This window comes from Fukomys damarensis, unplaced genomic scaffold (assembly GCF_012274545.1).
Source record: "Fukomys damarensis isolate Sample0158 unplaced genomic scaffold, DMR_v1.0_HiC HiC_scaffold_16, whole genome shotgun sequence".
Classification (NCBI taxonomy): Eukaryota; Metazoa; Chordata; class Mammalia; order Rodentia; family Bathyergidae; genus Fukomys; species Fukomys damarensis.
Genome location: NW_022900928.1, coordinates 131,043,203 through 131,114,788, shown reverse-complemented (window position 1 = coordinate 131,114,788; position 71,586 = coordinate 131,043,203). Strand labels below are relative to the sequence as shown.

The window sequence follows — 71,586 nt, the reverse complement described above, 5'->3', positions numbered from 1 at the left end:
CCAAGGTGAGGATATCAGGCTGCTGAGTTCAATCCCCAGTACAAAAAAAAAAAAGAAAAAAAAGAAAGAAAGAAAGAAAGAAAGAAAGAAAGAAAGAAAGAAAGAAAGAAAGAAAGAAAGAAAGAAAGAGGAAGGAAGAAGAAGAAAGAAAAAAAGAAAAAAGAATGGCAGCTCCAATTCCTAACCCCTTTTTCTAGTTCAGGTCACTGAGCTATAGGAGGCGCAAAGGACTAAGCCCAGATGCCCTCCCAGGAAGCAGGACCCTCTACTGCTGCTCCGGAGGTACATGGGGTCAAGCATGGTGGATCAGGGAGTTCCCCTCTCTGCCACTGGGCACAGGAGCCTCCCCTCCTATAAGGAGGTGAGAAAGAAAGGCACTGATAATTTTGTAGCAAATCAGATTTCAAGATTTCTTATGCCATCTTACATTTTTCTTTATACTAGACAAACATCCTTTGGAGAAGAGTGCTTATTCCTTTAAAAATGACTTTTCTAAAGGAAAGTTCATCGACATCTGTGGTCTCCAAAGTACTGTAAGAACAGCCATTGTCACCTGCGTGGAAACCCCATCAAGCAAGTCCTAACTGCTGTGTACCACAGGGGCTGAGCAAACTGAACTCCGTCCCCACACCAGAGGAAGTTTCTTTTTGCCATGATGAGGAAAATCACAGGCAAGCCCTGGGCTTCCTTTTTTCTTTCCTCACACAGAATTCCTGATACTCCATGGAAAGGAGGGGCCTGAGGACAAAGATATCCCTTGGCTCCCATCCACCTACACAATGAATGTGATCTCATAGAAGCTTCCACATGTAAAATACCTTGGCCCTAGGAAGTCACAGAATCACAGACCTTGGGACTTCTTGCCATGGAGGGTGGAACTGCTTACCTTGCTCTGTACACGCCCCTTCACTTCATGCCCAGGGAGAGCTGAGTCTCCACTTGTGACCTGGTAGCACTCCTTATCATGGTACCTTGATGGCGTCCACAGGATGGGCCAGGGGCCTTCCAGTCCTCCACGCAGGCAATCTCAGAAGATGGCAGGGACACTGGGGACCTAGGTGCCAGAGCAAGGCCAAGAGCCTGCCATTCTGGATGTGAATAAACTAAAGAGCACAGACCCCATCCTAGACACCAGAACATGTGGTGTCTGAGTGTCTGGCCGTGGGTAACAATAAAATGTTTCAGAGTATTAAAAACCAACTATTCCAGGCCAATTACAAGTCATTAAAGCACCTTGAATTTCAGATTTTCAGCAGCTGGAATGTAGTTTCCAAATATACAACATTTTACTCATGCCAACTGTTATGCTAATAAGAAAATCAGTTGTGTAAAACATCCACTTATGACACAAGGAGTTTCTATCTGGGGAAAGGACTCTAGAAATTTTTAGTAAACTTGAAATGCCTGAGAGAGGACTAGAATAATAATCTTTTAAAATGAAGCTATAGCTAGTAAGCTGTCATTGATTCCCTCGAAACAAATTGGAAATTAGAATAAAACATATTTGAGACTGAAAGTTGAATATCAATTTCTTGAAAGCCTGTGATTACTTTTACCGAGTTTTTGTTTTCCTGGAAAAGTAAAACAAAGCTTTTGTGAATTCCTAAATCTTGATCAAAGGATGATGGAGAAGAGGGCTAAGTATGAGCTTCATTTCCATAGAAGTCTACAAAATTCTATCATTGGCATGTATACTATTTACCATTACTGAATCAAAAAATCGCCACAAAACATATGGGTTTAAACAATCATTTTTTAATCTCATGGATTCCATGGGTCAGGAATTCAAGGAAGCACAGTCAAGAGGCTGTGAACCTTCTAGAGCCTCAGTCTGATGTGGCTGGGGCTGAAGTCACCAAAGGCTTGACAGGGGCTGGAGAATCCACTGCCAAAGTGCCCCCTGACATGCTTGGCAGCTTGGTTCTGGCTACTTCTTAGACCTCACATGGGACTGTATGTGTCCCAGCTTTCTCTCAGAGAGCCTGGTGGAAGCTGAAGCACCTTGTATGGCCTGGCCTCGGTAGTCACACTGTCCCCTCTACCACAGGGCACAAAAAGCAACACTGCCTCTCCTTTGTACAGTGCCTGAGTTTTTGTTATGGACTCAATCACAGAAGGCTTTTGCTTATTTATTCAGCAGCTATTGGGAGACTGAGAAACCACACCCATAAGTGATAAGTGAGGAAAGGAAAAACAAAGAAGAATTAAGAAGCAGATGTAAACCCTCAAGCCTGTGGCATCAAAGAGAAATGTGCAGTAGTAGTACAGAATGGTGGGTCATGGAGGGACACAGGAGGCTGAGCGGGGTTTAGCCTCTCACAGTTCCCAGCACTCTGACCATCACGACTAAGCAGTGTGTAACAGGTGAGCACAGGGTTCTGAAATCTGCTGGTTCCTTGCAACAAGATGGCCATCCCTGAGGGGCCCTCTTTTGTTTTGCAGTACTGGGGATTGAACCTGGAGCTTTAAAACTGACCTACAACTCCAACCCTTCTATTTTTATTTTTGAGACAGCATTGCACTAAATTGCCAAGTTGCCCAGGCTGTCCTCAAACTCAGTCTTCCTGCCTCAGTCTCCAGAAGGCTGAGATTACAGGTATGTACCACCACACCGAACTCCTGAGCTCCTTCTTTATGAGAATGTTGGAGCTGTGGATTGCCCACTCTGAACAGTGACCAAGGTCTTGTAGGGGCTATTGGATTCCTCAATGGTCCTTGCATAGGTTGGGGGCTACCAGGAGCCAAAGCAGGAGGCTGACATGCTCTTCCTGTGGTGCTGCTTATGCAGATGAGCCTCTTCCAGACTGGGGGCCCTTTCTTCAGCCCAAGAACAGCCTCCCTTAGTGACATAGGGCCTGCAGCTCCCCATGGTGACATCTCAGCAGGTCCAGGGCAGTGGGGTAGGGGGTAGCTCAGTGATGAGGACACAGAAGACAAAAAGCTGCCATGAATATGGGAAAGGGTAGACAAAATCTTTGTCACCTGCAGTCCCAAACAGTGAAAACTGGACAGTTTTATATTGTTAGCACTTGGCATGGTGTGTCTGGGGCACAGAGGTAGGTGCCGTGACCATGGGAAATGTCGGTTATCGGGCAAGTTATTCAGTGTTGAACTAGAAGGGCATCATCAAGACTGTCAGCTTATTATTCTTGTAAGTCTCCACCTGCCTGTAGAGAAATGAACTAGGTCACTGCAAAATCAAACAAAAGGTAAATCGAGACAGGCCCAAGAGCAAGCTACTGTCCATAGGACCCACTTTAGAGCAGCACAGGAAGGGTCCAGTGGCCATGCTTAACTGGACCCATGTAGCTGGGGCCTCCATACACCAGGGAAGGAAGCAGCGGTGGGAGTCTAGCATCTGCAAGACAGCACTTCTAAGTGTCAGCCCCATTCCTTTCTCTCCAGGGGAAGAGATTCTTAAGGGTAGATGATATATAAGACAGTGAGGCCACCGGGCTGCACACATAGTTTTGGGTCAGAGAGAGCTTGGTACTATGTCCACTCTGGCTACCACACTTAACTTCTCAAAGCAGTGTAGCCAAGAGTTATCTTGGCTTCTGTTCCTCAGAGGTCTCTGGGAGTTCATTAAAAAAATCTAATGTACTTTTCAGTGAAAAGCAAAGCATAGCTAGGTCTTCGTGCCTGAGGAGGAATATCAGGTAGGAGCCAGAAGTGGCATGGATGTTCAGTTTGTGCATTCCGAATCTGTTACCAGGTCAGCATGCAGTCAGCAAATATGAATCAATTGTTATCCTTAACTTCATGACGCCGAGGGCAATGCCAGCCATCAGTGCCATTGACACAGCTGTTAATGACAGGATGGCTTTGTAGTTAAACACGAATGCCAGTAAATGTCTGAACTAAAAAACAAGAATAACATTGACTGAATAACATAGAGACGGGAAGGATGAATGCTTACTATTCAATATCCCATTCTCCCAGGGGAGTGGTTTGTAGGTTCTTGAAACTACCCCACAGCTACCGTGCTACACGTTACTACTCAGCTCATCCTGTACGCTGCCTGCTAGGTCAGTCCCTTCATTCTCTCAGTGAAGCAGGGATCACCGTCTAGGCCAAGGCTTTGTGGCCAAGACAAGACAGTGACTGGGAGGCCTGGTCTCCCTGCTTGGGCACTGTAGGCAGGCCCTCATGGTGTGGCTGCCCTCACCAACCGCGGCTCCTGATGCCCCTTCAGCTCACTCTGGGCTTCTGCGCTCTCCCTGATGGAACTCTCCTTATTCCACTGCTCCAGCCTCTATTAGGCCTAGAACACCTTGGCTGCCTGCTGTTCATTAAGAAGTGTCACTAAGAAGTGTTCTGGAGATGAGCTTGGCATAGGCCAAGGCACTCAGGGCCCAGAGCAGTCCATCTTCCAAGTACTAGTGACATGGGCAATGAGCCTTCTCACATCATCCTTGGGGATGAGTATCTAGAGCTACCGATTCGGCTGAGTTTCTAATGCCTTCAGGTGGTGAGTCAGTGTCCACAGCAGAGTCTGCGGCAGAAACATGCACGTCTCCTGGCTGACATGAAGAGTCATAAAGGGGAGGGAATGAGGCTCCTCGGCAATGAGAATGGAAGCGCACCCAGATTGGCCTGGGTTGTTCCATGAGCCCCAGGAGAGAGAGTTTTAACCAAGTGGTGACTTTTGGGAGCGCATGGTAGGTGCAGTGGCCTTCTTTGAACCTCACTCTATGCATGCTTAAAAAAAAAAAAAGCCACATGCAGTGGCTTTTGCTCTGTTTCTCACCACAGGTGAGGCTTTGGCAAGGGTGGAGGTGAGGAGGAAGAAGTGGCAGTCCTCCGTCCCTCTGTGTGGACAGTTTCTGGCCAGGTTCCCGGGCCTGGGCACTCCCATGGTGTCACTCCAGCACTATAGCACTGAAGATCCCAAGGCATCTTCAGAGAAGGGCTAGGTGTCCTGCCTCTCCCGGGCCTGCTGCCTTGGCATGCCCTTGAGTAGCCCTTTCTTTGTACCTTTCAGAGCCTTGAGGACCATGTCCACTGTCTGCAGCTTTCTCTTTCCACTCTGATCCTCAGCCACAGTGTCTTATGTTTGAGCCCTTGCCAGTTTTCCTGTAAAGACAGGGGTTCCAATTTGGGACCTAAACTGCAATTCATTTCTCTTCTGTATTTCTGTACAACCAATTTCACAGGAAATACAGCATTTTCAATTTATCTTTATAAATCTTCTATATATTCTTTTTCAAAGAAGCTGGGAGATTTATCTCCATCGTGTGCATTCAGTGTTAGGGAGTATAGCAGGAAAATTGCAAATTGGAACCTAGTGTGGATTCCTTATTCACAGCTGCTAAGGGGAAACCTTTCTGCATACCAAGTGCTGTGAATCCTGTCAAGTCCAGATTGGCCAGCAGGACAGGCTGGGTCCCTGATCCCCTGTGACACTCAACTCTCCTCTGATTCTCCTGGGGTTCTGTTCCTGGCCTGGCTGATGCCTCACACATACACACTGACAGTACTTTCCTGAGCACTTGAGATACCCTCTGCATAGGTCCACAATCCATGCTCTGGGGACTTCTTTCCCTTCTCTCTCTCTGCTTTGTGGATGGGGCCACCATGGTTTTCCTGGTCTCTCTGCTTCATTTCCTTCTTTGGGGGGACCCTGGTCTCTGCCTGTTTCCCCTCCCTACTCCATGCTGGAAATGCTCTGAAAGCAAAAAGCTCACCAGTCCTAGGGCTCACTTCCTTGACTTCTTGGCTCACTTCCTTGACCTCTAGTTTTTCAGTTATCACTCTCAGTGACTGACAGCCAATTACATCTTTTCTGGGTTTTTTTGTTTGACTGCAGGCGGGAAGTTAAATTTGTCTCTTCATTCTGCTTTGGCCAGAATATTGTTAAGTAGCCAGTAATATTGTTAATATCTATTTTTTTTAGACTTGGCATCAAAGTTAAGGCATTGCATATCATGCTTTTGGTTCTTTTAGTTCTTTTAGTCTGAAACATTTCGCTACATTGTTCTGTGTCTTTCACGACATTAACACGTCTGACACGTCTGAGACACTTATCCTGTGGGCTGTCTTGTTTCCTCCTGAGTCAATGTAGGTTAAGCATTTTTGGGGAGAACATCACACAGCTGATCATCCTTCCTCCCTTCCTGACTTCAGCTATCCATTGATACTAAGTTTGTTTACTTGATTAGGGTGCTGTCTTCCAGAGTTTCTCATGGCAAAATGATTTTTATCTTTAATAATTGATAACCTGTGGGGTAATAATTTAAAATCAGTTAAGATCCTTCTTGAGTATTTTTTTTATCCAACCACACATCAGCCATAGCTCTGGTCTGAATCCAGTATTACATTCAGGATTATAAGATGATAATTTCCAACTCTAGCATTCCTTCTTCATTTCTTAGCTGCCATTATTCTTTTAACAAAACTTACCCCTTTTCCTTTTGAGGACCATTATGAATTCATAGGTTCTTCCTCACATTACCTCCCCGCTCTTCCCCTCCTTCTGACTTTCCTTCCTTCCTTCAGTACTTTTTGGTTCTGGGGATCAAACCTAGAGCCTCAAGCATGCCACGAATGCTTTCTGCCCCTGAGCTGTACCCAGCCCTTCTTAAATATGTCTGGATGATTAAAGTGTCCCTATATAGGCAATGAAATCTGTTTTTATTGAACAACACAATGTGAGTAAAACTAAGACGTTTCTAGGCCCAGAGAAAGGTCTAATATTTCCCACTCCTAAGAGCAATGGGGACAGGGCCTTACTAAGAGTCTGCACAGAAGTCTACCTTCTTCCTGTGCACACCCATCAGGAGTGAGACTTTCCAGTTGGGGAAAGGCTCCAGAAGGAAGTGACAGACTGTCCCCAGTGCCCATTTCTGACCTTTATTGTAGGCTTGGCCCACACACTGCCTGGCTTACCCTTCTGTGGGGCACCTCTGTCCTCCTCCCGAAGTAACGCAGTGTTCACGAGCCGCCCTTTGCCACTAGGTGCTCACCCAGCTGCAAGGCTGCGCCTCAAAGCTCCTTTCTGCACAGCCCTGGGGGCCTCGGGCTGTGTCTCCTGCCACTGCAGGAGCCCTTCTCCTAACTCACTTAACTTTGCCCTGCCCACAGGATTGGCCCTGGGTCACAGCAGAGCATCGTCCAAAGCTGGTGCTTAGCTTCCTCACAAAGTTTTATCAGTCATGATTTTAAGGGCAAAAACCAACCGTCATCATGAACCACCGCGCCTGCGTGGCTAACATTCAGTCAGCATTGAGGCTGCGCAGCTGACTCTCAGAAGGGACTGCGCCTGCTCAAAACAGCGCAGGGCCTTTAGAAAGGGCAAACTGCGGCACGGAGCCTGATGGGCCTGCGCGAAGCGGGCTGGTCTGTGTTCCTGTAGTCCAGCTACTCGGCCCAGGGTCATCCAGCCGGGTGCTTCCGGTCAGACGTGATTTCAGGGTAGAGTCTGAAGGTTGGCTTTACAGGATGGAGGGCACAGACATGTGAGCAGCAGCTGCCTTCTTCCTTCAGAGCTGACTGGAGGACAGAGGGGGCAGTCCCTGCCCAGGAGGATGTGGGAGATGATCTCTAAAGATGTTCTCCTTGGTTAAGAGTGTTTCCAGAGATTCAGATGCGCGGGTCAGACTGGGTGTGAGCTGTCTTTGCTTGCGCTGTCAGCGCAGCGGTGAGCACCCTGAGCAGCGCCCTCCTTCCCACCCCAGCTGCACAGCCCCAAGTGACCACCCAGCTGCACCGCCCAGCTGCGGCCACGAGAAGAACCAGCATGTATCGGAAGATCATGGCTGCTTGTGCGTGTGCACGTGCGCGAGCTGAGCCCTGTTAACCCCAGGGGCAGCGGGTGCACGGGGCTCCGGTCCTACTCTGCGGGGCTCCTTGGGCTAAATCGGGTGATGCTCACTGCTCTGCTGCAGGTATGGGCCACGGCCTGACAGAGGATCAGGTCGCCTCTGCGCCTGGTGACATCGAGGGAGGGACCCAAGTGAGCAACCTCAGCGACCTGCAGGTGGGTGTGTGGTTCTGTGCCGTGGAGGAGGATGGAGAGGCGGGTGGGGGGAACAGGCGGGCTCTGTCTTCCTGCTTCTGAGCTGCAGAGGTGCACCATGAGCTGCGTGTGTACCTGTGTGCCACAGTATGAGTTTGTGTGACCCCTTCACAGGTCCTTAAGATTCTAGCACTGAGGAGGGGAAGCAAAAGATTAACTTGTTCTCTCTGACTGGGCACCGCGTGCTGCACTGGGTGGAGTGGAGTCAGGGACTGAAAAGGCTCTGACCTCGCTGCTCAAGTACTGTACATCCCATGCCAATCCCTGTTGGTGGCCCAGGCTGTCCTCGGGGTCCTGGACATCCCTACCTCTACCCCTTGTAAACATTTGGATACTGTAAAACAAAATTTTGATTTGTAGGTAACACTTAACACAACTATTTACATAAAAGGGGTTATTTTGTGCAGTCTCACAAAATTAAATATGTGTGACAGTTCTACAGATTGATTGCAAAACTCACTTCCAGAAATTCAATATACTTAAGAAGGCTCTGAATCATTTTTCTGTTGCTACTTAGCGAAATGATTTTGCTTGCTTGCTATATAGTTTTCAAAAGAAAATTACTGTGTAGCCAGCGCTCTCAGATTTTGGTTGACCTAGCCAAGCATTGGAGTGAGAGCAGGAGGCTCACTGTCAATTCTAATTTGTCTACAAATATACTTACATGGCTCAAGGGGGGACAGAGAGGCAAAGCTCAATGGCCCAACACAAGTCCATCAAGTTGACTTTGTAGGCAAGTTCACAGTGCTGGAAGGGCTCACTGCCAGTGCACACACATTGGCTGCCAAACTGTGAGCAGGCAATGGATTACTAACTTAACTGTCCCATGAGATTTTGGTACTTTGATTACTGTACATTAATTCAGAAATGTGGGATACAATTCCAAGGTTGCTCCTCTGGTTATGACTGTGCCTCTTGTCTCTTTGACATTAAATTTTCCATATTAAAGGATTATTTTATGACAATAATCTAATTCTCCAAAATCAAAATAATGGCACATTTCTGCTTCAGGTCACGATGGGGTAGTAGCACCCTCTTGGCATAACCAACTAGAGCACATGGAAAACATGAGATATTTTCTAGAAAGTGGACAACTCAGTGTGCAGGATCCCATAGAGAAGGGAAATAAAAGTACTGCGCCTGGAATACTTTCATTGCCTGGAAGCAGTGTCCAAGCCACAGCACAGGAAGATAAATCAGGGGAAAATACTGGAGAGGAATGAGCTACAGGGGATGGGGGAGATACAGATCGCCAGAGCAGAACCTTCAAATCTTTGGCTGTCTGTATATCTGTATATGAAAAGCAGTTATCCAAGTGCAGGAAAAGAAAGTAGAATGCAGAACAGTTCTCTGAGCTCACACAGGACTGGAGACAGTTTGTGTCACACCATCCAGAGCAGAGAGAAATTGTGACACATGAGGTCCTAGGTAAAACTCAGAAGAAAATTACTTTAATAGTGGGCTGCTATCATAGTTCTAGGCACTGACTTAGTCTAAAAATGCATGGGAACATCCCTAACCCAGCTTAAAAACAAGACTTAAACATACTGATTTTAAATGATTTAACTAAGTGATAAAACAAAATTCAACACTGACAAAGAATACAAAAAAGTCTAGCATTCAAGAACAAAAAGTTCACTATGTCCTGTGTCCAAGAAAAGTTACTAAATGAGAAAAATTACTCAAGAGAAATGGAACCCAAGATCATAGAGGTGATAAAACTAGCAGAAGAGGATAACAAATAGTTACTGTAAAATCCCACAGATGTTCAGGGAGATGTAGGTAAACATGAGCATGTTGCAGTAAGAAATGGAATGGATACAGAGACCCAAATAGTCTTGCTAGAGATGAAAAGGGAACTATCTGAAATGCAAAATGGACTGGGTGAGATTAACAGCAGAGTAGATACCACACAAAAAGCGATTGCTATATCGGGTGGGTTTGGGGGTCTGGGGGGTCCCCGGACTCACCCTAGCCAAGTTTCTCTCCCTCCAACATATAAAGAAGAAGAGGAGCCAAAGAAGACCAGTGTAAAGCAAAACCTTCATTACAGGTGCTGCAAAAAGTATTGGTACAAAGCCCCTCCAGAGGAGTGGGGCCACCCAGAGCTGAGTCACTCCTGAATCTAGGATGATCTTCTTTTATGGGGGAAGGGTCCTGTCTCTACCTCCCTGAGAGTCTACACTTGCTTGGTTGGATATTGGGCTTGTTGCTAGGGGTTTGGTCTTGTGGACTAATAGGGGGATATAGGTAGGCATGGCAACCTGCACTAGCAGGGACAGTGGGACCTGCACAGAGCCAGGTGTCAGAGCCACAACCTGTCAGTTTCAAAATACAAAACTGCTTGCTGCTCATAGCTACACACAACTTGCGTTTTTACCCTCTAAAAAGAGCTGGAGTCTTAACTCTCCCCAGAGGTCCCTTCTGCCCCTATAAGATCCACAGACATGAATACAGCACAATAGAAACTACTCAAAATGAAATTGAAAAATAATGACAGGAACCCAGAGAATCAATGGTGTTAAGACAATATGGAGTGATGTAATCTACACATGTGGAATCCCAGGAGAGGAAGGCAGGGGAAAGAAAAAATACTGAAAGAGATAATGGATGTATTTCATGTTTTATGAATTTAACAAAAATCATAAGGCCTCAGATACAAGAAGGCCAAGCAAATAAACTCTAACAGAATAACAAGGCACACTCTAACCAAATGTCTGAAACATGACCACTAAGAAAAAAAATATCAGAACCCATCCCAATGGAAAATATTTTAAACAGAGAAAAGATAAGAATGACAAGACTTCTCATCAAAAGTTATTCTTGTTAGAATATGGTGGGACAACATTTTTAAAGTCTTGAAAGAAAAAAAAATCTGTCAAAAAGTCTTAATTCAGTAAAAATTTTATTAGAAATCCCCAAGAAATCATTAAAAAATGAAATGAAAAGGAACAACTATCATAAAAAGAAATCCATAAGAATTTAGAGAAAGAAAAAATGATGAAAGATGTAAGAAACAAATATAAAATGAATAGCAAGATGGTAGATTTAATCCCAGAGCCATTAATAATTACACTAAATGTCCTTGGTCTTACTGTGATCAGCCTCCCTGTGATGGTCTTTTCATGTGTCCACTGGTCTGGGCTACAGTTTGCCATGCCTCAATGCTGCTGTGACTTTAAGTAAAGAGATTCTCCAGGGTCATCTGGTTGGCCTCATTCAGTCAGTTGAAAGTTCTTAAGAGGAAGGCTGATGTGTCACTGATGAATTCCTGCCTATGGAACAAAGTGCCAGGCATGTCTGCGAACTCCAGTTTGCCCTCCTGATAACCAGCCCTGATTTCAGGCTTTCCTAGACAGTTTCCACATCACATAAGATAATTCCTAATGATCCATCACTTGAAACATATCTCCATTGGTTCTACTTCTGTGGTTGAACCCTGACTTATTTATCCACTAATTAAAGGCAGAACTGTTTTGAATAGTAAAAAAAAATAAGGTTCAATTATATGTTAATTAAAAAAAGCCATTTTATATATAAAGACACAGGTTAAAAGTAGAAATATATGTGCATATATGTATATATTTTACATACAACACACATATATAATTGCAAACGCTGATCAAAAGAAAGCTGGAGTGGTTATATTAATATCAGATAAAATAATTTTAGATGAAACACTATTCAAAGCAATAAACCAGGTAAATTTTATAATAATAAATGAATTAAGTTATCAAGAAGATATAATAATCTGTACCTGTATCTATCTAATAGCAAAACTTCAAGTTATATAAAGCAAATTGATAGAAATAAAAAGAAATTGGCAAATCTACAATTACAGTCATATTTCCAATTCTTTTAGAAAAATATGGAGCAAGTAGATAAACATCACTGAAGATATAGAAAACTTGAACAGAAGACCAAGAGGAAAATTAAAATGCCCTTTATGATAGCCTCAGAAGCACACACCATCCCTTCTGCCCAGTTCCACTGGGTCACAGAGCCAGTCCTGATTCAGGGTAGAAGATGCTATTCAAAGGTATGAATGCCAGAAGGTGTAACTCAGAGGTGACTACCTCAGGGCTGCTGTTGCAGAATAATAGGAGTGGAAATGTCATGGGAAGAGATATCACTACCTAAGATTATAAAGTGCTATACAGTAATATATGTTTAGTGCAAGGAAAGAAAAATAACCAATCTGATAGCTAATATTTTCCATTGGTTCTTTGGACTGAGAATCTGTTTGTTTTATTCATTACTGAGAGCCATTCTTTCTTTCTATAAATTATTTATATGGAAAAAATTCAAATATACACAAAACTTGAGTGAATGGTAAGATAAACATTCATGTACCATTACTTAGTGTTACAGCTTGTGTCTAGATGTCCCCCCAAAGCTTTATGAGCTAAGAGGTGTCTGGATTAGGGTTTTTAAGAGTATGATACTTGGGTTAAGGGTGTGATAGTGAGATTAAAGGTCTGAATATGGAAGCCCCTTCTTGGGTGTGGGTGGTACCAATAAATAGGTTTACAGCTTGTATGGAATATTAAAGAAAGAGGGAAGACATGCTGCTGCAGCTTGCTGCTTGCAGCTGTACTGTCTCCTGCCTGCCCTGCCATGGACTGTTTCTCCTCTGCAATGACCCTCTGCCATGCCATCCTGCTTTCGAGCCAGCTGACTATGGACTGAAGCCTCCACAAATCCTGAGCTGAAATAAACCTCTCCTCCTTTAACTTCTAGTGTCAGGTATTTTGTCTCAGCAGTGAGAAAAGTAAGACACTTAGGTTTAGTAATTGTTAATGACATTTATTACTTTCAGCACTATATGCACTTGTATTTGTATATGTATATAAATATGTATACATGCAACATGTTATGTTTGTCACCTGGAGTGGATCAGCCACAGAAGCAGACGTTACATGTCTGTATCTTCCTGACTGATGCTAGAGCTTAAAATCCACAGGACAAAGACTGGGAGGGGAAGGTCAGGTCAAGGGCAGGCTGGAACCCACTAGTATGAATTAGTGTAATGAAAGCAAAGAGAGCAGAGAGATTACCTGAGTAGGCTTTGTGTGAGCAACAAGGCTATTTGTTCCACTCAATTGCAAGCATGCTAAGTTTAAAAAGAGCCAAGAGTAAGGGGAGAGCAAAGAGTTTCAAGGGAAAGGTGGTTGCTAGGCATTGGTCTGAGGAGCTGTTGTCTTGAGGAGTCTGGAGGCAGAGATAGTGTGGTCACAGGCAGTGGTGCCAGTGCCAGTGTATTTGGATTCCCTGGAACCAAGGGTGTTGTAGCTGTACTCAGATTTCCTGGAATTGAGGGATTGGGACATGGTGCTCTGTAACGGTCCTTCCCACCAGCTGCAAAGGTCCTTCCTGCAATGGCCCTCCTTGCCAGATGTGAACACCTAGGATAGACAGATAGACAGATAGATGGCTGGTCTTCAGGGATGAGGGGAGCCTGAAGCTGACAGACCCTTGCCATTCTGGTTGCCTTCAGCTTTGATGAAGTTGGGGTCCTGCAAAATCCAGGGGCCTTTTTGCATGGAGCCAGTCTAGCAACTGGCTGCATGGGACCCTGGAGAGAGGCCACAGTTACAGGCCAGCTGCTTGCCCACACCAGTGAGGTAAGCCACCCATTCAGTAATAATGCACAAGAGCTACACATGGCTGGCATGTGGCATGCTCCTTCTGTCCTCACACTCATTCAAAAATGTGTTTTGTGTTTTAGAAACCCACAGAAGAGGGAATGCTGGGAAACATAGCTCAGCCTGGAGAAGTGGACTCATTGTAAAGCTACCATTCAAAATTAAGTTTTAGAGACTTTGTCACTGTGCCCCTAAGTACTTGAGCATTCATCTCAAAGGCCCATTTTTAAATGGCAGAGGAAGGTGTACCAGGGAATGTTCAGCATTCTTGTGTGGTGCGGATGTAAGGATTTGGAATTTTACTATCATTTAATGAATTATCTTCTTTTAAAATTTAAAAAAAATTCATCTGGCTGGGTCTGGCATCGAGTTTTGTTTTCCTCTATCAAACATAGAATTATATCATCCAAAGGATTTTGACAAATATTAAACTCAACTTTTTTCTTCTTTTTCAGGAGAAATCAGCAAGCAGAAAATTTGTAGTGAGGAACCAGATTTCCAACAAACAGCTTGGGCTTCAAAATGAGTCTTTTGACAAATTTTTTTTCTATCATTCTCAAGCTGTTATGACTAAATTTCCATCCCAGAGAAAGAAAGCATTCCAGATCTTTCTTGAAGATCTGCATTGGAGCTCTTATGAAATATCACTCCCTCCTGTTTTGTTTTCTTCTCTTGGCACTCCTTGAATAGCTATTGCTGGACAAAAGATGAACATTATTTAAAAATTTATGTATTATTTCTCATTAGAGTCAGAATATCCCCGTAGCTGCTGGCACTTGAGCTGAATTCGGAGCAACAGATGAGGAATTTGTAACCAAGCAAACCTCCCTAGCAACAGGTAATTAAAGTCAATTATAATTCTAAGACATTTATTCAGAATGTTTTTAATCCTGAAGAAAAATCCAACATGAAAAAACACATCCCAGAATTTCAAGGCACGTAAGTAGGCAACAAGTAACAACCACTCATGTTAGATGCCATTGTCCAAAAAGTGGGTGCATAATTTAAGTTTGAGAAAGACCTTTGCTTTCAGAATTCCATAAAAGCCAGCTCCTTGGAGAAGCCTACGTTGAGTGTCCAATGAAATTTGGCTGCTGTCCCAAATGGATTCTCCCTTAGTGGCAACTATATTCCAGGTGGCTTGGTTTCCAGATTAGTCCACAAAGGCTTATTTAATCTATACACATTCATTTATAGCTCTCACGATACTATGTCAGCTACATTTAGCTGCACTGTTCCATGGAAAATGCCTTGTGAATCGCACATTGAAATAACAGCCATGTGTCTTGCCTGAACCCTGAAGCCAGGACAGGCAATTGCAGTGGACTTCACTAACTAAAATAGAACTCTGGGTAAGCAGTTATCAAAGCATTCTTGAGGAGCTAGGAGTTTTCGGTTCATATAAGTTGATTATTTCTCTTGAAGTCCTACAGGAAAGGCAACTGCTGAACTTTTCTTTAACCCAATAGTTCCCAAAGATATTTGACTAGGGAATTATTTTTATCTATGAATAATCTATTTTTAAAAAGCACCTAGGCCAGTTGATGTTGCAAGAGGTTAGTGGTTAGTGTTCTGCAGAATGCACTCAAACACTGCACTGTTATAGTCACTTCCTAGAGAGAACTAAATCATTGGTTCTTATACTTCACTGCACATCAGTGTCATCTGAAATCTTTTTAACACCCAGCAGATGCCCTGGTGCTCAGGTTCTGATTTCCCTGGCATGGATGTGACCTTGACATTAGGACATTCTTACTGGCCACACATCTACATTGTTCCACAAGCTGGAGCTGTCTCTGCCTTGTAGCATTGGAGTTGCTGATTCAGAGACAGGCTGGTCCTGAGGGTGTCCAGCATTTGATGTCTAAGAGCTGTGAACCAGGACTTGGGCAGAATGATGCCTGGGTAGACTGGTGAGCCCAGTGATGGGACAAGGGGACGCTCACATGATCAAAGGCCACAGGCTGACAGTGGAACCGACTGGATATGCATAATCACCCTCAGAGCCTCCCCCACCCCAGTATGCACACCAGCAGAACAAGGTGTCCTGGGAGAGGTCACGGGAAGCTTAGCCAAGGAAAAATGCCAAGCCTACCACTGCTAAAGCCAGCACAGAACAGAACATAATGTTTCCTTTGCTTTTCCCCTATAACTTTTTTTTTTCTTTCGTGGTTGTGTGAGAGGATAGCTTCTCTGCACTCACACTAGTGGTGGTTTAAAGAACCCAAAACTACGTATATCATCTTTTGCTCTGTTCATAGAACAGTAACTCTGAAAATGTTAGTCCATTCTGCTGACATTTTTAAACATTATTTTGGTAGAGGGAAATAGATGATAAAGGTATGTGGCACGAAATTCAAAATACAGCAAATCCTATATAATGAAAAATGTCTGCCTCCTCTGTTTCCTTCAGCTACACAGTTCCTTCATTTGTAATTTTTGTTAGTGTAATTTCTACACACATACAACCAAACTGTTTTGGTCTCAACCCTATACTGTAATGTATTCATGGTGGTCTTTTCACTGTATTTTTTTTTCCATTGACCTTTCAATTGGTTGAACAGCATCCTGCAGTAATTTTTTCAAAAAGTATTCTTAAGGACTACATTTCCTAGGCTCTTGCAGTTCAAAGATGCTTTCTTCTGCCTCAGTGTGTGGTTCAGGGGCAGTAACATTCTTATGTACATGTGTTTTCTTTAGGACCTCATAGACCCTTTCCTCCTGACCTCAGGGACTTGCAAGATCCTGCAGGACTCAGAGCCAGATTGAAGAAGAGGTAATGTGATCTGTGGAGCTGCTGTCCAAAGGCTTTTTTTTTTGTCCCAGAAGTTCAGCAATCTTGCTCAGATGAGTCCGCCATGGACGGTTCTACGTTGATATTTTCCATGAGGGCGTGGGATGTTACCTTTCAATCTGAAGAGTCAAGCCTTCATTTCTGGGCATTATAATCAAATATATCTTCATTTTGTTTTGTTTTTTGTAGGAATGTTAGATTTTTAAAAAAATTGTCAGATAAAACTGTATATGTATCGCATATTATTTTTAAGTATACTCACATGTACATTGTAGAATAACTAAATTTCGCTACCAGCAAGTGCACAACCTCACAGAATTACACATTGTTCCTTTAGTGTATTTCAATAATACTATACATTGTTAACTTTAGTCACCATGTTGTACAACAGATCTCTTGAACTGTGCCCTGCTATCTTACTGATACATTATTTTCTTTTGCCAGTATCTCCCCAACCTCCTATCAGCCCTCTTTGAATACTGTTTCTTCAATTATTCTTCTGTTATTTTGTTATCTTCTTTGAAGACATCAATTGTTTGCTTGATTTCATTTATCTGTCTTGCTAATTTCTCACTTTCTCTCTGATTCTTTCATAACTCTTGCCTCATACTAAATTCATTTTTTCTGTCTTTCCCAACCCTACCATCCATAAATTTGTAATACATTTCCATAGCCACTCTGCCCTTTTGCACTGCCTCCAGTTTGACTTTCTTTCCTATAATTGCTTTATTTCTTATTCACTCCTTTCCATAATTCTCTTGGCTTATGCTATGTATCATTATGATCATGTCATCCCTGAGCTCTTATCAGTGAGCTCAGGCTTTATAAAGAACTCAGATTTTTTAATACAGGTCATCATTCCTTCATTAAGATATTTTTTAATTCTTAATAATAGGTTTGTTCATGTTGCTCATCGGATCTGTAGCGGTATTTTTGTGAGGCCTCTTTACTTCCTATTCTTATCTCATGTTACTTTTCATATATTGTTTTGAACAGATTTCTCTCTTCCCCTCCACTTCCCCTCTCCTCCCTGTCTCCCTCTCTCCCTCTCTGCCCTCCCCTTTCTCTCACCATTACCAGCTCCCTACCCACACACCACAAATGCTGCTGCTCCTACTGTCATGGACAAAACTACTCACAGGGTCTCTGCTACAATTTGGTAGGCAAGTAGGAAGGCAGCTTTGAACTCAGGATCAGACTATATGATTTCGAATCCATCAGTCACAATGCAGAAGTTTTAATTCAGAATTAACTCTTGTGTTTCTATGTTAGACTACTCAGAATTCTGAGGACAGGAATTTGATTACTTACCCCTTTAAACCTCAACAAAAATGTTTGTCCTGTTATCTACCATATTCCATCTAATAGCACTTAATAGATGCTCAACATGTAATTAAAGCAGTGTGGATATATATTCATCTGGAAGAATAACAGCCCACAAACACATGCACACACCACTGTGTCAGGGCCAGGCCACAGTAAATCTGTGCTGTCTGCTGTATGGCTGTTATTTTGCAGTCACCTACAATCTTAAGGTCTCACCATGCATTTCTAAAATATCACAAGAAGGAAATGACAGGAGAGTTTACTTTCTCTAGTCTAGCCTATTTTGACAGAGGGTAGCTTTACATTTCCAAAAGTGTAAGAACGCCAAGAAAGAACCAAACCTGCAGACTTGGTGAGGGTAGCTGTTCACCTACAAAAAGGATACTGCTTTTTTTTTTCTTCTCTCTCTAAAGCCTTCAGCTGGATAGCTCATTAGGCCCAGATGAGTTCTCTGCTCTCAGTGCCCACAGGTATAAGAGCCTGCCTTTCTGTCTCAGATGCCCACCCAGAGGCCCCTTCTGTCACCAGCCTACAGCTGGACCAGGCATAACCACCCATTCATAGTAGATCTTGCCACATCTGTGCCTTTGGCTGAAACACCAGCCCCTCCCCACATCCCATTACACCCATGGGAGATTTTGAAGGTGAAGATTCACTAAGTTATGCTTAGGTTACTGACCCATAGAAACTCTGAGCTATGGATGTGTTGTTTTAGGCTACTGACTTTGTGGTAGCTTGTTACACAGCATTGGATAACTGATACAGCACCACTTGGGAAAACTCTTCTTTCAGACTTCTGACTGGATTCATTTCCCAGGACTTCTAAAACAACCACAAACCAGATGACCTAAAACGAATGTATGAAATGTATTGTCTCAGAGACTTGCAGGCTAGGAGTCCAAAATCAACGTGTGGGCAGCGGGTGCTCACCCTGAAACCTGTTGGTAAAAACCTTCTTTTCTTCTTACCTTTGGTGGTTGATTCAATCCTTTGCACTCCCAGGATAAGAGCAAGGTCAGTCCAATCTCTCTGTATTTTCGCAGGGTTCCCTCTGTGTGTCTCTCTTCACAGGTCACCTTGTAAGGACACTGTAAGGACATGTAAAATTGGAGCCCACTCTACTCCGAAATGACCTCTTCTCAATTTAATGGCATCATCAGTAACTCTGTCTGAGCACAACTCTACATTCAGAGGCAACGGGTTTGAGCTTTACATGTCTTTTGGGAAGGTGGGAAGAGGAGGAAGGGGTGAAAAAGTAACCCATAACATGCCAAGGACACTTTTAACTAGCACGTGCTATATTCAGAGTTCAGGCAGGTTTGTGTGTTTTGTGAATCTTTCTGTAGAGTAAAGGTTTGTGTTACTCCCTACCCATGTGTTACTGATTAAATAGAAAGTGAAAAGTGAGGAGGAGAGGGCACATCCACTCCTTATAATATTTAGCAGCCACTCTCAAAACCCAGGGACACACAACTGTAGAATGAATGCTTCAGCCCCATCACCTCCATAATATTTCTGGTTGGCATGGTTATTGCTCAGTGGGGAAAAGTGGCAGAACATGAAAAGATGGCAGTCTGTTTTTACTACCAAACTGAGTAACTGAAGAACTGGGAAGATTATGAGTGGAGGAGATGACAAATGATTCAAGAAGAAATCAAATGTGTTATATAGTTTTCAGATGAGTGTTGTAATAACGGTTACAAGACCTAACAGTTAGCACTCCACAATTTACATTTATATTTCCTTCCTGGCAGTCAGTCACCCAAATACTACACAGTAGAACTGAGTGCTGTGACAAGGTTGAGGGTGCAAACATCTCAGGTGGGGGATTCAGACCTCCAGGCAGGGAGCCAGCAGGGCCTAGCCACGTTAAGTTGTGCTGCTCAGGGTCACTTACAGATACCTTGACAGGTTGCTTGGCTTGTAGGCTTGAGCCCTTCTTGTTTAATACACTGCACATAACAAGAGCAGCAAAAAGGTTGTGTTGATGGACGGAATCAGAGGAAGGATTTCTTAAGCCATGAAGAGGGGAAAGGAAGGAAAATGTCAGTATCAAAACATGAGTGTTACTGGCCAGTGCCTGGAGGCTCGAGTCAGTTTCAGAAGGGCTTCGGAAAGTCAGGCTGTGAAGACCTGGTCTCCCAAACAAACACTGCTGCTCGGCTTTATCTGTTTTCTCTGAACACTGAAGGTCCTCAGAGGGCACGGAGTGGGAGAGAACTCCAGGCCGCTCATCAGGAGACTGAGTGCCCTGCTCTTTGCTGTTGCTCTGCACAACCCATGACCTCAGACAAGCTTTTTAGCTTTGGCCAAATGGACTCTGGTTTCTTGTACTGAGTGAGATACATTGTACACGTAGAGAGCCACGCAGGTGGCACTTTTGTCATGGCAGGCATTGCTGAATGACAACCCACAGAGAGCAAGGTGGCCCTGGAAGTACAGGTATGGGCCAAGGCTGAGGTTTCCCTGAAATCAGTGGCTTTGATTCCATGTCTCCGGTTCCCTCAGCCCTGCCCTCTGCATGTGTTGACTTCGTATCCCAGTTTGTAGAGGAAGAGGAGGCCCTGAACCCACAGTACCCTGCAACAAACTCTTCATTGCTGGTTCCTGGCCAGTGGACTCAAGTGTCCATTTCCTTGGGTCTTCTAGTGATACCATGTGCAACTCAAGGACCAGTGACTATAAACCTCCAAAGTGATATTGGGTGTAAAAGTCACTCTTTCCTGTAATAATCCTACTGGGTTGGACCCTGCCTCCCTTTCACCCGTACTCAAGGCCCGGAAGTACAGGTGCAAAGAAAAGTAAGATGAATGGCTACTCTGTGTCAATCTCTGATTTCTGTGTGTATCTGTCTATCTGTGTGTGTACATCCATATGTGTGCATACGGGTACAGCATGTGTGTACTATGTATGTGTTTATGTTCCTCTTGTAGAATCACCAAGTATTACTCACTAGTTGTTTGCCAAAGCCATAAGGAATCTCTAATTTGACCGTACTAATTAACTTCTTTCTAGATTATACTTGAAAGTCATTTGCAGAGTTCGCATCAACATTACACGGATTTTTATTAGGAGTCGACAGCCCATACAGCTCTCATAAACTTGTAATTCAGATTTGTATGTCAGCACACTGACCAGTTGGGTAATAATTCTAAGCTTTCTTTTATTGTTTCTAATTATAAGCCTGTGTATCAAGATGGTTCATATAAAAATCAAATGTTTATGCAAATAAAAAATGAGGTAGAATCCTGGTACAGCTGAATCTAATGTAATTATGGCCTTGTGGTGGTTGTTTTTACAAGGTCTTGATTTGTGATCCCATCTATCATTGAGCAAAGTACTCAAAGTAGTCTAGACAATGTGGTTTGGATATATTTGCTTTCGTACTTGGAAATAGGCATGCAGATAACTTTCCAGTGGGCCATTTGAACATCAGCAGGAAAGAATCCTGGAAATCTTAGACTTTGCTTAGCCCACTGTCCTTGTGTGCAAAATATGTCACCGGGTTTAAGTGATGTTCACAAATATTCCCAAAGAAACAGTAATTAGATGATAGCAAGTTGACTGCCAGGTCTTCTGAACCAAGATGGCACAGTTTCACTGGCGCGTCCAGGCTGCCTTCTTCAGCACAAAGATGTTCAGAGACCTCTGGGGCTCCCATGAGTGCCCACAGCTTCTGCTGTCTTGTTATTAAGCATTAAAGAGTGAGGAGAGAGCTGACCCAAACCACTTTTGTCCATAGTCCTTCAAGATCATTTGCTAAATTTCAGGATTTGCTTTTACAGTTGAGACTAATAAAGGAAGCCACAAATACATGTATTTTTTGATACCGGAGATCAAACTCAGGACATTGCATTTGCGAGGCAGGTATGGTGCCACTCAGCTAAATCCCTGGCGCTAATCATATTTTTAATGCATACCTGGCACCCACGCTGAGGTAGTGAGCTAATTGTGAATGAAATATGTCAGATAAGTAAGCAGGACAGCCTAAGTACCGGGTTGTGCCTGGTTTTCAGGAGGTTGTTTTCTATGCTCACAAGAACAGCATTTGTAATCACTGTTATAAAAATGAGTCACAGAGTTATTATGTCTTGTACCAACTAGTATAAAATAATATTTACAGAATTATAGGCTTGCAATGACAGGCTTCATCTAAGAAGGGCATGTACAGTGCCAATGCAAAGGGTGTGTCTTTTGTCCCAGTAATTCCACCTCTAGGAAATCTTCCTAGTAGACATTCAAATATTCAAGGGCATTTAGGCTTTTTTATTTTCACTGTAGCTCAAATTTTAAATATTAAGCTGTTTACAAGAGAGAACAGATTGGCTTCCTCATACTACAGAACAGTGTGCTATGATTAGGACAAATGTTTACAAAATTATTAGGGTATTAGTATCTTATGACTGGCATAACAGACTACTACCAAGTGGGTGATTTAAACTATGTTCTGTTCACTTGGGAAGGCCAGAAGCACAGTCAAGATGTGACAGGGCCATGATCCTTCTGGAGATTCTGAGAAGAAACCCTTCCGTGTGTGAAAATTCTCTGGCACCATCCTCATATGCAGAATTTTCCAAAGAAATCAAGGTGAGTCTGCTGCCCAGGGTGTGGGCCTCAGCCAGACCGGGTTTGCAAAGGGGTCAAGGGGAAGAATCTTTGGAGAGGAGACTGGAGAAGAGATCTGCTGTGTGTGAGCCCACCCCTGGGGGAAAGGCTAGGGGATGGGAGGTTCAAGGGATACTGAAGACTTGTGACTGATTTGCAACTGAGATGGAGAAACTGAAGAGGACTGGAGTCCTGCTGCCAGTAGGAAATTGAGGGGAGAAGAGATGGGCTATCCCAGGGCCTTGGAGGCAGAACCAAGAGAGGGTGCTCTTAGGGGTTGGGGCCTGCCTGTCCTGGGTTTGTCAGGACAAGTGACACACGGCCGTTTCCTGGGACCAGACCTGGTTTAACAGAGAGAAAGCTGGTATATTAATTTCCCAGGGCTGCCATGACAAGGTACCTCAAACTGGGGGCTAAACAAGAGCAGCTATTTATTCTTTAGGCCAAAAATGTGAAATGAAGGTGCTGGCAGGTTGCTCCCTTCTGGAGTGTCCAAGCTGGCCTGTGTTCCATGACTCCAACCTACATCCCGGTGGCTCCAGCCATCCTTGCCATCTGTTGGTGTGTCAGCCTGGAAATCCAACCTCTGCTTCCATCCTCATGGTCCTCTTCTCTCTGTTCCTTAGTCTCTGGTTTCTTTTCTTCTAAGGACAGCAGTTGCTGGAGTGCAGCCCACTCTGATTCAGTATGACCTCATCTTAACTATCTGCAAAGATCTTGTTTGCCAAAAAATATGTCACACTGAGTTTTCGCACGGATATGAGTTATGGGGAGACACTGTTCAACCCAATACTAGATTGAGTCCATTGTGGCTGTGTGAAAGGATGAGAGACCAAGAGAAGGAAGGAGGCATGCAGGAAGATGGCTCAGAGGTGAGCACGTACTCAGAGGGATGTTGTGGGATGGGGCTGAGTTTGTTCAGGGCCAACCAAAGGCATCCCAGGAGGAGAAAGGAGCACAGTGCAGTTCTACAGAGCTCTGTATGGAAGCACCAGCTTTACTCTGCCAGGCTTAGGGTACCAATGGGCCCAGTCCACCAAAAACTGTCCAGACCCTTACCTCCACCTGCAAGGTGTAGATGAAAAATGGAATCAGGCCCCTTCCCTGTGGGAGGCTAAGCCCTAAATGCATCTGAGAAGAGGACCAGCGAATGTAGGGATGCACAGTTTAGAGTGCTGACTGTGTCACAGGAAGTCTGCTAATTTGCATCTACCAGCATGCACTACACATATGCCCCCGGCATGGCATCATCCTAGTTAAAAAAGTGAGCTTATTTTAGGGTTGAAGTTGACCACTGAGCTTGCCGTCACCTGAGCAGAGTCATGACCAGCCAGCATTTTTATTCTTTGTTTAAAGGAACATTTCCACATGAGAGTGTTTATAGAACAAAAGAAACAAGTATGTTTTATGAATTATTGGAGCATATTTTTTTCATCTAATGGTTCCTTTTTACAATGCATTTTGTTGACCCTCTGAGTATGTCAGTGCAGGAGCTACCTTGTAAAGTGCCGGACTGGAACTTTCCTGATCCAGTGCATGATCTGCAGTGGGAAGTAACGCCCTCCTCTGTTTTCTGAGGCACCAGAAATGTCAGGCTGGGTGATGTCTCCAGGACCCCTGGAGAAGGGGAAATAAGGAAGGGGAAATGGAGCAAAAAGAGGAGAGGAGAGGGCTGAAGCAGGCAGGTGGCTTTCACAGTCCTGCAGAGCTCTGCTTTGAAAGAAATAGCAACAGCCTTTCACAGGATGACACACCTTTTCCAATTTAACCGTGACCTAGTTACTGAAACCTGGCAAAAATACCATGCCTTGCTCTCGGCACTGCACACAGAGGGCCCTGGTAGTTCACGGAGCTGTGCTTAGCAAATCCTGCCACCTAGTGCCCTGGGCCCAGCATGTTCTATAGCAGCTGGGAGCCAGCCCAGAAAAATCAGCTTTGTTTTCCTCCCCCTCACCTCCTCCAGGCTGCTCACAAGGCCATTACCTGGTTCAGAGAAAAATAAGGCTCAGGTTTCTTACCTGTTCTTTTAGTTTGTTTGCCCTTCTGAAGTAGATTTCATTTGGCTTTTGAGAATGCCAATTTTCTGTTGAGTGCCAGCCGAGGGAGTGTCTATTTGGATATCAAAACAAAGAATGCCAGGGTCCCAAGCAAGGGGAAACTTGGAAGTACCCCTACTCCTGTCTAGTGTCACAAGCTAAAAGCCTCAGACCTTCAGTCTGGAGGGGAAGAAAGCAGACACACAAGAGGGAGAGTTTAACAGGGTCCTGTGGATTAAAGGAATTCCCTGTCTCCTCCTGCACAGGGTCTCTGCAGTAGTCTCAGAGGACCAAGTTTCCTGGATTGGCTTGGGAGCCACTAATGGATGTGGACAGATGGGCAGGTGGGCTGAAAAGTGAGCCTGCAGTTGTTTTATAGGAAGCAAATGGTCATAGCATCTGATAGCCAAAGAGGCCCATTGAGACAACAGGGTGGCTACATCCTCCCCACTGGTATCTGTTCAGAGAACTCTGCTTATTAATGTTTTCTTTTTTTCCCCCAAGGGGTGAGAACGCAGATTTCAGAGAGAAGTGAGTACTGATTTTGCCTCCTACCTGTGAGGAGATCTGTTTGCCTCACGCTATCCTCATTGGTAATGGGCACTGAGGTTATTTAAAGAATGAAACAATATAACACAGGCAGAGTGCCTGGGTGGGCTACAGCATTCAAGCTGCCTGCGTGGTTTGACTGTAGGTACCGTGTCAAACTGCATGATGCCACCCTCGGCCCCAAAGGAGCCCCCATCCTCATCCCCAAGTCTGTGCATATACAACAGTGTCTTCTAGGGCCGCCATAAACTAGCACAGACTTGATGACTCAAGCAACAGAAATCCATTTTCTTACCTACTTGGAGGCTGGAATTCCAGGATCAAGGTGTCAGCAGCTTAGGACCATTCTGAAACCTCTTTCCTTGGCTTGCAGGAAGCTGCCTTCTCACTGTGTCTTTCCAGTGTCTTTCCTCTGTTCATGTCTGTGTCCTAGTCTCTTCCTCTTCTTGTAGGGACACTGGCCATGTTGGGTTATAATCCTGTTTGTACATTAATTACCTCTGTAAAGGCCTATTTTCAAAACCAGTCTCAGTCTGAGAAACCAGGGATTGGAATTTCAATGGATGAGCTCTGGGGGAGCACAGTTCAGTTCGTAGCACATCCCTTCCACAGTAGCAGGGATTTGTCAAGTGTTGTCAAGGATCTTGAAGTGCAGGTGATCCTGGATTACCCAAGTGGATTCAGTGTAATCATGAGGGTTCCTGATATGAGGGAGGGAAAAGGGCAGGGCCAGCGTGAAGACCATGTGGTGAGGGAGGCAGAGTTTTGCATTTTGAGGAGGGAGATGGAGCCACAGGCCAGGAAGCGCAGGTGGCCAGAGAAGCTGGAAGCAGCAGGGGGACACATTGTCCTCCGCAGCCACCAGCAGGAAGGCAGCACTGCCAGCACCTTCACTCAGGCCCAAGAAGAGCATGTCAGATTTACATCCTCCAGAGCTGTAGGATCCGATGTTTGCATTGTGCTAAGGCACTGAGTTTGCTCCCTGTCCCCACACAGGCATAGCTTGGCATCACGCCACACTAAAGGGAAATATTTATCACAACCGATGGTCCACATTGACACGGCATCGTCCCCCAAAATCCATGGTTTACAATGAGGCCCATGCTTGATACTGTGCATTCTCAGTTTGAAGAAATATGCGAGGACATAAATCTACCGTTGTAATGCAACGTAGAGAAGTTTCACCACCCTGAAAAACCCCAGTGTTCTGTGTGCTACTCCCTCCCTCCCAAGAAAGTGAAAAGCGCTTACCATTCTCCAGGCTTCAGTTTTGCCCCTTCCAGAATGTCATCTAGTTGAAATCCCAGTGTACCTTTTCAGATGGGCTTCTTTCCTGCAGCAGCAGACATTTAAATTTTCTCCATGTCTTTCTTGGATTGAGGGCTCCTTTCTCTTTAGTGCTGAATAGTATTTCATTCCCCAGATGCACCCCAGTTTATCCAGTCTCCCACAAAGGGACCTTGGCTGCTTCCAACTTTGGACAGTTACGAATGAAGCTTCTGGAAATATCTGTGAGCAAATTTTTGAGTGACTGTGTTTTAGATTCATTTGGCTAAATCCTGAGGAATACAATTGCTGAACCACAAGGTAAGAGTATGTTTAGTTCTGTAAGGAACTTCCAGACTGTCATCCAGTGTGACTGTACCGTGGTGCATTCCCACAGCAATAGACTGAATTCCTGTTAGGCCCCTTCTCACCGTCAGTTGGCAGTTTTGGTTTCAGCCACTCTAGCAGATGTGCATTAGTATCTCGTTATTTTAATTTGCAATTCTTTAATGACTGACGATGTTGAATATTTTTCATATGTTTATTTGTCCACTGTATATCTGCTTCGGTGAGATCTGCATACATCTTGAAGTTGAGTAGTGTCTTCCCTGGCACTCTTCTTATCCTTCAACACTGAGTTATCTGTTTTGGATTATTTGTATCTCCCTGAAAACTAAAATCAGTATGGATCTCCACAAAATAACTTTCTGGGATTGTGTTGAATCTGGTTTACTGAGGAAAAACTGACATCTTGACAGTACTTTGATATCATTCACGAGAATGTTGTAGTTTTCCTTCAGTAGACCTTCTGTGCACTATATTAGATTTATACCTTTCCATTTTGGGGTGCTGATACCAGTGGTAATGTGTTTTTAGTTCCACTTCATGTTCATTCTTGGTATGGAGTCAGATGATTGGCTTTTGCACATCACCCTTGCTCTGTCATTTATCAATCTTCAGAGTCTTTTGTCAGTTCATTCAGATTTGCTTTTGTCTTCCATAAAAGGTTGTTCAGTAGCGTTCACCAGTGAACACATCTAGTAGGTTCCTATTTGGAAAGTTATTGATTCAGTTTCTTTAATAGACACAGACCTATTCACATTGTCTATTTCTTTATGTAAACTACACCATGTAAGGCATTGCTCTGTTTCATCTAGGTCATCAAATTTGTGGATGTAAAATTTTAATAGTATTCACTTATTATCCATGTGACGTGGGAGCTGTCACAATGTCCTGTCTTTCATTTCTGATACAGGCAACTGTGTCCTTTCGCTCTTTTACTTGTTGGCCTACCTGGAGGTGATCAATTTTATTGACCTTTTCCAAGAGCCAGTATTTGGCTTCATTGATTTTTCTCTGTTTATTTCCCATCTTTAATTTGATAATTTTTGCTTTACTCTTTATTATTTTTCTTCCATTTACTTGGGATTTAATTTGCTCTTCTTTTTCTGGTTTCTGAAGGTATAAGCTTAGATTATTGACTTAAAGTGTTTCCTCTCAATTTTATGTGCATTCATTACTTCTAGGGTTCCTCCTAAGCACTGCCTTCACTGCATGCAGCGAGCCTTGATACATTGTATTTTTATTTAGTTATAAATATTTTCTAAAATTACTCTTGAAATTTCTTCTTTGGGCCATATGCAATTGAGAAGCATGTCATTTAATCTTCAAGTATTTTGTCAGTTTCCAGATATCTTTCTGCTGTAGATATCTAGTTTAATTCCATTCTGGTGGCCTGAGAGTAAATGTGCAATTTCTGTGCTGCTTTAAATTTGTCAAGGTGTGTTTCATGGCCCAGAATTTGGTCTCTTTGGGTGATCATTGCGAAAGGGACGTGTAATCTGCAGTTATTGAACAAAGCAGCCTGTAGATGTCAATTATGTCCAGGTGATTGATGGCACTGTTGAATTCAACCATGTGCTTACTGATTTTCTGCCCACAGAATTTATATCTGATAGAGGGATATTAAAGCTTCTGATTACAATAATGGGTTCATCTGTTTCTCCTTGCATCCTATCAGTTTTTGCCTCTCAGAGCTTGAAGCTCTGTTGTTGGGAGCATACACATTAAGAAGTATTTTGTTTTCTTGGAGAACAGACCCCTTTATCATCAGTTCATTCCCCTCTTTATCCCTGATAACTTTCCCTGCTTGGAAGCCAGCTCCTCCTGAAGTTAATACAGCCATTCTTGCTTTCCTTTGATCAGTGTCAGCATGGTACAGCTTTCTCTGAGTCTTTTAATTTACATAGGTCCTTGTATTTAAAGTGGGTCTTTTTGTAGAGAAGATATATATTAGTTCTTGTTTTTTTAATCTACCCTGAAAATGTCTGTCTTTTAATTTGGTGTATTTACATAGTTGATGTTTAAATGGATTATTGATGTGGTTCGATTAGTATGTTTACTTTCATTATTGTTTTCTACCTGTTGCCCTTGTTTGTTGTTCCTATTTTTGTCTTCTACATTTTTTCTTCTTTTGGGGGGGGTTTCAGTTGAGCATTTTATATAATTCTATCTTCCTCCCTTATTTTTTGGTACCGGGAGTGAACTCGGAACCTTGTGCTTGCGAGGCAGGCGTCGGCGCCACTGGGCTAAATCCCTGGCCCTTTCCTCCTTTTCTTAGTGTATTTCTTTTTGTTACAATTTGCAGTGATTGCCCTAGAGCTTGCAGTATACATTTGTGACTAATCCTGCTTCCAAATAACACTTATTTCCTCACATATAAGGTAACACTTTAATACCTTTTAGTAATTGATTATGTATTATTATGATATAAAAGATTTTTGATTTCTCCCTCTTGTTTCTGTGTGATTGTTTCCATTCATTGTATTTTCACATAGGCATATAATATGTTAGAATGCATTGTCACTATTATTATTTGGAACTAATTGTTGTCTTTTAGACTAAATAAAAATGAGAAAAACATGTTTTCACCTCTTACTATTTCTTAACGCTCTCCAGGTCCTTATGCAGATCCAAGTTTCTGACCTATAATTTCCGTTTGTTGGAAGAATATCTTCTGACATTCCTAGCAAGGCAGGACTCTTGGCAGCAAACTTCATCATTCTTTCTCTCTCCCTCTTTCTCATTTGTTCTCTGGCCATGTGACATCTCCACTCACCGGACGTGTTGAGGGCCTCCCCAGTCCTTCATCTAGTGGTGAGCTACCTGTTTAACAACCCTTCAGATTTGGGACTGGCCGCTCAGACTTGCTGTTAGGTACATCTTGTTCATTGAGCTTCAGTGTCTTTTTTTTTGTACGGCATACTTTGTTTATATAGCACTGTAATTGTTGCTGATCATACCATATGGTATAATACTGTAGTTTTATGTTCTGTTATACCTTACAGGGCTGCGCATGAGAGTTATGCAAATAAGAGCAAAGTCATCAAGTTGGAGTCTCCTTGGACCATCTCTTTGTTTAAGTGTTGTAACATATATATATATATATATATACTATATACAGTTCCTCCATCACTGACCAATTCAGTTAATGACCTTGTCGCAGACATAGGACTCAGCCATGAAACAGGGAATGTATGTTCTCCCCACCTCTGGAACCATGAGTCAAATAAAGTTCTATCTTTAAAATTTATCCACTGCAGTATTCTGTTATAGTAGTGGCGATGAACTAAGGTGCTATAACATAAATCTGACAATTCCCACATTCCGGATGTATCTACTCTTCTTTTCATAGTGTTCAGTCTCTTCAACATGCATGTTTTTTTTCCTTTTAGTATGCCTTGTGATTTTTCTTCTTTTTTATTTTTTAATTTTTTTGGTACCAGGGATCGAACTCGGGCCCTTACGCTTTCGAGGCAAGCAGCGGCACCACTGAGCTAAACCCTCGGCCCTACCTTGTAGTTTTTCTGAAAGGTAGACAAGATGTACATGGATGGTGTTTTCTGCAAGGACCTGGTAGAAGTTCTAGAGGTAGAGCTCCATTAGCGTCAGAGTACCTGTACCTCTGACTGGGGCCTCTTGGAGTTTTTGACTCTCAGACTTATCTACCTTGAGCTTACAGAAGTCTGTGAATTGTGATCCTCTGTATCCACTGATCTATATCCCCCATCTTTGGGGGTATCAGTTTTCCCTGTGACCCCATCTTTCTGGCAGATCTAAGAAGTTGTTGATTTTTCAGTCTGTACAGCTTTCTTACTCTTACAGAGTAGTGACTTCTAAGCTTCTTACATGAAGGACCAGATTATTTTTTATAAAAGGAATTTTCCCCTGGTCAACTGTCAGAGGGTTCAGGCAGGGGGAACGTATTAGCAAACAAATTATTGATCGAAAGGCTGATCATTAACTGTATTAATATGGCCACATTCAAATAGTATTTTGTGAATGAACAGAGATCTTTTGAAATAAAATAGAACTGCATAACCAACAGCACAAAACCACAGGACAGTGGAGGTAATATTCAGCTCATTTTAATTCTAATTTTAGAAGCAGCACAAAGTAACTGTTTGCGCCTTTGCAGAATTTAGATCACTGGGAGATAACGACTGGTGCAATCTACCACCAAGGATGGAAAACGTGAAGCCATTCATAAGTATCAGGACCCCTCATCACATCCCATGTTACGAGGCTGTTGAAATGCAAGTAGGGAGATAAACACACCTGTGCAAGGAGACCATCAACTCTAGGGGCACTCAGGGTGGTGCAGAGGGCCTTACAAGGTTGAGGGTGCAGATGAAGGCGGACTCAAAAAAGGGGATGCGAAAGAGTGTGGCCTTGGGACAAATTTGCACACTCAGTCAGTTGGTTGGAGAAATCTGGGGTCTCAGACCTGCAGCTTTGCTCACTGACCACTGCTGTACTGTGTGCCTGAACATGGTTGGCAAACCCATCAGGATGAGCAGGTTTGGGTAGCTCTTCTTCCTCTGCCTGTTGGCCTCTCCAGAAGGACAGGTTCTCACTGGGGAATCCACTGTTTGCAGAGAGAGATGGGGAGCAGAAGGAAGGGATTCGTGGTGAGAGTCCAAAGACATGGGAGCAGCGCCTCTACTGTCCTGGACATGAGGTAGCCCCGGACATGGGATGTGGGGGTGCCTCTCAGAGTTCATGAACTTACTGGAGAGTGCACTGTCACTGCTGTGTGTACAAAATGCCTCATCATGCCTGTTTTGAACCAACTGTGTCCCCTCCCACATTCATATGTTGAAGCCTGCATTCCTAGTGTGGTGTTTAGAGGTGGGGTCTTTGGGAAATAATTTGGCTTAGATGAGATCATGAAGGTGGGGCCCCATGATGGGATTAATGTCCTTCCATTAGAAGAAAAAGAAGAGACAATTATAATAAAGAGAAGCCTTGCTTTCTCTGATGTGTAAAGAGCTACCTGTAAGTCCCAAACTGAGAACCCTTATTAGGAGCTAAATCTGCCGACAACTTGCTCTTGGACTTGGTTTCCCAGACTCCAGAATGACAAGGAATAAATACCCATTGTATAAGCCCTTTGGCCTTTGCTGCCTTACAGTAACCCGAACAGACTCAGACATCACTGCTGCCCCTGCCCCTGTGTAGCCCGTCAAGCCCACTGCAGTTTACCCCAGTAAGAAATTTCCTATGCTTTAGACCAGAAGCCACAGCCGCTACCATAGCAACAGCATCACTACTTGCAGCTTCTGCTTGGACTTCAACCTCAGCCTGCCCAGCCAGATATGTAGGCGGGCCATCTCCTCCCCCAGATCCTCCCTCTGGCCCAAAGTCTGATCTGACGGGGATGCCGAGAGAACAAAGCAAGCAAGAAGGGATGGTCTCTGAAACGCAGAGATGACCAATCTATTCGTTTGAAAAGGAACTTACTTGAAACCCAGGTTCATTTTAAAAGAACAGAAAAGATAAAACTTGGCATCTCTGCAGTAGGAAACATTCTATAGAGCAGTTTCTACCTTGACCCTTCTGTACTTCTCTTACATGCACTCTCCATGGCCCCTGACATCCTATAATACCTGAAAAAATGAAGCAACATGTTGTCAAATGTGTATAAAATTACTTGTGAGCAGAATCAAACCTTTTGCTGTCATCTGGAACATAACAGCCTAGGAATCTTTGTCCAAACTTGAGGGCACTGCCAGATTTCTGGGCTGCAAAGGTCCCAGAGGTGATGAGAACCGACTGCCCAGCTTTTCCCACGCACAGTGACCTGGGAAGGGAGGAGCAGTGTGGCGTGTGACATACTGGCAACAAGTCAGGCCACACTGAGGCCTGCTAGTGATGGAGAACAAGGAAGAACATCAAATGTTTGAACTCTGGGCAATTTTTAATCTTCAGCTATGAAGAGACAAGAGAGTAAACACTGTCTATCCAGGTGCACATTCCTAGGGCTGCGCTCAATGCTTCTGATGACGCTGCAGGAAGAAAGTCGCACCTGCATCTGGAGAGAGGCCAAAGCCTTCCTGGTGCACAGCTTTCTGGTGGCACTATGACATTTTTATGGAAACTCAATCACTGTTTGTCTTGTACTGAGATTTCTGCCGAGGTTAGAGCCAAGAGAGAAATAGTGCTGACCATATTCCCCAACCCCAGCGTGGAGGGCAGGTGTGCATCACTCAAACAGAAAACCACACGGTTGCTTTGTTTAATGGCAAATTAATCACCGAAGGTCTAGCCTGGCGGGATCAGATCATGTTTGTTCTCAGAAACAGCCTGAGCTGCGGGGGCAGAGCGCATGGTGACCATGGCCTCCATGAACCTTCATGATGCCTCTTTGCTGGCAACAGCAGATGTGCTCTACACACACACACACACACACACACACACACACGCATGTGCACGCAGGTTGTGCTCACTGGTGTTCTCTCCAAAAGGAAGTGGAAGAAATGTGTTCACAGAGAGCATCGGAGAGATCAGCAAAGATTGGCGAATTACAAAGATGTGTAAATTAATATATAAGTTAGAGTTGTGCAGCTAATATCTTATTCTGACCATAAAAGGAGTACACCTGATTTCCATGGGTTTTGTTTGTTTGTTCGTTTGGTACAGGGGATCAAATTTGGGACCTTGTGCTTGCGTGCGAGGCAGGGGCAGGAACCACTGAGCCAAATCCCTGGCTCCATGTTTTTGGTTTATTCTTGCTAAGTTTATACATGATATATCTTGGTTCTTATTTTTGCCCTTCCCATACTCTCCCTTCAACCCCTCCACTCCTCCTTATTTGCAAAGACATTTTTTTCTGTTTTTTCTTTCTTTTCTTATATTTTTCCTTTCTTTCCTTTCCCCTACTCCCTTCCAATTCCCCTTCCCCTTCCCCTTTGGACCTTTTCTTCCTATTTCATGTTATCTACTACACATTTTGATCCTCATTGACGTTTTCAGTTTCTCACACCAGAGAAACAATTGGTATTTACATTGTGTCCTATTTACTTCACTTAATAAATTCCATGGGTTTTAAAGGATAAAGTCTTTTATTTGATAGAATGTGGTGGGTTGAGGAGAATTGTTGCCTAGAAAGTGTAAGGATAGAAGGAATTTTCCAACACCAAATACAAATGAAGGCAACACAAAAATAAATAAATAAACACACACAAAAAAAACCCACTTCTGAATGTTGACATAAACATTCTAAATGAAGCGGTGGCATATTTGAGGAGTAGTAAGCTGTGGTCAAGTGTAGTTAGTCCAAGAGTGCAAGGATGGGTTAATATCAATGATTTGTTAAAATAATTAACTCTTCTGTGTCATCAAAGAGTTTCAATATATTTGATAAGACTCAGTATACATTTATGTCTTAAACTCTTAAGAAAAAAAGAATAAATATAATCTTATGCTTATAAATACAGATAGATACCCCTTACACAAACCCAGAAATCGGCTTTCTCCTTAATGGAGAAGTTGTCAGAACGATTCCTTAAAATGCTGTCAAGTGGGGAAGAAGACAAGGACGTGTATCACTTTCCTGTTATTGTTAGAATGTGCTCATCAAAGAAAACGGGGAAAGGGAGAAGTGACATTTGAAAAGTGGGAAAAAAAGGAAAATTAATGTCATTTGCAAAGAATGTGGTTGCCCCATGCAATATTCAGAGAATCAACCAAAAACCCATTAGCAGTAATATGAAAATTTATCAGAAAGCCCCAAAGCTCATGTAGGTTAGTAAATTTATAATGAGAAAGGATCGCACCACCACCACCACCAATAACAACAACTACAACAAATGCCAAAATAAATCTAAAAGGAAATATGCAGAACACATGTAATAAGATTCTTAATTCTTTGAAGGGACATTAAAAAAGCCTTCAGCAAGTAGAACTGTAGTCCTATGGAGTGAAACTCAAAAATGTAAAGATTTCAATTTTTCCAAGTCAATCTATAAACTTGATATAATTAATTTGATTCAAAACATCAACACAATTTTTTTTCATAATTTGACAAACTCTAACATGAAAATGAAGTAATCTCACAGGAACACCCAGGAGAGACCTGGAAAAGTAAATAGAGGAGTGGGGTGAGGGAAGGAACAGCCTCACCAGACGGTGAAAGCTGCCTGTAGTGGGACAGCTTGCTACTGGGCAGACGCGCGACAGGCAGGGACCCAGGGCTGCCCTCCCCCAGGAGACGGTGTCTTTGGCCGAGCCTTGGAACTGATGTGGGGTCCTATCCCGATGAGCCCCCGAGGGTTTGGGAGTCTCACATCCTCACTCCTCCATCAGCCCACCCCTCTGTGTCCACATCCGGCCACTGCTGCCTGCAGAACCCAGATTTCTTAACGGGAACTTTCGACAGAAAGCTCAATCTGCTGTTGATTCTCTAGACTAAGAAATCTGAAGGAAAGCAAGTAACAAGGATGTTTGTATGGGAACAGTGATTGTGACAACTCATCCTCCTTGGCTACCAGACAAAATTTTATTACTAAGTTTAATCTCTAGATCACTTTTGGACTCATAGAAACATTGAGCAGAAAATACACAGAGTTCCCCTGCATCCCATCTCCCCACCCTGCACCTCACTGCTGTCAGCCCCTCTATTGTTGACATCTTGCCTTAACGTCGCACATTTGTCACAGCCAATAGGCTGTGCCAGTACTGACTAAAGTGCATGGTCTGAAATAGGGCTCATGCAGCGTGTGTGCGGGGTTAACACGTGCATGGTGTGGCGTGTCCACCATGACAGGGCCGTACAGAGTTGTACTGTCCTAAAAGCCCCCACAGCTCTGCGGATGGTTTTACCACATGAAATCGAGATACAAGGGGAAGATAGATCTTTTTGGACACAGAGATGCTTGCAAATGCTGTTCTTTTTTCTTTTAAAAATGTGACTTTTTTGAATCCAGGTTATTTACCAGTTGGAAATAAGTGCAGTTCTCTGTTGCCAGCTTCTTATCCACTAACTGGTTCCGTGTAAATAATGGTACCAATTTGAACAAATTACCCATGCTGAATTTATTACAGACAGTGACCTAAAATTTTGCACTTATTAATACTTTAAAAAATAAAACAGTGATATATTTATTTGTAAATCTCGCTTCTCTTTTTAATAACGTGGAACTCACAGCCATTGTGAATTGATCTAAAACGTGCTAAATGCAATGACTTCATCATCTCCTAAAATCCATAGCTAGCACCAATCTCTTCATGCCATGAGTTTCTCCTCTAAAAACTTGACAGTTAATGTTATTTTTAAAAATCAGACAATGAAAGAGTCTTACAAGGAAAGGAAGCATTTATTACAGACTAGGGCTGGTCAGAAGAAAATTTACAGAATTCATAAAGGATTTTTCTTCCTTGGACCTTGTCTTCCTGCTGAGAGCACTTTGCTGTTAACAGAGAGATAGAAGGGAGGTTAGACATCATTGCAGGCATCTACATTCCTGCATAGGCACCTGGGACCCAGGATTGTTGAGGGCAGATACAAGATGGCACCAGAGCCCAAAGCAACCAGCTCTGTGAATAAAGAAGCCGGAGAGACACCAGTAGGAAGAAGAGGTAATCAAGTCAGGGGACACAGCCACAGCCTCAGGAAGGAAGCTCAAATCTCACAAAAGACCAGAACAGGCTCTGGCTCAGTGTTGGGAAGCTGCTCTTGTGGTATGAGGTGGGAGGAATGGCACCAGTCACGAGAACACATCGTGGGGCAGTGGGTGACTGCGCCTGTGCCTTGGTGCTTGGGAGCTTAGGCTCCATCCTTCAGATGAGCAGAGCCCTTGAGCTGGCAAGGACTCGCGGTAAGAAACTCTGGTGCCAGAGCCTTGCAGGGGAAGAAGATAGAACTGGTAGGAAGATACAGAGCCATCTTTAGGCTAGAGATGAAGAGGCTGGGATGGAGCTGACAGAGCAGAGAGAGGGCAGAGCATTTCGGAGGAAGGATTAGCAGGACGCAGTGAAGAAGGGGGAAAGATGAGATGAATCTGTCTCCGGCTGTGTAATCAAGATTAGCTGGATGCAGGAGGAAGGGCAAGTCCCCCAGGGAGGAATATTCCGATGGAGGGCCAGCAAGCTGCTGTCTGCTCAAGCCTGGAGTGGAGGATGGGAGAATCCCCAGACAAGGGAGCATCCCAGCCCTGAGGACACCTGAGGGAGGGCACCGAGCAGAGGGAGAGCCAGCCGAGTTCAGACCCTGGGACTGTCACCGGTCGGGAACAGGAGGGAGAAGACAAACTCGTGAAGAGCAGGAAGAAGTCTTGGTGCTGAGCCACAAAGCCTCAGTGGCAGAGGATTTCAGGAGAGGAGTGGCCCTGGCCTCCAGTGTGGCCACGGGGTTGAGCAGGACTGGGGTGGACGCGGACACCGGAAGGCAGCCATGGCTCTGTTTACCAAGCAAACCTCTGCCAGGGCATGAAGAGAGAGTGGATGAGGTCGAGGGGCTGCAATGCGGAGTTCTCTTTAAAATCTGGGCTGAGACAGGAATAAAGGAAGCTAGCGACAAGCTGGGTGTTGGATAAGTCAGTCCTACTTATTCCAGGAAATTCACCTACTCTCTGATACTTATTTTTATGCCCAAAGCAGCGTTCCTGTGCTTTCTCCCTCCTTGTGGGGCATACAGAGTGGTAAAAAATGAGTCATTCTATCTACACATCCGCAGCTGAGGCCAAATAAGACCACACTTTGCCTTCTTGTTTCAGGTTATGTCCCTTAAACATATGTCCTTTTCAAGGTCTATCTAGTATAACTTTTAATTTTTTTTTTCCACGCATTTTTGTGCTTTTTCTTGATAGTTTCATCTTTTTAAAACTGTGCTCGAGTACAGCGCCCTCTAGCGCTCCCGAAGGCGGTGATGCGCATCAGGGAGAAACCACGTTAGAGGAGTTCCTTACTGGCCTGAGTACTAGCGTTGCGGGGCCAGGGATTTAGCTCAGTGGTTCCACTGCCTGCCTCGCAAGCGCAAGGACCTGAGTCTGATCCCCGGTACTGGCCACGACTTTGCTGTTAGTGAATCAACAAAATACAGTGAATAAAGCACCTGAACAGTACACACGGGAAAGAAAGTCATACACTGATCCACGGAGGGAAATGTTGGTCCTAGAGGCTCAAAGGCACCCAAACTTGCATTTCCTAAGGACAGTGGTTGCAGCATTTGTGAGAACCATGAGAATCGGCTGCTCTTGGTGAAGTAATTGATAGAGCTTGAGCTTCATAGTGAAGTATAAGTAAACAGAGCTGCTCATGGCCAGTTTTTTGCCTCCCGAGCCTTGGGTGGGTCTTTTCCTTCTTCTTGAGTATCTGGCTCCCTTCAGCAAATGGGATATCAGGGAAGAGCATGACAAGAAGCTCTCACTAGTAAGTCTGATATCTGAATTATTGAAGTCGTTCCGAAAGCTCACCCATGCCAACTTGACTCATGGTGGGTAGGTATGTTCCCAAAGTCCCTCCTTCCATTATTTTTGCTAATTTTACCATACTGGGGATTGAACCAGGGCCTCCCGCATCCTATGCAAACACTCCGCCACTGAGTCCCATCCCCAGACCGCACGTCGGTGAGTATGTATCTAGCTCTGTGTAAACATGGCAGATGTATCTTAAACAAATAATGCTTGAAGGTTTGGCCTCTTGTGCTGTCTTTTAAACATGGAAGCATGAGTGTGACAAGGAAGAAAACAAAGCTTTGGAAGCAGGTGATGGGAGCAAATCTGAATCTTAATACTCCCTCTGGGAGCAGGGGCCCCTAGGCACCTCTGCTTTTTCATTGGTAAGATGGAGGGATAATAATAAGACTTCGACTGGACATGGCTAATCTAAGGCAGTGCACATGAGGGACACAAACAAAGCAGGAACCCTAGAGGATCCCAGCACCAAGTAGGCATTTGGTGAATACTTATGGAGCAAATGGAGGAAGTCATGGGGTAGAATTTTCCGACCATGCACCTGCTGATCTAAGCTGCCTCCTTTGCTGCTCTTGGACACAGGTTAAGAATTCCATGCACACCTAGGCGTGGTGGTGCATGGCTGTGATCCCAGAACTCTGGGAGACTGAGGCAAGAGGATTGCAAGTTCAAACCCAGCCTGGACAACTTAATGATCTAGTGAGAACTTGCCAGAAAAAAATTTTAAAAATAGAAAGTACTTGGTGGGGGGTGTCTCAGTGCAAAGGCCCTGGGTTCAATCCCCAGTATCATAAGAAAACAAAAATTAAAAAACAAAAAGAATTCCATGCAAATCCATAGTGCAGGACTGAGGAACATGCATTGTTCATTCTGCCCTGGTTCAGGTGCTGAGTATCTTCTACCTGCTACACAACTGGTCTTCCCAGCTGTGAAGATCAAGAAAGAGCAGGGCTCTCAGATACATTCCTCTCAACATGAGAGTTGGACCCTGATTTTCTGCATTTCCTATTTTAGAGTTCAAATAAGAAAAGACTTTAGACTTCTTTTGTTAAATACTGCATTTCACTATCCACTGATATATTAAATCATTTTCTAGCAGCTGGAAAGAACTCTAGAACAGTGTTTATTAAATTATAAAAACACTTATTCAGCTCCTACTTTTTCCAGGGACAGGGCCAACCTCTGGAGAGTCCGCGAAAAATGAGCCAAAGTCTCAGCCATCAAAGACCTCACCATAAAAAAAAAAAAACGTCACTAACAGTTTGAAAATGATAATCTTGTTTTGGGTTGGACATTCCTTCCCTCCTCCCTCCCATCCTAATCAATTCTAATTCACTGCTCTTAGATTATACAGCTGACAAAGACATTGCTGCTGCATGCACACATGTCATTAATACTTTTACTTATTCTTAAACTAAACTCATTGAGATAACAAGGAAATGCATCCTCAATACACAAAACACAGTAAGGAGCCTTCGGAGGCACTGAGCCCTGTGAGAGGAAGACTGGGTTGACTGGTGTAGGACAGGCAGTGCCCAGGCCAGTGCTGCTACAGTTCATCGTCTCTCTGTGCTGTCTTTCAAGACATGTTGTAGGTGATCGATCTTTGGAGACATCCGATAATGCGTTTATACTGTGATACGAGTGCATATATGCATCTAATGAGATCATCTGATTAGTACACAAAACACAGTCAACCCACTGAGAAGTCCAATCTTCCAGCCCGAATGCTATACAAGGCAAAAAGACATGATTTATATTTATAAAAAGGAAATATGATGAGTCGGTTTCTTCATAATGAGTAGTTTCTTGAACTCAGTATGAAGCTAGATTTTATTTTTAGAGTGTACCATAGATTTAAAACACACTATTTCCCTCTTTCATCCAAAACGGCCTCATTGTGAATTTTCCTTCTATTTCAGTAAAATGTCAGTTGATTTCTTTCAAATTCTAGTGATTAAAAATTGATTATTCTATGCGTTTTTTGTAAAAGACCTTCAAGAACCCAAAGTGAAGGATTCCATCATCCACTCAAAAATATTTGCCGAGCACTGGTGTATTGAGTGTCCCCAGCTAAGGGCAGGACACTGGAGGACAATGGTGGAGGAAGCACCTGGAGCCTTCTCAGAGAGGAAACAAGTACCAACATGCCCTGGGATGAGGGTCTACGGAGGCCCAAGAGGGACATTGGCAATGCTTTGGTGGTGTTGGTTTGTGGGGTCAGAGTATGCCTCCCAAGGGAAGCAACAGCCCAACTACCAGCAGAATGGTGAGACAGAAGTAGCCAAGGTGATCTAGTGGAGGCTCTAGCAGGAGGAGCAGCAAGTATTTCAATACTGCTGGAGCCTGGCGGTGAGGTGAATCTTGGGTTGTGGGCCCAGTGAGGGCCACCATGAGCCACATGGAGCATATGGACTTTATCCTGAAGGCACGCTGTGCTATGTAAACAGTGAAGTGTGCAGACTTTCAAGCTCCACAAACAACTCACATGTGTGCATGCAAAAGTATGCACAGAGCAATATCCATAATTGCATCTTAAATTCCTTTTAAATGTGACCCTTATGATGTCCCTGTAGTACTTAGGAATCCTCAAAAAGCTGTTGTATGTGCTCCAGTCTCTGGGAGCAGCTGGAAATCTATACACTGGTAAGACTGCAGTCCTAGGGTGAACTTCACAGCTGGGGCTCAGGCTCCAGCTCTCTGGATCAGTGGGGATAAATGTGGAAAGGGTGCTGTTCTTCTACTCGGCTCAGTGCCTGGCTTTTCACACCTCCCATTTACTCCATATGCAAAGCTAGCACCAGGGTTCAAAGTTGTCAAGGATCAGAATCTCCTCTGCGTCCAAGAGAAAGCTGAGAACAGCGTGCAAGGTGTACTGTGTGGGAGCAGGACCGAGGCGAGGACACAGTTGAGGCGAAAGAAAAATGTGTGGGTAAAAATCAACCACACTGGGCCATGGGAGATTCCAAGAAAAGACCAAGGACAAGGAAGAGTCAAGGATGCCCCTCAAGTTTTTAGCCTGAACAAATCAAATGAATGATGATGCCACCGATCAAGAAGGGAGTTTGGCAAGAAAGTGGTTGCATTTTAGGAGCTCACAGGGGACCCAAAGCAAAGAACAGATGGCAGGGAAACTGAGGCAGCAGCTGCAGACCACAGTGTGCAAGAGCTAGGCTGGGAGCGATGGCAGGTGCTGGGCTGAGGAGGTCAGAGGCTAAGGAAGAGGCTGCTCTTGGTAGCTTTGTTAGAGCACAGGCAACTGATGACAGCAGCGGTGAAGGCACAGGTTGAGGGCTCAGGACACTGGCGAGAGGGTCCCAGTGCAGCGCGGTGGGAGGAGGCGGAGGGGGCTGGAAGGCGGGCAGGGTGAGCAGCACTTTACAGGGCTTTACGGTGGGAGCACACTGTGTCAGCCACTCCTTTACCTCCACTGTCACTCAAAGCCACCACGCATCCTCACTCTGTGCCTGTAGTTGGGGAGCCTTCTGTTTGCAGGTGGGAAACCCCTTCTCTGGAGCTCTGAAAATGGAAAGGGGGAGCAGAGTCTCTGTCGGTCACAATGATCCAGGGCCACAGGGACCAGAAGACGACAAATCACTGAGAGGGATTCTGCCAGAGTAACCGAAGCCTGCACTGCCAAGGGACACTGGCAGTGCTGTCCCTCATCTTCCCGTGGCACCGCCCACTCTCCTCACTGTGTCACGGCAGCACCCAGAGCTGATTTCCCCCACTCCGCATCACCTCCCAGGATTTGTCGCAGCCGCTGCTGCAAGCCCTCGAGGGCAGGGACTGTCACATTTCTTTCTCAGTCCTCTGTGGGACCTGCCCAGAGCAAGTCACACACATTTGCTGAACTGAATTAAATTGTCACGTTTAACACCATTTCTTGGACAACTGCACATCTACATCCACAGTGCTCCCAAGGCTCAAAATGTGGTTAGAATTTGGCTTGGAGGCACCTCCTGAGGCCTATAAAAGGGCTGGTCTCATTGATTTATAGCCGCACAGTACTGTTCGTCTCTAGTGGGATTTGTTTGATGCCACCGCCTCCAGGGTGGCCTGCTGGGATCACCCTCTTGGGCTCTCCCCTCTCAGCGGAGACTCACATGGTACAGCTCCTCCATCATTCGGGCAGGAGAAGCTGTGCCTTCCCTGTCCCCACTGTCACTGGGGAATCCAGCTGTCATGTTTGGAAAACATTCATCAAACCCCACAGAAATACCATCTGGAAGCCCAGGAGGGACTGGACTGAGCCTTTTCAACAGCCTTGTGAGTGAGCCTGAAAATGGATCCCTTGACCCAGTCGAGCTCCGGCTGAGACCGCAGCCTCAGCCCACATCACATCTGTAACCTTGTTACAGATTCAGAGTCGGAACCATGCAGTAAGTTGCTCCTGGGCTCTTGATCCCCAGAAACTGAGATAATAAATAAATGTTTCTTATTTTAAGCTGTTAAATCTTGGGCTACGTTAATATGCAGCAATAGATAGCTAATCCACCCACGTTGGCCATTCATCCAATTTATCAAATTTATTTCCACACTGCTTTTGGCTGTTTACACAATCAAACCCAAGGGGAAATATGTGTGCCCATTACAAGGTTCAAGAGTGGGTCCATAGCACACATGTTCAAATACCACATTGTTTCTCTGGTGTGGGAAACTGAAAGTGGAGATAAGGACTGAAATGTGTAATGGAGGTTGGGAAATGGGAAGAAAGTGTTCAAATGGGAAGGGGAACGAGGGAGGAGAGAGGGAGAACGGAAGGGGCAAGAAAAAAGGTGAAAATGGAAGGAAAAAATGGAAACAAAGCTTTGGTACGTAGGGAGGGGGCTTGAGGGAGGAATGGGATAAAATAAAATTTAATAAAAAGTTTTTTTTAAAAGAATGGGTCATAGACTCTGAAGACAACTCTGAGAGAAGTGTTCTAAAGAACAATTTCAGTGGCAGTCACACTGATAGTAACTGTTTATTTTCCCAACGTGACAATTTGAAAGAGGTATAATCCTGAGGCCTTTCTTAAACTGAGGATTCAGGTTTAACCGTAAGGTTCCTAATGAAAGGGGGCATGCGTGACATCAATCAGAGCTCCCTGCAATGCTCCTGCCCCAGCGCCCATTGGAATGGAGGGCGAGGAACGCAGGGAGGATTTCACACGGCCCCTGGAGGACACCGCGGGAAACGCAGGGCTGCAGAATCCTGGATCTGTCCCAGGTCCCATCTCTGCCCCTGACTGCCTGCATCAAAATCCCATGTTGGCTGGCGGGGTAGCCCTGAGTAAGAATGTACTGACCAACAGAGTGCAGGCTGGCAGGGTTGGGGGAGGCTGCAGGAGGAGACTGGTGAGAAATGAGTCAGCCGAGGAGACTGAAGGAGCAAACGGATCTTCAGGGGAGTGAGGAGTCCGGGTGAGCCGCCTTCACCTACTAAGAAGTCTGGTTACACCTGGCCATGAAACACCATCAGTGAGCTCTATTCAGAAAACGCTCTAGGAGGGTCTGGAAGAGGGGCCAGCGCTGCTGATGTCCTGAGCTGGATTTATATGGTTTGGTTTGGTTCTATTCTATTTCTGTTTTGTTTTGTTTTATTTTTTGTTTTGTAACAGGGTCTCACTTACATGCCCAGGCTCCAGTCCCTACATGCTATTCTCCCGCCTCAGCCTCCCAGGGGACTTGCTATTTTGTTTGGTGGCTGGTAACTTCTAAGTGAGTTAGCACCTGGAAGTTATCTTTTCAATGAGCTGCCAGGCAATTTTATACGTTATTAATCGTTCTCATTTTCACTTAGTGAAACAGCTTCAGCCCAGTCTGGGTGGATCGGAAAAGTGTCTTTATATTGAGGAAGTAACCACTTACCTAGTGACGGATCATAAAACTGCTCACTCCTGGATTCCTCAGAAGTGAGACCTGTAATACAGTAAACGTCATAAGACAAAACCCCTCCCCTCACTTCCAGAATGTTGTGGGACTGTGTAACTAAAGCCATAAATATGTTACTCTCCTCTTCCTCCTCCTCCTCCTTTTCTTCCTCCTCCTCTGTCTTTTTTACTATCTCTGGAATTTTTCATTAAGGTTTTCATGAAATATGAAGCTCAAACATAATTATCTAGGTCCACCACAAAACAATCAAGCGTTTATCAGACAAGCATGAAAATGTTTTCATTAAAAAAAATATAAATAACAACCATGTTCACAACTTTACAGTCTTCTTCTCAGTGTGTTGTCCTTTTAAGGCACTGGCTGCAGCCCCTTCATTTATGGCACCTGTACTCCGTGGTCAGGATACACTGCCTGCCAGCAAGAAAGGCCGCTGTGCTTGCAGTCTTGAAGATAACACATGACCCAACAAACACCCTTTGGCAGCAGAGAAGCAGGAGACGACAGGAGCCCTGCTGCCATCAGTACCAATGGGAAAATCGCCAGTGATAGATACAAGCGTGGCTCCAAAGTCATTGAACACTGACCCAATCCCACTTTAAATGGCAAAAGCCATAGAAGAAGGACAGAAGTAGACCCTTTCCTCTTCCAGCCATGATCTCAGATGCACAGAAGAAGTCAGCTCTGGTCACAGGGTTGGGAAGGTCCCAGAGTTCAGCCAGGAGGATGAGGGGATCCTGATCCCCACCCCACACACTGCTGCATACCTGGGCCTTAAAACCCGGAAGTGCACCAGGCAGGAACAAGCGCTCAATTCAGGGACCCACTGTGGGGGAAACCAACCCCATCCCTGACTATGTACAGATGTTGGGCCCTCAAATGGAATCGTGTATGGAAAAGCTCTGCAAAAATAGAGAAATATCTAAAGAATTACATCAGTATTATTTAGTTAAGGAACAAAAGTAAAACAAGATGTTTATTTTCAAAATACTGTAATTGTTCAAATGTAGCTTTCATTTTCCAAACATTTGTACCTTTAATTCGCCAACAAAGGGCTATGATAGGAAGTTGCTTCAAGAGAGATAAACATTACAGAGAACAGATCTCAACTTACCAAGTAGATAACTGTTTCTGAATTTATAGGGTCTTTCCATGTCCCCAAAAATCATCTAGGGAAATTTAAGCAAGGATATGTATCAGTACACGAAAGAGAGAAAAAGAGAAATATACTGTAAATATTATCTAGAGGATTTATATCTGTAATGCATTTTAATGAAATAAGGACGTATGAGGTATGATCAAAGCCTACAGCGAATGCTTAAAGTTTTAAATTATTACAAGAAAAGATACGTTGCCATCAGTCCCCGTCAGAACCCTCCCCTCACCTTTAATACACTCGTCCCATTATTCTCGCCACTGTCTGAAGCAGCTCTGGAAGGCCCTCTTTGTGTGTCTACTTTCACTGTCGCGGCTGCCTCGTGCCAAATCTGCTCAGAGCATTTACTTTTCATGGTCACTATGGCTTTGGGGAAGAGCCAGAAGTCACACAAGGCCAGATCTGAATGAAGAGACACCGTGATGGTTTTCATCTGGCAGAAACTGCTGTAGACATTTTGAATCAATTCAGGACATTGAGGAGCCACGAAAAGACACTCACAAAAAAGGATTTCCAGAATTGCTCCAGAAAGCGACCCAAATAACGGGATAAACGTATCTGACGTGACAAGAACTATTCTGCAGACGATTAATGGCAATGTATCATTCACTGTAATCTATATTTTAAGTGTTAAACACTTATATTTTGTTAAGTTGTGCTTGTTATGTTATCACATATATATATGTTCAAGAAAGCACATGGGGAAGAAAGACAAACTTATGTAAAGTCTAGATTGACTCCAAAGTTTTCAGTGACACAGAACACACTTCCAAATGTTGTGGAACAGAAACAAAAAGTGAAAAGACACAAAAAGTGAGAGAAAACATTTGCAAATAACTCAATAAGAAGAAAGTAACTCAATTGAATGCAAGGAAAGAAAATGAATAGACATTGCTCCAAAGAAGATACAGATTTTCCTTGTTTAATGACCTCCCCACTTAACAACGGCCCAGACTTATGACCCATCTGCTTTTGGATAGTTCTGTACATCTTGTTTGTAGAGCTTCATTGTCTTATCTTGGTAGCATATACCTTGTTTATACAGTAATTTTTGCTGATTGTACAGTTCAATACAGCCCTGTAGTTTTATGTTCCTTTATACATTATAGTACTGAGTGTAAGAGTTTTGCAAATACAAGCAAAGTCATCAAGTTGGAGTTTCCTTTGACCATCTCTTTGTTCTAAATGCCATAAAGTACATACCGTGTACCATTCCTTAACTAGTAACCAATTCAATTAGGAGCCTAATGTAGGAACAGGACTCAGTTAAACAAGGAATGTCTGTATACATATGCCCATTCATTAGTCATTAGGAAGACTAAATTAATACAAAAAATTAATACAAATTAAATCACTTCACACCCACTAGAATGGTTAAAAAAAAGATGGCCATAATAAATGTTGGCGAGAGGGACTTTAGCTCAGCGATTTGGTGGCCTGCCTTGCAAGCACAAGGCCCTGAGTTCAATCCCTGGTACCAAAAAAAAAAAAAAAAAATTGTTGGCGAGAATGTGTTGAACCTGACAACTTCATACTTTGCTGCTCTAGGAGAACTTTTGGCAGTCCTTCAGAAATCAAGAGGATCATACCCAGCAATTCTACTTATTATCAAATTAAAAACTTATCCACACAAAAATGCGACATGACTATTCCTGACATCAGTATTCACAAAAGCCACAAGTGGAAAAACCCAAATGCTGATCAGCTACTGAATGTATAGATCAAATGTGGCATATCCATTAAATGGAAAATTATTCAACAACAAAAGGAATGAAGATTTTCAATTTCTTTTTGCATACTCCCTGGAAATATCTTCATACATTCAATGGTGTATATAGATATGACCTCTCAAACATTATACTAATTGAAATAAGGTAGTCACAGAAAGACATATATTGGATGTTTCTATTTATATGCAATGGCCAGAATTCCACTTACACGAAATGGAAAAATCCTTAGAAACAGAAAATAGGTCAGTGGTCGCTAAGGGTTTGGGGAGCCGGGAGTGGAGAATGATTCATTTCAGGAATCTCTTTTCAGAATGATGAAAATGTTCTGAATGTAGATAGTGGTCATAGTTCTCTTTGTGAAGATACTAAAAATCTCTAAATTGCACACAATGAAGTAGGTAAATTGTGTGGTATAGAATTATGTCTCCATAAAGGTATTATTTTAAAATGAAACAAAACATTAGGGGCTGGGGATGTAGCTCGGGGTAGAACACGTACCTTATATGTGCAGGACCGCCCCCCATACCTAACATCGCATTGAACACGGTAAATGTACTAAAATAAAAATTAGTAAATAATCAATAGAGTTGTACGTATGAAAGAGGAGCACAGGACCTAAGCGAGGCCAATGAGAGCTAGAAATGTTCCAACTGGAGCTGGGAAAATGCTTCCTTCTCCTCCTACTATCACGAGGAGTGACTCTGGAGTAGCTAGGGCTTTATTTCCTGATTGAGGAAAGGGACGAAGGGGACAGAGCTGGGGGAGGAGGGAGGAGAAGGAGAAAAAAGGAAGGAAGGGAGGAAGGAGAGGGAATAGGAAGGAGAGGAGGCCACAGACAAGATGAAGCAGAAGTTTATGGGGCCCACAATGTAGAAGTTTCCTGAATTCAGTTGCCTGTGAAGCTAACTCTTCCCTTTGCTGACTGGGAATGTGACCCAGGAAATTATCTCCTCTTGGCCTAGATTACTGGTATTTGGGGGGCTCGGACTACTTCTCAACGTCTATATTGCAAAATGGAAAGCAGTCAAATGTCTCCTTCCTCGAGTTAGAATTGCTTTTGTTTTTCTTCCTCAGTCTCTCTCTTGGACAGTTCTGGCCCTCTTGGCTGAAATCCCAGTCCAACCGTTCCCCAGCCCTCCGAACTGGAAGGGCTCCTGGGAAGCCAGGTTCCTTGACTGGAAGGTGGAGAAAAGGGCGGAGCCGCCACCTACCAACTTCTAGAGAACTCTTGGCGGTGCGGCGCCTTCCCGCGCGGATACTCACATGTTACCTAGAAACTTTTCATCTGCTTGTTTCTCCTTCAAAATTAAAAGTAAAAAAGACCAGAAACTTCCTATAATTCAAATATTTATGATGTTAAGGAGAGATGAATGTTTGTAAATTTTGAAATTTATTTTCTCAATTTCTTTATAGTTAACAGTACTTAAAAATATCATGAAATAGTAAATTCAAAGGTATAATCTTCAGGATAGTTTCCCTATCGTGTTCTTCCCATATGTGTTCCACAGATCTAAGTCTTTATTGGTTGTAATTTGGATTTTTGGCTTTACTTTTTATGGCTTCCATCTTTCTTGATATTCCTCATTCTGGAAATTCTTCTATATTTTACATATGTTTTTAAAATCACCTTTATTTTTTAATATCCTGGGACTTTTAAAATGTTTTACTTTTTCTTTTTTCTACTTCCAACAAGAATTTATTTGTTCTATCACTAAATTGATCCTACTCTGTTTTCTTTCAGGTTTGTAATATTTCCCGGTATTTCACTGAAAATAATTACAGCTGTGTTCTATTCCTCTGTTTCATGTAAGAATTTTTCTATAATATATACAAATGTAAAACATTGCATTGTTTCCCATAAATACATACAAGCATTATTGTCTGTTAATTTTTATTTAAAAAAGTAATCTATTATCGGCTTTTTTCTTTTAAAATGCAGAATTCTTCAATGTGTGGAATTCCTTTCCTTTTAACTCATTCGTCATTCTTTATGATCGCCCAAACTTCAAGGACAAGCAGTGTGGGAGTTCATTTTAAAATCTAGTTTGTGCTTAGGGCTGAAATAATTTAGCATCAGAGCAGAAAACTTGGAATGAGAAGAAAAGAAAGTTCACTCAGAAAGTTGCAACAGATTTTTGAACTGCGCAATCAAAGTTGATTTTCCCAATCAAAGACAGGAGAGGGGTTAAACTAGGTGACATTCATGAAGGTCAATTCAATTGTGTTGATGGTCGTGGAATGAACTAGAATCCGCTTCTCCCTGTGGCTACACAATCAGCCTTCTCTCCCACCATTTCTTTCCACCTTCTAGGGCTTGATCTTTATTCCCACTCCTTCCAATAAATCATTTCTCCAAGTCTGCAACCCTGCCTAAAAAGCCTTCAAAAAATCCTCCACTTCCCTATGAGGAAGCCAGGAACACTTACCCTGACCCTAAGCACACCTGACCTGCATGGTGCTCTCCTCCAGCCCACCTGTTCCCTTCTCCCCCAGGTTTTGCTCATTCTAATCCTAACAGATTTCAACCCAACCTCTGTCCATTTCCATCCCATTTCAATCCAACTTTTTCCATTTCTCTTGCATTTCAGGGTATCCCCATGTGGTCCCTCTCCCTCCACACCACATTGGTCCCTTCTTCTGACTTCCACCTACCCTGTGCTGCGTGGTTTCAAATGCCTGCTCCTCATGGAAGCTCTCTCTGCCCACCATTCAAATATTCACTCCTCTTGCTCCATTGCCCCCCATGCTTGTGTAGTTTATGGGGTAATTCCTGCCTAACAGATATCTCCCTACACTAGTCTATTAAATGCCAAAAGTATTATCACTATGCTTATCTAGTTCTTTACTCTGCTACCTCATAAGTTACACACACAAAAAAACACATTAACACAATTCTCATGAAAGATAAGTGTAGTCCTTGTCATTTCTGGGTTAGCCGTGAGCGAGTGTATCATTGTGAGTGTGTAACAGGAAAGGAGACACTTGGTACTTATCCGAGCACCAAGAAGGGAGAATCCTTAAACTACACTCCAGGGTGGCAAGCCCAGAAATCACCTGGGGATTCTTGGCCCCCAAAGGTTGCCAGTGTGAATGAGACCAACTAATAAGGTTATGCCAGCTAAATTCTTTTTCCTCTCTGCACCAGGAAGACTGCCCCTCCAGTTGTGTTATAGCTTGCCTGTCAATGTCCCCACAAAGGCTCATGTGCTCATCAGCGGGGCTTTTCAGATGTGGCTCAATTAGGGGTGCATTATAATTGGATTAGTCCACTGACTGAATTAGTGTGGTCCTGGGTGTGGCTGGATAAATTCACTGAAACCTCATTCTGGGTGTGAATGGCATCAACTAATAGTGGTAGCTTGGAAGGACTATAAAGTGAATGGCAGGCTCAATGCTTGCGTTTCCTGCCTACCCTGCCAAGGACTGTCTCTCCTTGGTGATCTCCCTCTGCCATACTGTTCTGCCTTGGAGTCAGCCAATTATGGATTGAAACCTTTACAAACTGTGAGCTAAAATAAATCTTTCCTCCTTTAATTTGTGCGTTTCAGGTATTTTGTCCCATCAAGAAGAAAGCAAACAGGACGAATGGGGTTCCTCAGTCATGAGTTTCATGGCTCCCTAATCCTACCATGGACTTTCTTAGCAAACAGTTAAGGGATGGTAATGAGAATAATATGGGGACATTATGTGTAATTGTTGGGGTTGAAACTTTATACTCTTTTACTACAATTTTTACTACAAAATTAAGTTTTGAAAAATTGAATAAAAATAAAAGATGCAGAGAAAGTGCTAGATTCAGCTGCATAACAGTAGGAAAAAATTGAAGTATTTATCAGGAATATTACCCAATGATGAATGAACTAATAATGTAATAATAATATTTTATCACTATTTAGAGTCAAGAGTCTTCATCTTCATATTACATTCTTGGCCATTTCTTCCCTGGCCTTCTTGTATTCATGCAATAAATATTTACTGAATATCTATCTGGTGTTAAGTATTGTCCTAGGCTAGTAAAAAACAAACATTTCCTGCTCTCAGGAGGCATACTGGCTATTAAGGAAAGCAGTCAGTAAATATGTATTGTGATTATTTCAAGTAAGAAATTCATATTATTAATTTTATGGTAGTATTGCAAATCAGTTTTGATGAAATTAGAGTGTAAAAAAGAATTCTGCCTTTCACCAAGCATTTGTGAGCCAGATATTACAACAGGTGTTTCCATGAATTTTCCGTGAATTTTTTGATTTTCTCAACAATCTCTAAGGCAACTTTTATTACTAGCATTTGTAACTAGCACAGAAGCTGCAGGTAACGACGTTTAAATGAAGGTTGATGATACTGACATACACTGCAGATCTAGTAAATAGTTTTGAATTCAACAATAACAACAACAACATCAACAGCAGCACCCTTCATTGTTCCACCAAAGTATAGACTTAGATCTAATACGTGAATGATTTGCTAATTGTTGCTTTTGGGGGTGGGGGCAGGGCCTCACTATGTAGTTGAGACTGACCTGGAACTCACTATGTAGCCCAGGCTGGTCTTGAACTCACAGTGATCCTCCTGCCTCAGCCTCCCAAATGCTGGGATTACAGGCATATGCCACCATACCCAGCCTGTTGCTTTAAAATTATGTCCCAAATCTCAGAAAAGAGGTGAGAGAGAACATACGTATTTATGCACCATGGAGTACTATGCTGCCATAAAGAAAGATAAATTTGAGGCATTTGTAGGGAAATGGATGGACCTTGAGACTGTATTGTTAAGTAAAATAAACCAGACACAGAAGCTTCAATATTGGATAATTTCGCCTATGTGAGAAAGCCAAAGTATAAAGAGCAAAATAAAAGATAGATAATAGAAAATAAGGCAATAGCTCTCTTAAGAAAGGGAAGCAGACCAAAAGATGGAGGGAGCGGAAGGGAAAGGGATGAAAAAAGAATTAAGATGTGCTGTGTACTCATACCAACTCCCTACAAAGAATGCAATGATCATTATTTACTGCAAACATGTATTAATAATAATTATTATTATAATAATAAAAGAACAGGGTGGAAGAAGCAAGACATACAAACAGTGAGATTGTCGGGGTGGAGGGAGGAATCCACTGTACGAGCAGAGTAACGCCTGCCCAAGCCTGGGTGATGATCCAGCTCCCCTGCCGAGCCCCAGCTGTGCCCCACAGAGCCACGCAGCACCTCAGGGACCGGCAGAGCCCCGCCGTACCTCCTCGCTGCTGCTGGACTCGGAAGTGTGGGACCAGCGGCAGTGAGCCCACACCTGCTGCGCCTGCTCGCCCAGCATCCTCACGGTGCTTCTACAGGCAGCGGTTTGCTGGAAGAGACAAGGCCGGGAATTACTTCTCCAGAATCCGCAGCAGGGGCCTGCACCTGTGCCACATGGTGTGCAGTCGTTGGGGCTGGAAAACACGATGCAGAGAGGGAGAATTTACGGGGAACTTCCATGTGCCAGCATGAAAACTTTCTAAGACCGAAAGCAGAAATAGATGAAATATGTAAACATCTCTGAGACGTCTGCTACATTACAAGTCTCCGGGAAACAACACGCTCCCCTTCATGAGCACTGAGTTGGGCCGCTTTCTGCAGTACATTTTCATTTGAACAACAACAAACGGTAAAGAGTTCGCAGAACTCTGCCCTCAGATTTTTCCCAGGAACGGATGCTTGCCACCTTTTGGTTTGGGTTTTTGGTAAAAACAAGACTCATAACGAAAATTTCATGAAATAAATAACAATGCTGTCGGAAGTGACAGGGCGCTGCTGAAGTCACGCATATGAATGGGAACCCCAGGGTAAGCAGAGTGGCGATGGACGACGTTTTGCTGTTCAGAGATGGTTCCTGCCCGCAGGGGCTGACCTCGTGTCGAGGCCCATTCTGGTCTCGCAGGATTCAGTGTGACCTTGCCATGTGCCTGACCCATGGAGCCTAAACTGGGAGGGAACACATACCACGCAGCAGTCACTACAAAACAACACGGCCTGTCCCAGGAAAAGTTTGCATTGGACATTCACTTATAGCACGAATCGAAAAGTATTTCCTTCCGTGTTGGCGTCTCTGTGCTCACTTTACCTGATACAAATGCGTCCCCGTTCTACGATAGCTATCATTTTTGTTTCTTTTTCTATCAGTATATGTTTGTAACCCCTACTAATTACAATCACCTTGGGGAATGGGTGCAAATCCGCATCTTAATCACTCTCACTTCCCATCCCCTCCCTCCCATCTTCCCCACCCCAGACCCCTTCATCCTCATTTTAACAGGAAACTGAGGCACGAAGGGCTAAAGAATTCCCCAGGATCCCTCAGGACCGCAGATCCTGCAGCTCAAGGGCTCGTGTTTCTACCACCATCCTGTGCTGGGACCCTGCGAGGACTTGGGCTGCGGCTGGATCACAGCCAGGCAGCAGCCACCCTCTGTCTGCCTTTCCAGCTGTGGTCTGGAAGGAGCAACGCCCTTTCCACGTTTGCTTCAGGGCTGAGGTCCTTTTCCGCCACACTCACCACGTAGTAGCCCCTCTGGAAGGCACACGTAGATGGGTCTTCTCCGGAGTCTTTCAAGCATGTAGTTTCCCCAACACTGAACTCTAAGCTCATGATCACGCTGTCCTCATCCAGAACATTCACCTTCACAAAACAAAGTGTCAGCTCAGGTGAGACGCATTTCTGAAGTTCACGGAGCTGGGCGTGGTTCCCTCTGCCCAACCACGAACATTTACAGAAGCTGAATGTCACATTAGCCATCGCCTTGCTTCCATGCCCTCAATCTGAAGTCCAGAGAGAAAAAGGGACTTAGAATAGTCACACAGTTTAAAACACTGATAAAGAGAAAACCAAAACTTGGGCTAGCGTTTCTTCTGAAGATTTTCATTGACAACTGATCCTCAGAATTCAAGAATTTCTCCCCGCAAAACCTGCCTACTTGCTAAACTTTATTGGATGTCCAAAATTAATGCTAGCTGGTATGCTCTTGCTGCCGTTTGTGCACCAGTGTAGAGTAGGAAAATACCTGAGTCACCCAGTATGTGTCTCCCAACTGAGGTCAGACAAGGCGGAGCTCTGTTTTCCTATTTCAGCTCTCAAGTGTGAATAACTATGCCTTTTATGGCTTATTTCCTGGCAGAGGCTTTGTATTTTTTATGCTTTTTGTGGGTAAATTTGCTGCCCAAAATTCTGAAGGACAAACAACTGTGATGTTGGGAAAATATTGGTATATGTGACAGACAAGCTTCGTTTAGGTAGGAATTATCATGTCCTTGGCAGTGGGTTCAATGTTAATGAATTTACACTATGTATTAAATGAGGTATCTTCAAACAGGGACTAACAAAAAAGAAAATAAGGTTATATATTAACAAGTCAACAAAAATATAACCCAGAACTTGCAAGAGTTTAACCCTGTATTTCCCCTAGGGACAACGATTCAGTATTTGCAAATTCAATGTTTATGGTAATTTTATAAAACATAATTTCTACCAATAACAAGAATCAACTGTATGGGTTTTTGAGTAATTAGGCAGCAGGCACATCACATAGCGTCATCCAACCTTGGCTTGGGTTTGCACAATTCTCAAAATTGAATAAATTCCCATGGTTTTCTGTTTCTCTTCACCAAGGGTGGATACTGAGGGAACCGACCAAACTTCCTGACAAACCTGAGAGGTTCTGATAACGAGGCAGCAGTGTGATTCACAGAGATTTTGCTGCACATACAGGGCCAGAGGCCACTCTGGAAAGATGCCATGTGGCTCAGAGACCACAGAGTAGACTCTTTAAACAACCTGAACAAGAGGGCTGTAGATGGTTACAGCGCTCGGAGGAATAACAGCATATGGTCAGGGCAGTGGGGACGAAGTAGCCACTTTAGACAAAGTGTCAGGAAAGCCCTCCAGGAGAAGGAAAAGGGAACCTGAGCCTTGAGGATGGGAAGGAGCTGTCACAGGAGGAAAAGCAGAGCCAGCTTTTCTCTAGAGCAGGCTGAGCCTGACTCGTGGGGCTGGAGCAGCATGAACCAGGGTGGATCCATTCACCATGATGTTGGAGAGATGGAGTGCCTGGCCGCTGATGCTCCCGCAGCCCATGGATAGGTGTTTAGATAGAAAAGACATCTGTCTTTTTCGCAAAAACTTGTGTGGTCACACTTAGTATATTCTTCTGAATAGGTCTTTGTATTCTTTCTAGGACCAGGCTGAGCATTTTGTGAGTTTTTCTGTTCTATTTCCCTTTTAATTATAAACTCCATCCTCAAATCCATTCTCTCTTCTCTCATCTTCCTGTAGGTGCCCAAAAGAAGGAATGCAGCACCTGGTGTGCTTTGCTGTTTAGTTGGTCCCTGGAATTCCCTTAGGAAATGGCCAAAGTCTTTGTGACTGTATAACCTGGGTGATTTTCACTCTGATTTCTAGTTGCTTGTCTCTTACACTTATGTGAGACCTCATAAGAACAGCCTTCACTGTTCATATTTCCACCAACTTTCTACTTACAATCACTTACATAAGCCCTAAGAAGATGCAGGCTCTCTCAACCATTCCTGTCTTCTTTCCATTGATGGAAACCTAGACTTTTTCTAAGGTGCTTCTCCAAATTCTTCTATTCTCTATCCGTTACCCAGTTTTAAAGTTGCTTCTACATTTTAAGGTATTTGTTATAACAACAGCCTCACATCTCAGTGCTAACTTTCTGTCTTAGCATATTCTATTCCAGAATATCTAGAAATGGAACAAGGTTTATTTCTTGTGGTTCTGGAGGCTGAGAACTGAATTAGATAAGGACTTTCTTGCTGTATAATAGCATGGAAGAAGACATCCTATGGCAAAGAACACAAGAGGGGGGATAGGCACCAAACTCACCCATTTACCAGGAATCCACTCTTGCAGAAATCTATTTATGATGATAGAGTCTTTATAATCTGATTACCTCTTAAAGTTCTCACTTCTCAACCCTTATGCTGAGGGTTAAATTTCTAGCACATGAACTTCAGAGAACACACTCAGATACATCAATATGTGTACACACACACACACACACACACACACACACTGCACTGGTTCTACTTTTCTGGAGAACCCCCACTAGTATAGTGATCATATAGGTTTTTCAAACGAATTGCTTATTAATAGAGAGCAAAGACAGAAATAGCTGACTATGCATAATTGTGAAAAACAAAACCATAGAAGTAGGATAAAAGGCAGAATTGGACAACAAATGGGCATGGATATATGAAGGATACCAATTTCCCATTTTTGCCTCAAGGTATATCCTGATTCCATCATTCCCTACATCTTCCAGCTCCCAATGTGGGAATCAGCTACTATCACTGCTGCCATTGTCTGGGTGAGTCCCTGAGCATAACCCGAAATAAACTTTTCTCTATAGATTACTCAGCCTCAAGTTTTCTGTTATAGCATCAGACAATGGACTGCTAAATTTTGAATGTACTCTCCAAAAGTTCACATATATTCAAAACTTGGTCCCCAGCACAGGAGTATTGGAAGGTGAGAACTCTTTGCTTGGATAATGAGAAGTATACCATGTCGAGTAGATCAATCCCTTGATGAATGGGCAATCATTGGAGCGGCTTTATCAAAAAAAAGTGAACTCTCTCTGGCATATTTGCTCTCTTTTGCTATGTGGTGTCTTCTACCACTTTAGGGAACAACAAGAAGTCCTTCACTAGAAGTTCAGTAGGTGCTGGCACCATGCGCTTGGACTTCTCATGCTGTGGGATCATGAGCTAAACAAACTATTTTCCTTATAAATCACTAGGTCTTGGGTATTTTGCTATAGCAACAAAAATGGATTAACACACCACCTAAGACAACTGCCTACCTGAATTCCACACCAGCATCTTACTAGTCTTGACTTCTTCCCTTCAACCTAACTCCACCCAGAAAATAGATCGCTTGCAATAAACTGAATACCTCACCACCACCACTCAATCTATGTGTTGAAACCCCAGTCCCAGAACGATGGCATTTGGAAGTGGACTCCTTGGGGTAATTACATCTTGAGGATGGAGCACTCATGATGGGACTAGTGGCCTTAAAAGAAGAGGGCCAGAGATTTCTCTCTCTCTCTCTCTCTCTCTCTCTCTCTCTCTCTCTCTCTGCCATGTGAGGATAATGAAGAGATGTGGCTTTCTACAACCTACACGGTTGTTCTCACCAGAACCTGGCATTCTCACAGTCTGATCTGAAGCTCCATCCACTAGAGCTATGAGAAATAAACCCCACTTGTTCATAAATCACCCACTCTGCAGGACATTGTTATAGCAGCCTATTCTACTGAGACAGACATGCCTGTTTAAAATCTCTCCAAGGACAACCTATTGCCCTAACTCCTCAAGATCACGACCTATGTACATTCTAACTCGTGCCCATCTCTCTGACCTCACTCCATTCCTATCCTTCTTCCTCTGGTTAAGAGGGCTCTAGACATCCTTTGTCTTAATTACTTTTGTCCTCTGGGGTTCTCCCAGTGGCTTCACTCTGCATTTCCCATTCTTCCTCTCAAAATATCTTCGCATGGCTGAAATGTCTTCTCATTCCAGGAAGTCTTAGCTCAAATATGACATCCTTGGTGGAGGTTTCCTCGTCTGATTGCTGCCCCAGCCTAAGCAATCCATCTGCCAACCTGTTTTACCTTCTACATTTCATCTGCCACTATCTAAAATAAACTTTTTAGTCATTTATTTTTGCCCTCTCTGTGATAGTTAGGATGGACTGTCAACTTGATTGCCTTGTGAGCTACCAGGGGATTACCAAATCATAGTTCTGAGAGTGTCTGTGTGGGTTATGACATTGCCTGTCAGCAGATCTTCACACCTATCAGGATAGAGAGTCTAGGTGCATTTAGGGACATCCACAGGGTGTTTGTAGAAGATATGGCTAACATAAAGCAAAATGTGAAACACTGCTGAGATGAAACCTTTTACCAGGAAAGATTAAAGGAGGGTGGTCCTCTTAGAATGGAGGGACTACCTGGCGGTTAGAGCATGGTGAATGTTGCTTGACAGATGATTTGGAATAATCAGAAAAGGCTGCAGAGAAGCAAAAACTGGCAGACTTCCAAGTGGGGAAGCAACACACTCAAAGCAGAGAAGCATCACATATGTATGTATCTATAAGTTTTTCTCACTTTACCAGTGACTGTGTGCAGCTTTAGATGCACAGTTATGGCCTCAGGTCTGTCTGGCTATACTAAAATGGTCCACATGCAAGAGTATGCCCCAGGTAGCTATGCCACATACTGTCTTATCTCCCTGGGCCAGATTGCCACGGTGCCCCTCATTAGCTCTCGCGGGACTGTTTCTCATGCTCTTATTCATTTAATCAACCACTAATTTTGTCCTGTAGAAAGCAATGGCTAAGTTACAAAGTTAAGCTGTGTGCAAACTTGGCAAAAAGATATGGATTCCACAATACTACAAGATATCATTAAATGCCAGTGAAAATCATTTGATTGCCAGTGCAAGCAGTATAGAAAGCAAAGCACTGTGCACCCTGACCTTGGACTCTCCCAGAAGCAGCTCAGTCTCTGGCTTGGCAGCTAACCAAACTGGCCCTGCAGTGATATCCCCACCACAACATCCAAGTCTAAGCAGCACCCAAGACTGATCATGTCCCAGGCAGGGTGACCAACTAAGGCATAGCCCATGGACCTATGACCAACTAGAAAAGGTAACCGACACAACCGTCAACTTGCTCAGCATTGAGCAAACAGAAACAGAGCCCCATTTCTGCAGAAGAAGATCAAGATAAACATGCTATATCTAGAGAGCAGGGCTGGGAAACCATGAATCATGATGTAAGGAGTAGCTGGGGGGATAAGCCAAGTGTGAGCTGAAGAGGGACCAGGGCAGGGAGGGAACAACGGCAGAGATAACAGCTGCTGCCTGGATTCTTGGGCAGTCTCCTTTCTCTTTCCGGTTCCCAGGCAGCCTGGTTCTCCCTTCTCATTCCCAGGCCAGGTCAGGCACCGGTACTGAACCTCCCACACCTCACACCCTCACCCGAATGCTTGAGGGTATTTCTGTTCCTGCCCCCCCAGCCCCATTAAGGTGATAACTAGGCAGTGAGATCCCTTGGGGAACAAGAAGGAGCTAGAGAAGCTTTACTGCCTCGTTTTCTCATTTCCTCTAGATTCTATATCTGTAAATGTGATTCTACACTTCCCCCTTGCTTTTCACAGACTGAATCATTGGAAGCCCCTGAAATTCTTCTTTCCTTAGCGCTGCAGGCAATCAGGAAATAGAATATTACCGAACTGACAACGAAGGTGGCGTTCTTTGGCTCAGCGGCCAGAATCTATTTCCTCTAAGTAGTCAGAGCAGAGCTGCCGGATTGGAAGGGAGGCTCATTTCCAACAAATGAGCAGTTCTTAATAAAACACCACCAGAGAAGCCGTGAGGGTTTCAGGTCCAGAGGCAGAATGCAGAGAAAGAGAAGACAAGGTCAGAGGGAAGGACACTGCAGAAGAGCCAGACATCCAAAGTATCTTTGACAGCCTCAGGACAAGAGTTACAATAAATCCTTTCTCTGCCCAAAAGCATGCGTCAGTGGGAAAGAGAGGACTTACTGTTATCTTTTAAACTGGAAAAAATTAATTTAAAAAAAGGACTCTATCCAATGAATGAACTGAAGAGAAGACAGAAAGTACAAAGAAGAGTAAAGGAGGTCTCGTCACTCACTTACTCTTTTTAATGAGTTCCTGAATGCCCGGAACAGATAGGGGCTCAGCGACTGAGAGTTCACTTTTGCCACGGAGGCACTGAGGGCTTCACGTAGGGAAGAAGGGTCGTAGTCAAACACGGGGAAGCCTGGACACAAGCACAGGGCCACAGGGAGATGAGACACCTGCCAGGACCACGGAGATCCCAAAAGCAGGTGGCCCCGTCCTCAGGTTCCTTACCTGAGCAGTAGTTCATTCCAAGGGCAAATATAACCAATGTCATCATCACTCTCTTCTCCATTGTCAGAAGAATAATTTTCATTCAGAGCCCAGGAAATTGTCTCTCCGTGGCTTTAAGGTGACAATTTTCCTCCAAGAGCTGCTGATTTAATCAAATATGGTCTGGTTGCTCTCTCCGATCGGGACAGTCTGGAACTTACAAAGAATTGATCCTGGGGTCAATATTTACTGCTGACTTTTTCTGTGGAAAAGTTCCAGTTTCAGGGAACTTTTGAAGTTTAGATTTCACCGGGGGACTTTAGCCCGTGGCAAATGGCATCAAGAGGGTCAGGGATCCATGTGTGTTGTTTATTTTCTCTTTTTAATTTCATTCTTTTGCGGGGGGGGGGTGGCGTATTCCACAAAGCGGTCATTTTCAGCTTTTGCCTATTCTGACCCTCTCATGGTACTCCCAGTGTACTATTTCTGAAAATAAAATGGGTATTGTGAGATTTGTTTTAGAGGTGATGATTTCAGAGGGGAGGATTTTATGGGGGTTTTAAACACTCCAAGCAGAGCACAGGTGAAGTAAGAAGTTGTAACACAATTCTGCTACTGGCACTCCTGCTAGTGAACATCTTGTATATGACGGGGGTCAGCTGGTGTTTACATGTTGACGGTTCTTGTGCACTGTACAAACCCAAAGTAAGTTGTGAATTGCTAGAAAGAGAAATGTTTTATAGGAAACACCGTGTATTTTGCATATAGGTTGTTGTGTGTTTATTCATCAAATCAATATGCAAGACTGTGTAGCGGCTCAGAAAGGCTGGCCCTGGAAGCTAGGCTGTGCTACGTACTCACGAGTGTGGGTCCTTGGTCACAGTGCTGAACACCTTGGCAACCCAACATCCTCATCTGTAAAATGAGCACAAAAGGACAGGTGTCAGAGTTCTGCAACAAAAGAGAGCTAACAAGATGAGTGGAGGGAAGGAGAGAGATGTATTTTACGGAAATGGCTTTGGAGGCCTGGGAAGAGCTGTGGTCCAGTATCAAGTCCAGCCACTGGCAGAATGCCTTCCTGCTGCTCAGCCTCTCTCTGCTGAGGCCTCCAGCTGGTTTAGTGAGGCCCCCACACACAATGAGGTCGGCTGCTTTACCCAAAGCCTGTTGATGAAAACATTTAGAATAGTGTTTGGTGAAATGTCCAGGTACCAAGAAATGTGCCTGGCCAAGATGATACATCACATGAGGATTGAATAAGAAGCCTTCAGCCGATGATTTGGAAAATGTATCAGTCAGCTTTTCATCACTGGAGTCAAATTCCTGATGTACACGACTTAAAGGGCAAAGGTTTATTTTTGCTCATGGTTTCAGAGGATTCAGTCCATGGCTGACTGGTTCCGAGTCAAAATTGTCGTGATAGAGGTGCATGGTGAAGGAAGGTGCTCACTCCAGAGTGGCTGGAGATAGAGAAGAGGATCAGTGCCAGACAGGAAGGGGCCACATACATAATCCAAGGTGACACTTCCTGACCCACCCAGGCACACTCAGAAGTGTGTTATACTAATCCCCTGCATGGCTCTCGAACCAATCAGGTTGACAATGCTGGTTAACTGTCACATCAATGAATGCCTCAATAAACAGGAACTACTAGTAAGAATTCAGTGCATACTTTTTGGTGTCCGCTATGTGTGAGGAAACAGATCTAGAGAATACCTTGATTGAATTAGCACTCTTGCTCACCCTGTGTGTAAAAATCAAATGAAAGCATCAGCCAAAGAGGTCTCAATCCCTGTGAGAATTCAGACAGGGCCTGGAGAAAGACTCCAGAGGATGATTGGCAGGAGCTCGTGAGTCTTTCCCCTCAGCCTTGATGGTCACAAACTCATCCAACAGTAGAGAAAGGAACTTAGCCTAGGAAAAAGAACAGAAGGGGACAGCTAGGGGAGGGGATCGTCGCATTTGCCCAAGGGTATGGTGTGGTGCAGTAATGTTCTCCAGGAGTCAGCCCGTAAGAAGGAAGAGACCTAAATGTGGTGGGTACATCCTCCAATAATGGCTGTAGTGTCAAAGATAAATTACTGCCATGAATACAAGGTAACTGAACTCCTGCCTTGGTGTTGCCTGCTTCCAGTGTCACTGCCCCTCAATACATCCTTTAGCCAAGCAAAATCATGTTTCTGATGACTTCACTCACTGAGCAAACCATGAAGCTCCCATTCATTGCCTTGACCCACACATGCTTTTTCTGTAAGTTATCCGTCAGCACTTTGGCACAAAGGTATGTTTGAAATCCCAAGATAAAGTGAGTGTCTAAATGCCCATTTGTTCACTCAACCACAGCTCCAGCCCAGCAGCGTCTGGCTGCTCTTCAATTCCCCTCTCGGACCATCCTTCCTCTCTTCAGATTCCAGCGCTCTGGGGTCTGTCCCTACAGGGCTCCTGCATTGAAGGCTTGATGCTCTGCTCTGCAAAACTGGAAGGGATGGAGACCTTAAAAGGCAGGCCTTGTGGGATGGTTCAGGTCACTGGGGCTTCCCTCCAAGGACTCTGAAAGTCCCAGGCTCTTCCCTGTCCTTCTTTCTCCTCCTTATCTGGCCAGGAGGTGAATGGTCTGCTCCACTGTGCCCTCCCAACATGGGATACTGAGCCACCACAGGCCTAGAGCCACAAGGCAGGCCAATCCTACACTGAGACCTCCAAAATTGTGAGAGAAATAACCCTTTCATCTTTATAAATGGATCACCTCTGGTATTTTGTTACAGTGATGAAAAGCCAATGAACACAGACGCCAAATGGCTTCCACTCCAAGGCCTTTGTATTTGTTATTCCTTTAGACAATAAAAATGGCATTCTTCTTCTCACTGTCCCCAGGGTCAGCTTCTTACATGATTCACATTGTAGCCTAAATAGACCTCTTCAGAGAGACACGTGGACCAATCTCCTGCCTCAATTTCCCTTCCACTGACCCCTCCCCACGGCTCTGTGCTTCCTGTCTTCCTGGCGTTGATCACACATGCATAGAAATCCTGCTGTTTGTTTGTGACTGACTTTCTCCTCCAGTAGACCACAAGCTCCATGAGGCGGGGACTGTGCCTCTTTGGTCTATGTCCCTCTGAGACACCCAAACGGGAATACAAGGAAATACTTACAGAATGAGACGGGAAGTGAACCCACAGGGCACCGCGGAAGTCATTTCTGCGTCCTTCTGCTTGAGGGTGGCACTAATTGCTGTCGTGTAACAGGTACATTGGGAAGTGTGGGAGGAGGCGGGGACCCCTGAAAGTTGTAATGCTGTCACTTGTAACCTGATCCAAACTCAATTCCTCTCTAGTCATCCAGATTTAACTAATGGAACCAGCTGGCTCCAAACTCCGTGGCCTCATTAAATGAACAGCAGTAATAAAAGTAATTGTAAAAGAGTGAGGGAGATTAAAGAGACAACAATAAAATAATGTTGCCAGCACAGGGCTATTGGTTTTGTTTGCACCATGCTAGAGTGGGGTTACAGCTCTGTATTGCTCAGATTCTCCTGGCTGCCATTCAGTGTTAGCTCCAGGCACTCAGGGCAAGCCCTGATTAGTGCTCAGAAGCAATGACTTAAAACTTCCTCTGCAGAGTTCCGTTATGTCTAGTAAACCCATAAGATTAAACATAAGCCATCCATTGCAATGCAGGCCATAATGATTTCTTTCACTATTCTTTCTCCATTCTGCAGAAATGTGTACGGCATTGATTCCTGCAGTTTTCTGCTGTTCTGACAAAAATCATCTACTTAAACTATTAAAAATTATGTGGCACTAATGAAAAGTGCTATATGCCTTTTTAATGTAGCCCATGGACATTTATATAAAATTCATCACAGAAAGCTTAACAACAGGAATTGGGAACACATGGAATAAAAAGATAGGTGAGCTGCCGCAGCATGGACTAGAATCATTACAGTCCTATCATTTCCTTTGGGATTGTTTCATTTCATTTCGGTCATCTCTGCAATAATGTTATTTGAGAAAAATCACTAAATCCAGAGCAAACACATACCAAATCTTCATCTAACACATAAACCACAGTTTTGTACCCACTTTCCAATCCCTTAGCATGATTTCTAAACTCCCGATTGTCACTGTCAAGATTTACCTTGATGGCCTAGAGTTGTGCCTTTTCCGTGTTCTGAAATGTCAATATCGCTGTTGGGTTTATTCTGTTAGGAGATGTCATGTTTACCTACACAGCAGAGACCTGAAGAGCAGGAGCTCCTAGAGGGAGGAAATGAGAATACTCATATGATCTCCAGCACTGCCCAGAACTGATATGCCAAGATCTAGAGAGACCTAGCTGCCTGTGCTTTACAAGCTCTGATGGGAATCTGAGAAGCAAAGACCAAGAACAAGGGTTCAGAGCCTGGGTGACTTTGCCCACCAGGGCATTTGGAAATGTCCATGGACACTTCTGGTTGTCATAGCTACAGGAGAGGATGTGACCGGTACATGATGGACAGAAGCCAGAGGTGTTTCTGGGCATCCTACTGAACACAGGTCAGCTCCATGACAAAGGGTCAGCTGCTCCCAAACACCTTGATGCATGAAATCCAGAGGCTGGCCTAGTTTCTCAGAACTAGGAGAAACAAAGAAAATAACAGGTCTGCGATCCAGTAAATCCAGGGATCCCTAGAGGAGGAAAAAGGGAACCAGTTATTTCACTCAGGAACTGTGGGTCAGGGACAGGCTAATGTGCACAGTGAATCTTAACACAGTTGCTGGGAACCCTTACTTGTTGTTGAGCAGAAGGGACTAGATTACACCTTGAGGCTAGAAGCATGGCTTCCACCCTGGGGACATCTTCCTGATGATCATTAAGGTGCACCTCTACGCCAAAAAGATGTTTAAGTCATATCATTACCAAAGCGAAGATGGGGACTCAACCTGGCTTGGGAGGTCCTTGATATCACAGAAAAGCATTTTAGGATACATCAGGAGTTGCACAGGCAGATTTATTAGACAGAGTTGGAAGGTGAAAGAAAATGGGAAAGGGCTTCAGCTTGAGGAGCAAAAGGAACCACAATAGAGATCACTGTGTACCTGCCACAAAAGAACGAGGCTGCTTTTTATAGTGGGGCTGAGGAGGTCCGGGGTCTGGCTGGTCCCTGGATAAGGTCTGGTTTTGCATGATGGCTGTGGAAGAAATCCTTACTGCTTGTGAGGGTGATTTGTCCTCCAAGAGATGATGGTCTCTCCTGGGGGTGGTTTCCATCTTGTGGAGATTCTGCTGGAATTCAAGCAATGACTGGAGACTTCTGGAAGTAGGCACAGGTCCCTCTAAACCTTTGCTCAGTGTCCATAGTCTTGAAGGTGGATGAGATAGGTTATGAAAATACTAGGTTAATCAATCTTGTCTTGCCAACTTTTAGATGGGACAGATACTCTCTAAATGATTCACAGGCCTATGTCAGAGCTAAGGAAATATCAGATCCATGGTTTCAAGGAAATGAAAGAGATAAATAAAGAATAAGAGTCAAGTTTTGATCTGCTTTAATTATCTCTTGGGTGTCTTGAGGCTCAAATGAAGTCATTATTTTTGTTTGTTTATTCATTTTAGCAAAAGAAAATTTGAAGTCCTTGACTGCCTGAGAGGAAAACACGAACCATGTTTTATTAACAGCTTAAAGGCCCAGGAGTTTGTCTTCTGTCTCTGTGTGGTCTCAGTCTCGCAATAGGGAATTAGCTAAGTAAAAGGAAAGTTTAGTTTGAATCAGCTTCATCCTAACTTGACCAAAAATTTAATACCAGATTAAAGAAGATAAAGCTTTATTTTTCTCATTAGAAAAAAAAAAAAAAGTATGAAGATCAGCAGTCTGCTGCTCATTTGGTAGCCCCATAATTATCAGGGACTTAGACTCCTTCAAGAACTCATCCTTGTCCAAAATGGAACCCAAAATGGCTACCAAAGCTCCAGCCATCATATTCTATTCCATGCAGACTGAGGGGAAAAGGACAAAGGGGTGAGCCTCGTCCCTTCAAGGATTCTTTATGTCTCGTTGGCTGCAATTAAGTCACAGAGCTAACCTACTATGAAGGAGGCTAGGAAATGTCATCTATTAATGAGGGGAATAGATGTTGGGCTAGTAAGTAATTATTGCTGACTCAAGTTGCAGAAAGTAGAAAATCTGTGCTCTGCAGTAGAGCAATGAAAGGGGATCTCCAAAAAGACAGGTGTTCAGGAGGCTAAAAGACAATGCTGAGATGCAAAGTCCGGAAGAATAGCTAGAATTAGGATCCGTGCCAAATAATGCTGAGAGGATATTTCTATGTCTTACAGAGTTTTTGAGTTGAATTTCTGATAGGTGCAGAGAAAGCAAATTTTAAAGATGAAACCTAATTATTTCCAGGAAAATTAGACACTTTTTCAAGAAAGAATTATCAGTTAGGAAAGACTTAATAATAGCATAGTAACAGGCATCCCCCAAATTTAGGGAGCTGAAAACAATAAAATTGTATCTTTTGCTAAGCTGCATGCACACCATAGGTTGAAAAAGACACTCTTCACCACAAAAGGGCCAGAGTAATGGAGCAAACATTTTTGATATTATTTTTTTCCATTAAGTTTTTTGGTACATTTCAGGTAAACAATACAGTTACATTCATCATTGGGATCTTGTACCTTTCCATGATGTATCTTAGTTATTATTTTTCCCAATTCCCCTGCCCTCCCTTTACCCCCATCAACCTTTCCTATTTAAAAATAACTTGTTTCCACTTTTTTCCTTTTTTCATATTTTTTCTTTTTCCTTATTTCCTTTCCCCTGCCCTTCTCACTTTCTCTACTCCTGTAGACCTTTTCTTCCTATTACACAATATCAGTTATACCATTTGAAACTTCTTTACACTTTCAGTTTTTCGCACCAGAGAAACTATTCATTATTTACTCACGTGTGTTCTATTTATTTCACTTAAGAATATGGCCTGAGTGTGCACTCACTTAGCTATAAATGTCTCTAGCTTCTCATTCTTTATGGCTGAGTAGTATTCCTCCTTATAGAAAAAACCACATCTTCTTTATCCAGTCTCCAGTTGATGGGCAGTTGGGCTGTTTCCAAGTTTTAGCTATTACAAATGGTGTCACTGTAAACATATCTCACTGTGGTATGATTCTTTTAATTCTTTAGGGAAGATACAGCAGAGGGATGGCTGGGTCAAATGAGACATCTAATCCTAGTTGTTTGAGGTATCTCCGTCTTGATTTCCATAGTGGTTGCACCAGTCTGCACTCCCACCAACAATGGGGAAGGGCTCCTTTCTCCCCACAGCCCCGCCAACATTTATTGGATGATTTCTTGATAGCGGCCATTCTTTGTGGGGTGAGGTGGAATCTCAGTGTTGTTTTCATCTGCATCTCTTGGATGACCAGTGATGTTGAACATTTTTTCATATATTTTTTGCTGCATTTAAAAATATTATTAATGTTACTGATATAGTGAGTCACAGCTAATATGAGATCTAACCTCTTAACAGCTTCTAAGTGTGCAGTACAATGTTAATTATAGCAACAATACTATATTGGAGCTCTCTGGAACCTTCTCCTCTTGTGTGACAAAAACTCTGTCCCCATTAAATAGAAATTCCTGCTTTTCCTGTCCCACATCTAGGTCCATCATAACCACCATTCTACTTCTTGCTTCTGTGAGTTAGGTTACTTTAGATACCTCATATTAGTAGAATCAGACTGTAATCGTCATTCTGTGACTGGCTTATTTAACGTAGTATAATTTCCTTGAATTTCGTCTGTTGTAGCCCACGGCAGGATTTTGACGGCTGTATAATATCCAACTACAGTGTGGGCCACACTCTTCATTTCCAGGCACCCGCCCGTGGACATCGTGGCTATGGTGAGGAGTGCTGCAGCAGATGTTGGAATACAAATATCTCTACAAAAACACAACTGAAATCCTTCTGGCCAACTACCCAGAAGTAGGACCCCTGGACCATAAGGCAGTTCCCATTTCGATCTTTTGGGAAACCTCCGTACTGTTTTTCCACAGCAGCTGCCCCAATTGCCATTTCTACAACGTGTCCCAGGATTCCAATCTCCATAAGCCTCACCTACACACGCTTTGCATTTACTGGTTTGGGGAAGTGGCTGTCTTTCTTACCAGGTATCAGGCGACACCTCATTCCGATTTGCATTTTCCTGGTGATTACTGACATTGACCATCTTTTCACATTCCTGCTTTGTGCATATCTTCTTTGGAGAAATTGTGCGAGTCTTTTGCCCATTTTTAAATTGAGTTGAGTCTCTCTGCCTCTGAAAGGTAGCAGTTCCTTACGTATTTTAGATATTAACCTCTTATCCGAGCTGCAGTTTATAAATATTCCCTTCCATTCTATAGGTCGCCTTCCCATTTCTTTTGCTGTGCAGAATCTCAAAATTTAATTTAGTCTCATTTGCCTAATTTTGCATTTCCTTTCTTCTCTTTCGGTTTTATATTCAAGAAACCAGTGCAAAAACCAATGTCGTGAGATTTTTCTCATACTTTCCCCAAGGAGCTATAATTGCAGATCTTACCTTTATGTCTTTAACCCAATTTGAGTTTATTTCTGTGTGACACAAAGGTAGGGGCCAATGTAGTTTTCAGGCATGTGCATATCTAGTTCTCCCAACATCATTTGTGGAAGAGGCTCTTTTGTTGTTGTAAAAAACATTTTGGCCACTTTTGCATGGACTCACTGTTGTGCTCTCTCCTCTGCTTTGTTGATTATGTATGTCCATCTTTACACCAACAGTATGCTGTTTTTGATAAATATGGCTTTGCAACTCTCTCAGATTAAGAACTATGAGGCCCCAGCTTTGTTTCCCTTTCTTAAGATTAATTTGGTTACTCATGGTCTCTTGACAATCCATATAAGTTGTAAAATTGTTTTTCTTATTTTTGTAGAAATATCACTAGTTTTCTGATAGAGAATTGAATCTATAGATCACTTTAGGCAGTATGAAAATTTTTGCAATATTAATTCTTCCAATCCATGAGCATAGGAAATCTTTCCATTTATTTCTTCATTATTTAATTCCTTTCTACAACATTCTGTACTTTTCAGTGGAGAAGCCTATTTAGGTTTATTCTCAAGTTTTATTTTTCTTGGTGGTATTGTAAATGAAACTGATTTCTTAATTTCTTTTTCAGATTGTGTGTTGTAGGCTTATAAAGATGCAACTGATTTTTGCATTATTGATTTTGTTGCATGCATTTCTGACAGTTCTTTATCGCTGTCGACTCTTGAAGGATTTCAACATATAAAGTTATCTGGGAACAGGATAACTTCTTTCTCTCCATTTGGATGCCTTTGTTCCTTGTCTGTTACTCTGGGCAGGATGTCAAGCAGCAGACTGAATAGAAGTGATGAAAGTAGGCAGCTTGGCACTGTGCTTAATCTTAGAAGAACAGCTTTCAGCTTTTCACCACCGAGCAGGCATTAGTTATAGGTTTTCATATGTAGCCTTTATTATTTTAAAATAATTTCCTTCTATTCCTAGATGATTGACTTTTTATCCCAATAAGGTATTAAGTTTCATCAGATGCTTTTTCTGCATCTACTGCTATGATCGTGTCGGGTTTTTCTTTGTTCCACTGCTTTACTTTATCACCTTGATTTATTTCCTTATGTTCCGCTATCCATCTTTGCCTCTCAGGGACAAAGTCTCCTTAGTTGTGGCATGTGACCCTGTGAGTATGGTGCTGAATTCATTCACCTAGTGTTTTACTGAGGGTTAGTGCGGCTATGCTTACCAGGGACGTTAACCTGAAGATTTCTTCTTGTGGTGTCTTTTTCTGGATCATTCTAGCCTCATAAAATGAATTTGAAATTTTCCCCTCCTGTTTATTTGAGAGTTTGAAAAAGATTAACATTAATTCTTTTTTTAAATGACTGGTAGAATTCACCGGTGATGCCTTCTGGTTTTGGGCACTTCTTTGGTGGGAAGTTTTCTTTTTCTTTGTGCTTTAGTCTTAATGGAGTACATGTTTCTAGAAATTTAGCTATTTCTTTTTACACAATTTATTGGCATGTGATGGTTCACATAGTCTCTTAGAATCGTTGTTTCTGTGCCATCAGTTATAGTGTGTGCAATCTTTCATTTCTGATTAATTTAAGCCCTTTTAATTAGTCTAGCTAAAGCTTTATCACTTTTGTCAATCTTTTCAAAATCCAGCTTTCAGTTTGGCTATTTTTTTCTATTGTTTGTTTATTTTCTCTATTTTTAAAATTTCCTGTTGTCTTTATTATTTCATTCCTTATGTTTATTTGGGGCTTGATTTCTTTTTCTTTTTTCTTGTTGCTTGAAGTATAAATGAGTTTTTTTAAAAATTTGGGATCTTCCTTCTTTTTCAAAAGTAGGCATTTATGCCTATAAACTTCCCTCAGTACTATTTTTACTGTGTTACATTAAGTTTTGGCATGTTAGGTTTTAATTTTCATTAGTATCAGCGTTTCCTAATTTTTCTTTTTGATTTATTCTTTGACCCAGCGGATATCCATAAACATGTTTAATATCTACATTTTTTTGTGAATTTTCCAGTTTTCCCTCTGCTATTGATGTCTGGTTATTCTACTGTGGCTGAAAAGATACTTGGTTTAATGTCAGTCTTTTAAAATCTATTAGTACTTGTCTTCTGACCTAACATGATTTATCTTGGAGAATAATCCATATGTGCTGCTGATGAATGCACATTCTTCCACTGTTGTATGGAATATTCTGTACATGTCTGTTAGATCCATTCAGTCTATAATGCTGTTCAGGTCTTCTGATTATCAATCCTCTGTCTAGGTATCTTTATCCATTATTGAAAGTAGCATGTTGAAATAGCCTACCTAGAGAATTCAGGGTCCTCTCAAATCTTTCATGGATGTGTCTTCTGTGTGTGCACATGTGTGTTAAAGGGTTAGTTAAAGGAACTGACTGATTTCTGTCTTCTTGAGCTCATAATATTTTACTGGCTCTAGAGTCTGCTACACATACCCAGATCCTCTGGACATGCTGCCCAGCCAGCTCTTTCTTGTTGTCAGCAGTTCCCCAGGCTTCTAGAATTTTCAGGGCACCATCTGCACCCTGGTTTGGGTGCCATAGAAAGCAACTATTCAGATAGCCCCCACCCACCCCCAAAAAAGCTAGAACATTAGATTCATAGTGCAACTTGTTGTTGCCCCAGAGAGAAGCTAGGAATTAGAGTTTTGCCAGCTTGCTGTGCCAGGGAAAGGGACTATAGCAGGAGGGTTTCCCTAATTTTCTTACTGACTTCACGCAGCTGATTTTACTCTCATTAGGGCACAGGAACTCTCTAAACTGGTGCAGGCATTCTCACGCAGAAAATTAATCTGTACGGTGTTGAACTAATGTGTGCATGGAGAGAAAGAGGACCTAGAGTGGTCTATCCTACTGTCACGTGACATCACTCACAGTCACACCCTTTCACTGCAGGGTCAGCAGTGCCAGGTGCAAAGGGAGCTCTGGAGAGTTTCACATTTTCTAACAAGTCGCAGGCTAGATCTAGTCATGTGACCCCAGCTAATTTCAGAGTCAGGAAAGCAACTCCCCCTACATTCCCTGAAAGTAGGGAACACAGAAGGAAATGTGGTGTAATAAATTTATGTAGTCATGATCACACATGAACAGTAACAGTACAAACACTGGACAAGAACAAAACCCATGTTATGATTCTTGGAGGAATAAAAATTAAGGGAAACTATATTGCAAAGAGGTGGGGATGGGGACACAGAATGAAAGAGCTGGGTCTTGACCTTCCCCTGTAGGCAGTCACAAGAATCAAAGAGTCAACCAAGTGCAGGATAAGCTTATTATTTACAAATATGGAAATTTAAAAAAAAACAGAACAAATGGACAAATGTTTTCCCCCAAAAGACATTTAAGTGTGTAGAGT

General features: G+C 43.3%; 1 protein-coding gene and 3 long non-coding RNA genes across 6 annotated transcripts; 3 read left to right on the top strand and 1 right to left on the bottom strand.

The window, feature by feature from the left end:
- Nucleotides 1–7,285: 7,285 nt before the first annotated feature.
- LOC104863601 lies at nt 7,286–12,054 on the top strand. Its single transcript, XR_780617.1, has 3 exons — nt 7,286–7,457; nt 7,887–7,978; nt 11,880–12,054. It is a non-coding gene; the product is annotated as an uncharacterized LOC104863601 (long non-coding RNA).
- Nucleotides 12,055–14,165: 2,111 nt separating this feature from the next.
- LOC104863600 lies at nt 14,166–19,347 on the top strand. Its single transcript, XR_780616.1, has 4 exons — nt 14,166–14,500; nt 16,363–16,438; nt 18,575–18,726; nt 18,854–19,347. It is a non-coding gene; the product is annotated as an uncharacterized LOC104863600 (long non-coding RNA).
- A 773-nt stretch (nt 19,348–20,120) lies between these two features.
- LOC104863599 lies at nt 20,121–29,649 on the top strand. Its single transcript, XR_780615.1, has 5 exons — nt 20,121–20,583; nt 20,798–20,924; nt 22,246–22,369; nt 26,396–26,559; nt 29,586–29,649. It is a non-coding gene; the product is annotated as an uncharacterized LOC104863599 (long non-coding RNA).
- A 6,237-nt stretch (nt 29,650–35,886) lies between these two features.
- On the bottom strand, nt 35,887–59,891 carry Spp2 (secreted phosphoprotein 2). 3 transcript variants are annotated; one of them, XM_010626105.2, is made up of 8 exons: nt 59,682–59,891; nt 59,465–59,589; nt 53,279–53,401; nt 51,983–52,090; nt 44,979–45,033; nt 43,844–43,894; nt 41,417–41,510; nt 35,887–35,987 (listed from the first exon to the last, which is right to left on the bottom strand). In XM_010626105.2, exons 1-7 carry the CDS (start codon nt 59,761–59,763, stop codon nt 41,425–41,427), a joined length of 630 nt encoding a protein of 209 aa, XP_010624407.1. In that variant the 5' UTR covers nt 59,764–59,891; the 3' UTR covers nt 35,887–35,987; nt 41,417–41,424. The 3 variants fall into 3 exon arrangements, with proteins under 3 accessions (XP_010624407.1, XP_010624408.1, XP_010624409.1); XM_010626106.2 differs by lacking the exon at nt 35,887–35,987 and adding an exon at nt 39,258–39,721; XM_010626107.2 differs by lacking the exons at nt 35,887–35,987; nt 41,417–41,510 and adding an exon at nt 43,235–43,433.
- Between the last annotated feature and the right edge of the window lie 11,695 nt (nt 59,892–71,586).

Coding starts and splice junctions, on each gene's coding strand:
- Spp2 (XM_010626105.2), bottom strand. CDS start 59,763: ATGAAAATTATTCTTCTGACAATGGAGAAGAGAGTGATGATGACATTG. Junction 59,590..59,681: donor TGGAATGAACTACTGCTCAG/GTAAGGAACCTG, acceptor GCTTGTGTCCAG/GCTTCCCCGTGTTTGACTAC. Junction 41,511..43,843: donor GTTTTATGATCCGTCACTAG/GTAAGTGGTTAC, acceptor TTCCATTTTCAG/AGCTCCAGAGAAGGGGTTTC.